Source organism: Triturus cristatus, chromosome 1_1 (assembly GCF_964204655.1).
Source record: "Triturus cristatus chromosome 1_1, aTriCri1.1, whole genome shotgun sequence".
Taxonomy (NCBI): Eukaryota; Metazoa; Chordata; class Amphibia; order Caudata; family Salamandridae; genus Triturus; species Triturus cristatus.
Window position 1 is genome coordinate 403,407,616 of NC_140579.1, and position 72,089 is coordinate 403,479,704.

The window sequence follows — 72,089 nt, forward strand, 5'->3', positions numbered from 1 at the left end:
AGACAAGTCATCTTGACCACAACAACTGCTGTGAAGTGCGCTGGTGTGAAGAATTGGATACATGCAAGCCACACACTGAGAGTTCCAAATCCAAGAGATGGTACTGGAAAAGAATACTTTGAAGAATCAGATTCCAGTGATGATGCAGACAGTGAGGCAGTAAGAAGGAAAAAGAATCCTGAAAGTGGGGAAAGTGAATCAAGAGAAGCTTTCATTCCACCAGAAGAGGTTCTAAAGAGAACGGTGCAAACTGCAGAAGCAAGCTCAGACTCAGAAGAAGTGCCTGAGGTTCCAATTGACAGTGACCAACACAAAAAGAAAGAAAGAAAGAAAAGAAAAGAACATTCCAATAGAAGAGACATCTGAGTCACATGAAGGACAAGTTCCACCTGAGATAAATATTGAAGAAAAAGGGACAGACAAAGACAGAGAGGGACAGATTGCGGAAAAACCCCGAGGAGGTGTAGGGAACATCAACAACAAGCTAGGTGAAGGGACAAGCAGACAGCAAGAAGATTGCGTGTCGGAGACCCGAGGAGGGACAGAAGTAGGGAAATCTCAAGTGGTGGAAAAAGAGACTGTTGGAGAAAAGGAAGTTGTTAAAGAAAAGAAAGCTGTTAATGAACCAGTAGCAACTGAAACAGAGTCTGATGAAAGTGACAATGAGACACATGGAAGACAAGTTCTGAGAAAGAGAACTTGGCTTGGAGAAAGAAACAATAAAGAAGGAAAGCAAAAGAGAAATGCTAAAGGAGATCTTTGGCCAAATAAGATAAAGAGACTGAGGTACAGACTGACACGAGTTAACTCTTCGAGAGCTGAGTAGGTGAACGAAGTGTCAAGTCAAAACCCAACCAAAGAAGAAGAAACAAAGATACCTGAAAGAGAAAAAAGAATAAGGAAACCTAACCAGAGGTACAAGTCACCGGAATGGACGTATGTGGCACTGCCTGAAGAAGGAAAAGAGGCGGACAGCCAAGGAAGTCCAGAGGAGGCTTTACTGAAGGAGGTTGCTGAAGAAGAAGCTGTGGGAATCCTGAGAGTTTTCTTGTCCGACATTGGAGAAGAGATGGATGTTCAGGGCCTGATACAGTTTGATGATGATGAAGAGACAGTGAAAAGTGATGAAAATCCAAATTGAGTAAATCCAAGGAAAAATCACTTGGAGAAGAAGAAGTAGTACTAAAATTAGTAGAGTTTAATAATCTGGTGGGTACTTGTTGCCCTTAAAAGTTCAGTAGAGGAGTAGAAGAGGCTAAGTCAAAAGACACGGTCCAATTTACAAAATGGCTAACACTGAGAATAAAAGTAGATGTACCTTTCTGAAAAGATGGTGCAAAATGTGCTGCTGCTGTACAGGTTTATTAATGCTGCTTTGGAGCGTGCTTGCTCTACTGATTTCATTTAGAGTCACTATAGACACTTTAGAAGGTCACACTGAGAACAAGACTAATATAGGGAAGAGTCCATTAAAGGTAGTTCCAACTAGAACTAGTAATGTACATATACATAAAGATAGATCAATTAACGATTTTTCTAACAATGTTTCTTCTAAATTGTTGTATGAGTACGTAAAGACAATGGAAGTAAGGGATTGCTACGTTTGCATGCAATTACCTGCCTCTGTTTCGGAAGGAGTGACTTACCATCATCTTCCGGCTACGTATGGAATTTCTTGTAGTGTGTTGATTAGTATATTTTATCAGTTAGGGAAATTAGATTACAATATGTCTAATGTAGATATTATTCTTGGGCAGTTGCCTATGAATAAAGCACTGAATCCTGCAAAGGATGCTAACACCTTAGGTGAGATTTTTTTAGAAACCAAAGAATTAACCTTAGACCATGGTGCCGATTACGATCCTGGAAAAAAATTCCCCGTACGACTCGTATCCGGTCTTTTTACCGTACGAATCGTACAAGTGCCGTACAAACTGCCAAGTACGATTCGCATGGAAAAAAGTCCATACGAATCGCATTGGGAATTATTCCCCACACGTCCTCGGGTCGGAAAATGTGTCCGACACATCCTCGGACGATTTACCGTACAAATGTGAAAAGTGAAGTCCGACTGCGCTAGTACGATCCATCCCGTGCGTCCGATGTTACAACCGGATGGAAAAAACACCGTCCGCACCGAACTCCCATAGCAACCATGGAGACATGTGCCCGCATACGTGCCCAACACTCCCCCCAGCCCTCCTATGTACGAGTCGAATCCCCACCCGTATATGTACACCCGTGTATGTACACCCATGTATGTACGAGACGTACCCCCACCCGTGAATGTACACCCGTGAATGTACACCCGTGTATGTACACCCGTGTATGTACACCCGTGTATGTACGAGACGTACCCCCACCCGTGAATGTACACCCGTGTATGTACACCCGTGTATGTACGAGACGTACCCCCACCCGTGTATGTACACCCCCGTACGTACGGCCCGTACCCCCACCCGCGTACGTATGGAGCGTACCCCCACCCCAACAGTGTATGTACGACCCGTACCCTCACCCGCGTACGTATGGAGCGTACCCCCACCCCAACAGTGTATGTACGGACCGTACCTCCACCCCAACCGTGTATGTACGGCCCGTACCCACACCCGCGTATGTATGGAGCGTACCCCCACCCCAACAGTGTATGTACGACCCGTACCCTCACCCGCGTACGTATGGAGTGTACCCCCACCCCAACAGTGTATGTACGGACCGTACCTCCACCCCAACCGTGTATGTACGGCCCGTACCCCCACCCGCATATGTATGGAGCGTACCCCCACCCCAACCGTGTATGTACGGCCCATACCCTCACCCGCGTATGGATGGAGCGTACCCCCACCCCAACCTTGTATGTACGACCCGTACCCTCACCTGCGTATGTATGGAGTGTACCCCCACCCCAACCGTGTATGTACGGCCCGTACCCTCACCCACATATGTATGGAGCATACCCCCACCCCAACCGTGTATGTACAGACCGTACCCCCACCCCAACCGTGTATGTACGACCCGTACGATGTTACAACCGGATGGAAAAAACACCGTCCGCACCGAACTCCCATAGCAACCATGGAGACATGTGCCCGCATACGTGCCCAACACTCCCCCCAGCCCTCCTATGTACGAGTCGAATCCCCACCCGTATATGTACACCCGTGTATGTACACCCATGTATGTACGAGACGTACCCCCACCCGTGAATGTACACCCGTGTATGTACACCCGTGTATGTACGAGACGTACCCCCACCCGTGAATGTACACCCGTGTATGTACACCCGTGTATGTATGAGACGTACCCCCACCCGTGTATGTACACCCCCGTACGTACGGCCCGTACCCCCACCCGCGTACGTATGGAGCGTACCCCCACCCCAACAGTGTATGTACGACCCGTACCCTCACCCGCGTACGTATGGAGCGTACCCCCACCCCAACAGTGTATGTACGGACCGTACCCCCACCCCAACCGTGTATGTACGGCCCGTACCCACACCCGCGTATGTATGGAGCGTACCCCCACCCCAACAGTGTATGTACGACCCGTACCCTCACCCGTGTACGTATGGAGCGTACCCCCACCCCAACAGTGTATGTACGGACCGTACCTCCACCCCAACCGTGTATGTACGGCCCGTACCCACACCCGCATATGTATGGAGCGTACCCCCACCCCAACCGTGTATGTACGGCCCATACCCTCACCCGCGTATGGATGGAGCGTACCCCACCCCAACCTTGTATGTACGACCCGTACCCTCACCTGCGTATGTATGGAGTGTACCCCCACCCCAACCGTGTATGTACGGCCCGTACCCTCACCCGCATATGTATGGAGCATACCCCCACCCCAACCGTGTATGTACAGACCGTACCCCCACCCCAACCGTGTATGTACGACCCGTACCCTCACCCGCGTATGCATGGAGCGTACCCCCACCCCAACCGCGTATGTACGACCCGTACCCTCACCCGCGTACGTATGGAGCGTACCCCCACCCCAACAGTGTATGTACGAACCGTACCCTCACCCGCGTATGCATGGAGCGTACCCCCACCCCAACCGTGTATGTACGACCCGTACCCTCACCCGCGTACGTATGGAGCGTACCCCCACCCCAACATTATAAGTACGGAGCGCACCCCAGGCCCCAACACCAGCACCTTCACCCAACATCGCGCATGTACGAGTCGTACCAAGCCAGACACAAGGACAGCACTGTACAACAAAATTGCCGAAGTACACACCGTACACACGCTAAAAACGCACGTACACAACCAGGACAAAGCAAAACAACACAAGAATACACTATTCGAATGGGACAAAGTCACAAAACATGTCCAACAAGCACAAATACAACACATTCACTGACCTGCAACTGCCAAAATCCCAAACAGAGGCCCAAAACACAACCACTCCTTATAACACACCCACCCAAAGTTCAAACACAGCCACACCCACCAATGGACCAATAAAAAGGGCCCACAGACACAAACCATGAGCCTTTGCAACAGACTCACTGCTGCCAGACCCCACAGACAACCTACAGCACCATACTTGAACCTTTACTACACCTTACACTTGCACACCTTCACACACCCACCTTCACAGACATCCCCTCATCACATTCACACACACACCTGCACAACCACACCCACACACCCACAACCATCCACACCCACACCCCCCACAACCATCCACACCCACACCCCTCACCATGCCCACTAACAAGAATCCAAAGTTCACTAGCCAAGAGTTGGAGGTCCTTGTCGACGAACACCTCTTTGGAACATTGGTCAGACAGACCAGCATTTCCGAAAAAACAGCCATGTGGCAGAGGATTGTCGATGCTGTGAATGCTGTTGCGTCCACCAGAAGGACCAGGCATGAATGCCAAGCCAGGTGGTACGATCTGCGGAGGAGAGTCCGAGCCAAAATGACCGACGAACACAACCAGGCCAACATCACTGGAGGAGGGCCGCCCCGCAGACCCGTACAATACCATCCCTGGGAGGAGAGGGTGATGGCCATACTGCCGGTGGTGTCAGTGGACGGAGTAGAAGGACTCCGAGAGCCGGGTGAGTACACAAACAACTCACCTCACATAGGGGGAACGTCATCCACAACCAAACTCACAATCAGGCACGCAACCACCCCAAGCTATCGCATGACTCAACCACACTCCATGAACACGCACATGCCACTAGCGCCACCATGCCCCATGCACCCAGCTGGACAATGCCAAGTCACAGGCCACAGAAAACACCAACACAAGACACGGTAAGCCGGATGGCGGGAGTGTGTGTCCCAAAAATCACATAGTGCAACTCAGAAGCAGACAACAATGCCCTCTGCCCATATGGCCTAGGTCACAGCCAGACAAACAGTGTGTCCCCACACAGGAAAGACTTGCCAGCAAATGGCGGACGCCTTGCATTAAGACATGGGGGTGAAGGCACGTTTTTGCACATGACAGCAGCTAATGAACAGCCAACACTGTGAAAGAGTGGCAGCACACACCACCACAGCAGCAGCGCAGACACAGACACTACACCCAATGGGTGCCTGGAGATCAGAAACAAACTCACATCAACAAGCCAACGGCCATTCAAAGATCTGCAAAAAGTGTGTGCCTAGGAAGCTGGGCTGAGGTGACAGAGGGTGACACACAGAGGGAGGGAGAGGGGGAGAGAGAGGGAGGGAGACACAGGGAGACGGACAGAGGGAGGAGGCTGACACAGGGAGGGAGGGAGAGGGGGACAGAGAGGGAGTGAGAAAGGGACACACAGGGAGACCAATTCAGCCTTGTGGGGTGTGGGAATGTCTGCTCGTCAGCAGGTGGACTGCGTGCATGTAGACAAGGGTGGCCAGTGCCTGAATCCCCCTCTCTTCTCCATGGCAAAACACTGGGCCATGTCTCAACCTGTGCACGAGCACAACGCCAGCTACCTGCATTATATAAGTGTGTGGAACAACTCCATGTGCCCACGTACAGTGCAACACGGAAGGCGCCAATGCATGGCTCGCCACACCTGCTCACTCCACTGCTGACTGCAGTCACAATTGACGCAGCAAGTAAGACTGTGCCACACATAGGTAAAGTCTCAAAAGCTGTGGCCAAGGGACATACCCATGCACAAGTGCACTGTGAGTGGAATGCAAGACATATCCAAATTCCCAGAGGAAATGTGCCAACTTAGAAACGAATGAAACATGGATGTTGCATGGAACAAAATTAACATTGTCTCTCTCACACACAGGTCAACGTCGTGGATCACCCCCCAACACTGGGGGGGAAGACTCACAGGACCCGGCTCTGCGGGGTGACGGACCCACCGGCAGCGATGACTCTCACCACTCTGTGGACGACCCCGACCAACCTGGCCCCTCTGGTGTCCAACCACCTGCAGCACCTGCGTCCGGTACAACTGGGCCAACCCCCACTCCTGCCACATCCCAGGAGACACCCAGGATCCCTGCCCCACCACCACAATGCAGCCAGGCTGACCAGGAGGGACACGGTGTACCGGGCACCCAGGAGGAGGCAGGCGACAACGCTAATGCCACCCCTCAGGGGTCCCGGAGACCCGATGTGCCCACAAGGGCAGGCCAGGTGCAAGTGGGCAGGGGTGGTTGGAGTGGAGGACGGCGGAGGCGCGAGCCTGACCAGTTGGCTGCGGAACCGGTATATTCCCATGTCAGAAACATCCTGGACACATACCGGCACGACACCACGGGCATGGCCCAGGTTGTGTCCACCCTCGAGGAGATCAAGACCCAGCAGGCCCAGCAACATGCGGAGCAACATGCCTGTCTACTGCGACACCAAGGGCGGATGGAGGACAGACAGGCTGAGCTTGTGACGGTGTTCACGGGAATTCACCGTACACTCCGTCGGATAGCCGACAACATGGGCAACCCTCCCTGTGCCACCAGGCGTAGAACATCACCACCCACAGGGAGGGATCAGGAGGAGACATCCGACGGAGCATACCAAACATCGTCACGGCCTGCTTCTGAGGGTTCCCGCAGGAGGGCGGGTCGTCCACGGAAAAGACCGTGAGGGTCGGCGCAACAGCACCATCTCCCAGGACACCTGGCCTGGCACCTGGCCCACTGGACCAACAGCAGCACATCAGCAAAAGACATTCTCTGCCACATGGACTTGCTGGTCACTGTCTGACCAATGTTGACAAAGACTGTGGCATGGACTCTGAGGATTTCCAATGGCAAGGACACCAACTCCCCTAGTGAACTTTGGATTCCACACACCCGGAAAGCCCCTCATGTCATACCCCCCCCCCCCCCCCCACGTACCCCAACAAAAATAAAAAGTTACACGATAAAGAGATGATGCCTACATTTTGCATTATTACCTTACATGTGTCTTGTAAAGTCTAACCATGCCTGAGTTCTCATATGACTTCAACCATCCACACCCTGGGGCCTGAGTCTGGCACAGGACACACATGGCTCACAATGTATTAGGCAACACAGACATGGAGCACCATACACACCCGTGATGGGCCCAACCAGCTGAGGGGGTGTCCGCACAACCGTGCCGACAGACATATTGAGTACAGCGACAGCCATGCGCAGAGGTCAGGGATCATGTGGAGTGTCCTGGGGGGCACCCAGGTATGTGTGGACAGGTGGCAGAACCATGTCCTGCAAGCTTGAGTCAGGTGGATGCAGAGAATGGTGGCCTGGCCAACGTTGGATGCATGGGGATGGCACATGTCACAATACCCACACAGTCATGGACATCATGCACAATACACAGTCTAATCCCACACAAACAGCTTGCATCTTGCTACTCGACACATAGACACATAGCCACTATCACGGAAAACCATGCCAGACATGCCGTATGCACCGTGGCAACACACCAGCATTGACTGAGAATAGGCACCTTGGAGGCATAGGGACACCTTTATTATTCATGTATTCGGGAATGCAGAGGCAACTCGGAGTACACATACACAGGTCATGTGAAGTAACATGTGGGTCCAACACTGGAACCCCCCTTCTGCAGCACAAATGCGTGATAGCCATGGAAGTGGCACACAAGTGTCGGCTAACAGCTAAACACCCCCTGCTGCTCACGGAGAGGCTGCCATACACCATTGATCCTCTGATGTGGAAGTCCCACACCATGTCAAGCCAATGCAAACCGTATGTGTCCGAGGGCAGTGTTACACACATTGATGCCATCATCACAATCCACTATCCCATCACAGATGACTGTCAGCAAGTCTGACCATCTATTCAGGTGTACCCAGCTACATGTCATGTGTCCCATGGTGATGCGACATGTCTGCAGAGGAACCAAACATCGACAGGGGCAGTGTGCACACATCGTAAACAACTGCCACACCCAATACACCCCTGATACATCCCTTACCCTAAGGAGACTTCCAAACTTGTCCGTGCGTGTAACGCTGAGTCAGCACACGATGACGTGTCCATGAGGAATAGCAGTGCCACAACAATGCAACCAGCAGACGGCATGCGCAAGTACCTGGGGATGAGAGACACACAAGAAGTCAGCCACAAAAAGCACAGCCACTTGCATGTGCATGTACTCGACACATGTAAGGATGACAACATGCTAGGTCACAATTATGACTGGGGAAATACACTCATCACTGGCACCATCACTCCAGTGACACATCCACACACACCTCTGACTCACGTGGCATACATGCAGATGGACACACACATCGCAACACATGCCACACGGGGACCAATGCGTGCACACTCAGACACTGGTACTCACCACTAAGCAAAGAAGTCGCGTATGAGCCGACTCCGAATGTCCTCTTGTGGAACCACATCCTCCACATCACTAGCCCCATTGCCAAGCCCTTCGTCCTCCACGGGTGGATGGTCCTGATCATCTTGATCCAGGATGAGTGGCACAGCTTTCTCAACTGCCATGTTGTGCAGCATGCAGCAGACCATGAAGATTTTGCAGACCTTCGCCGGGGCATATGGGAGGGCGCCGCCAGTCTTGTGGAGGCATCTGAATCGGCTCTTCAGGAGGCCAAATGTCCTCTCTATCACTCGCCTTGTCCGGCCATGGGCGGTGTTGTAGCGGAGCTGGGCCGGCGTGCTGGGGTTGCGGAGAGGTGTGATCAGCCATGGCATGTTGGGATAGCCAGCGTCCCCTACATGGAAACCACATGGACATAAGTAGGACAGGAGAAGCGGTCGGGCTGGAAGTCTACGCAAAATACAGGACAGAGAGAGTGTACCCACCAACAACACATGCTAGTTCGTTGCGCAGCTGCGTCATCATTTCAGGCACCCTGCTACGCCTCATGATGTAGGCATCGTGTGCTGATCCTGGAAAACGAGCACAGACATGTGAAATCACCATGTTGGACAGACACACCACAAGGGCATTGATGGAGTGGTAGTGTTTGCGATTCCTGTACGCTACCTCCTGTGCCTGTGGTGGTACCAAAGCCACATGTGTCCCATCTATGGACCCAATGACATGGGGCATCCCTCCCAGGGCATAGAATCCACGCTTGACCCCAGTCAACAGTTCAGGAGTTGGGAAATGGATGAACTCATCCAGGTGAAGCAACATGGCCTCTAAGAAATCATGCAGCACACGGCTGAACATGCTCTGGGACATGCCACCAACATGAGCTATGGTATATTGAAAGGTACCCGTGGCAAGAAAATGTAGGGCTGCCATTACCTTCAGCTTGGGTGTCAGTGCCGTAGGATACCTGTGCAGCGGTTGCAGGTGTGGTGCCAGCCTTGCCGTCAACTCCTCAATCAACGGTTGGGGGAAGCGGTAGCAGCGTATACAGTCATTCTCCCGCATGTCAGCCAAGTCCTGAATTGGTCGGGGAAGAGACGGCGCTCTGCAGTAATTTGGAAGTGACAAGGAAGAGTGAGTGCACTACAACAACAATTTATTTGTACTGAACACATGTTAATCTGTCAATACACATATGCTACATACGGAGTCAGGTATGTGCCACATGCCCTGGACACGTATGGCTGCCAGGTGACACTCCTACCAAGACCCAGCTACACACGGAGATTGTGAACCTCCACATGCCATGGCTTGGGATTAGCTGTGTCCCAGTGTAAGTGAACAGCCAGACGCAACACAGGAGTGACATACATCAACACATCAGCAGAAGTAGGATGTCGATTTCAGAGACAGGTAGCGAAACACTAGAGCCTCAGGTCACATGACATTACACTAGGACAGCCCACACACCTTGCCAATAAGGTGTACATGTAATGACTCACCACACATACATTGAGAGGATGCAGACATGTTCTTGTTACGCTACTCCGTGTCCCATGCATACATACACACCTCACATCCGATACCACATGTGGCCTGGTGTGCGTAACAGTGTACACACGCCTGTACGCTCACTATCACTATGGGTGTGCTCGCGTATGCGTACCCATAGTACGGGCCGTTACTATGCATTTGGGGTGCCCTAGGGCCCCGGAACGCACCGTACCTGTGTGTGAAACTCCAAATTACATAGGGGACACATGAGGGACAAGTATAAAGGCCTACATGCATGCTGGTTGTCATGGAGACCAAATTTAAAGTATGAATTTTTTTCTGCAGGTGCACAGCAGAAGTCAGTTTGAATGAATCTACTTTGTTGCAATGTGGTTCTGGAGTTGACATCATGCTCAAGAAAAAAAACAATAAAAACCCACTGACTGTGCTAGGTTTGAAGGGATTGGAGGAAACATAGGATGCAAATGTGAGTGACCAATCAGTCTGTACTCCTGTGCATGAAACAGGCCAGCAAGGCAGATATAAGGCAGCCAGGTCCCATGAAGGAGCACTTGCCTGCACATCTTTGGATTCTACGACCCAGCTGCTGCTCCTGATTCCCTGGAACCATATCAAGGTCTGTGGAGAGGGCACAGCCTTTCACCCTGGAGAGAACCTGGCATTGCTGGATGTGATCCTCCCACAGTAGCCCCTGCTGTATGGGTGACCAGGGTATCAGGTGAGTGCAGAGTCTACTAGCACAGACTGTGTCCCTTTTTTGTGACTGTGACTTCTGGCATTGTGTCCAGGTGTGACACACATGCAATGTACTGTAGGGGGGGTCCCAGGGGGGGGAATGCCTGATGTCTCCCAGCCAGAGCATGCTGTGGTGCATGTCTGCCGTCCTCACTTGCATTGTGTTTACTGTGACAATCACTGCATGGTGCATGCCACATTCTGCCTGTCTTATCCTCCTGGGAATGTAGCCTCTACAGTCCTCATGTGATTATGTGGTCAGCCCAGTGTGACAGGTGACTGTACCCACAGATGTGTGTTAGTTCTGTGTACCTGTGCTGAGAGTGTCCACATGTCCACATGATGTGTTCGTACCCTGGACATCGGTGTGTGTGTAAGTCCCCTGTGATGTGGGTGGGTGCATATGTGGAGTGTGGCACCCGGGCTGCATGAGGGATGGATATACCCTGCCCATCTGATGTGAGCAGGGAGCAGTGCTGTGTGTCTGACCGGCAGAGCCAGCCCCACACCTGTGAGCCCCCCCCGTCTAGTGGCACATGTGCAGAGTGAGGTTTGTCGCTGCATTTGGCAATGGCAGGTGAATGTCCTGTGCCTGTGTGTGTCTGTGTACTCTGCTGAGGTAGCGTCAGTGGCCTGTGGCATGTGACTGCTTAGAGGTGCTGCACATAATCCTGGTGTAGCTTGTGATGCACAGTGTGAGCCTGGATCATTGATTGTGTCGTTACCCTCATTCCACCTGTGTACTTTCAATGGCACGTACTGCTTTTGCCCTTCCCCAGAGGATCATGTCCCTATGACAAAGGTGCAATGCGTTGGATGCATACTATGCCTTGTTGTAAACAGCAAATTTGTTCTAATATGTGTCTCTGTGACATGTGCCAGGTGTATTGATGTAGTGTCACTTGTTCATCCTCACAGGTAGGCGCCTCTGCCAAGAAGCAGATCTGGATGAACGCCGTCAGTGCCGTGAGGAGGACGGAGGGTCGCAAGCGGCGCCTGGCCCAGGTGAGAAAACGCTGGCAGGATATCCGGTGCTGGATGCGGAGGATCGCACGAGTCCTGCTGGGGGACTCACCTGAGACCCATAAGAACCACGGGCGCCGCCGTCTGACCCACATCCACAAGCGTGTGCTGGCGGTGGTCTTTCCAGACTTGGACAGGCGCTTACAGGAGAAGCAGCAGCAGGAAGGGGGTAGGTACATGTGTGTTTGTTGTGTGTCACCAGCATTTGTAAGTGCACAGTTGCATGGATACACTGCCAGGGTTTAAAGGTGCTGTGCAGATCCGGTTACCCCCAGTATAGTGGTGCTCTCTTGCCTCCCTTCCCCTCCTTGCAATGTGTTCCCTGGTCTGTGTGTAGTCACTCCTTCACAAGGTTATCTAGGCTGGCACTTTATCCACGTGAACAATGCCTGTAGCATCATGTGTGGGGTGGTGTGTAACAGGTTTTGGGACCTTGCCTGTGCCCTGTCCAGTTCAGTACTTGTGGGTTCCATGTCAGTTGGCACGGATGCTGAGTCCAGACATGGGAGTTAGTCTCTCAAGTGTCATGCCTTACAGCACGCATGTCCTATGTTGTGGCCTGTGACATGATGTGCATGAGTGTGCGATACGCATGGTGCAGGGATGGTGGCGTGTGTTGCAGTCATTCCCATTCAGGACCATGGAGTTGTGTGGCCACTACTGTCCCCTGGGGCATATTTTCCTAGGTGTTATGTGTGTCATCACAAAATGTGGACACTCTCAGTGTTTACAGCATAGGTTGTGCTCTGTGCCATTGTCCCCTGGCACCATGTATATTGACGTAAAATGTAGTACAAGTGTCCACTGTACAGCCTGACCTGATTTTCCTTGTTCATACTCACGGTGGCCAGTGCCTGTGTGTCTTGTTACAATCATCTGATGATGACCATTTGTACATGATTATTTGGACAGGCGCACCTTGGGTATTTTGTGTCCAATCTTGCATTTATCCAGCCCATGTGTATTTCACCCAGACTAAGAGATGTAAGTGCTTCCTGTGTCTCAACAAATTGTCTCATGTAGGGGGTGGTTGGTGCGGGCAAAGCCTACATGTCAAAACCTGATATCTCCTTGCTAGGTCTGGCCAGTGTGTGATGTTTGTTTGGACATACACTCAAGGTGCAGTGAGCCAGTCATGGTGGGCATGTTTTCAGTATTACCTATGCAGCATGTGCCTCAAGTTCATGGATATGGTCCCTGCTCATCCCTATTTTCGGCAACGCTGTGTGGTGCAGATGCAGTGCTGGATTGTCCCCAGAGCCTGGCTCCTCTGTCAAAATCCATTTCATGTCATTTGCTATTGTGTCATGCTCCCCATAGTTTTTCAGTGGCATGGTGGGTCAACCAACTGTGTGTTGCATGCCCTACATAAGTACTTTGTTTTGTAGATGTTACTCATCTTTCTTTTCAGGCTATGCACTGTAACCTATGTAGATTGGACTCATGTGACATATGTATACAGGTGTATGATTAATTGCTGTCTCTTCACCTTGCCCACAGCATCGTCGGGGGACACGGAGGGAGACATCAGCACAGACGGAGCGGAGGGACCGAGCACCAGTGCCAGCGGTGACATCTTGGCTGGCACATCGAGTAGAACTGAGGCGGAGGAGAGTGAGGCCGAGGACCTGTCCAGTGCCACCACAGAATATGAAGCTGACTGGTCCGAGGATGAGCTCTCCGAGTGGGCGAAGGCTGCACCAGCAGCTGACAGCGGCACAACATCTCTCCCCGCCCCCTCCATTGCCATCAGCCGCCTCCCACTTGCTCGTGTCCCTTCCCAGCGTGCCCAGTCACCACATGTCTCCTTCCTGCCAGGCACCGCACCCACTGCCCCTGTCTCCACTGCTGCCGCCAATGCCAAGTCTGTGGACATCCAGCGGCAGTTGCAGGTTGGTCAGGCTGCGATGCTTAATGTCCTCCATGGCCACAGCCAAGTGCTGAACAACATGGAGGCATACTTGGAGGGCATTTTCTCATCGCAGGCTCACCAACGCAACTTGCTGAGGTCCATTGACTCGACACTGACTGCAGCAGTGGGTCTCCTGCAGCGCTTCGTCCAACCCCCTACCCCTGACCCATCCACACTTCCCACTCCCATGCCTGTCCCACGTACACCCAGACATCAGCATGCACCCACCACAACAGACACAGGCACCACACCAGCAGGGAAGGTCAAACGCACACCTCCTGGCACGCACACACAGGGTGAAGTAGGCACACCCACTGGGTCGGGGGGCAAACGTAAGACACGCAGCCAGAGTGGGAGTCCGCATTCCACCAAATCCACTCCCTCCAAATCCCCTCCCCTCAGCTCTCCTGGCCACATATCCAGCAAAGACTCCTTCATGGGCCCCACAGTGACACACCACCCTGCAAGCGGTCAAGGGAGTCCCCGGTCAGGGTGGTTGAGTCCCGCCCCCTGTCCACACCCTCCCCCAGTGGCGCTGCGTCCCATCCCTCTGACCCCCCCCTCCTTGGGTCTGTGGTTCCTTCGGGTGCAGGGGAGTCGCTGGAGGACCTTGCTAAGGTGTGCAGCGCCATCCTGGCCTCCGCCTTTGGCACTGCCCCACCCCCTGTGTTGGAGTCCTCCATCCCTGCACCCACGACGCCTACCCTTCGCCCTCATGTCCCTGCGGTGCCTGGTCCTTCCCCCCCACATGATGCCCCCCATCCCCCCCTGGAAGACGAAGGAGTCTGACTGTGCAGGCAAGCTTGGGGACACGCGTCCCACTGTGTCCCCCACCTGGATTTGAACTTTGGATTGCCCTATGGGCATTGTACATTTTGAACTTTCAAGGGACAAACAGATTTTTGGATGCTGAATAAAGCAATTTCTTTTTCCTTAGTACACTACTGTCTGTCTGGTATTGCTGTTGGTGGACCTGCTCCATTATTTTGGGTGGTGATAATGTGTTGGGTGTGTGGGAATTGTAGTATTGTGCTGGTCATTGGGTGGATCCTGGTATCTGTGTGCCATCACAAGCTGTTGGCTACATAACTTTGTTCATGTAAGCAGTTACTGCATGGTGACATCGTCCCAAGGTGTGTTCCTTCCTTTGTGTAACCTGACATCTTCCCTGCAGGGTCATTCCAATATGTGGTGCTGAGCTGTGTCTACATTGGCTGGGTGTGTGACGGACTCGTTAGACTTGGGCCATGCATGCTGAGCGATGTCTCCACCTGCATCATTCGTGGCGTCCTTGGTGGTCACTGTACTTGTGTATGTAGACTGTTGTCATGACTTCATGTGGACATGTTTTCTTTTCGGCGCTATGCATGTGTATACTCCCAGCCTCGCACACATGTGGTACATGTACTGCAGGATCTTTGTGCACCTGACTGACATTTGTGGGCATTGGATCTGTGGGTACTCCACCCTTTTCTTTGCAGGGGCACTGCTGTGAGTGTTAGGCACCCACCCCTCCTGTGTCTGGGCACTGCTGGGAGGCCTCTGCACACACCCTTCCTGTGTCTGGGCACTGCTGGGAGTATTAGGCACCCACCCATCCTGTGTCTGGGCACTGCTGGGAGGACTCTGCACACACCCCTCCTGTGTCTGGGCACTGCTGGGAGGACTCTGCACCCACCCCTCCTGTGTCTGGGCACTGCTGGGAGGACTCTGCACACACCCCTCCTGTGTCTGGGCACTGCTGGGAGGACTCTGCACACACCCCTTCTGTATCTGGGCACTGCTGGGAGTGTTAGGCACCCACCCCTCCTGTGTCTGGGCACTGCTGGGAGGCCTCTGCACACACCCCTCCTGTGTCTGGGCACTGCTGGGAGGACTCTGCACACACCCCTCCTGTGTCTGGGCACTGCTGGGAGGACTCTGCACACACACCTCCTGTGTCTGGGCACTGCTGGGAGGACTCTGCACACACCCCTCCTGTGTCTGGGCACTGCTGGGAGTGTTAGGCACCCACCCCTCCTGTGTCTGGGCACTGCTGGGAGGACTCTGCACACACCCCTCCTGTGTCTGGGCACTGCTGGGAGGACTCTGCACACACCCCTCCTGTGTCTGGGCACTGCTGGGAGGACTCTGCACACACCCCTCCTGTGTCTGGGCACTGCTGGGAGTGTTAGGCACCCACCCCTCCTGTGTCTGGGCACTGCTGGGAGGACTCTGCACACACCCCTCCTGTGTCTGGGCACTGCTGGGAGGACTCTGCACCCACCCCTCCTGTGTCTGGGCACTGCTGGGAGGACTCTGCACACACCCCTCCTGTGTCTGGGCAGTGCTGGGAGGACTCTGCACACACCCCTCCTGTGTCTGGGCACTGCTGGGAGGACTCTGCACACACCCCTCCTGTCTCTGGGCACTGCTGGGAGTGTTAGGCACCCACCCCTCCTGTGTCTGGGCACTGCTGGGAGGACTCTGCACACACCCCTCCTGTGTCTGGGCACTGCTGGGAGGACTCTGCACCCACCCCTCCTGTGTCTGGGCACTGCTGGGAGGACTCTGCACACACCCCTCCTGTGTCTGGGCACTGCTGGGAGTGTTAGGCACCCACCCCTCCTGTGTCTGGGCACTGCTGGGAGGACTCTGCACACACCCCTCCTGTGTCTGGGCACTGCTGGGAAGACTCTGCACACACCCCTCCTGTGTCTGGGCACTGCTGGGAGGACTCTGCACACACCCCTCCTGTGTCTGGGCACTGCTGGGAGTGTTAGGCACCCACCCCTCCTGTGTCTGGGCACTGCTGGGAGGACTCTGCACACACCCCTCCTGTGTCTGGGCACTGCTGGGAGGACTCTGGCACTGCTGGGAGGACTCTGCACACACCCCTCCTGTGTCTGGGCACTGCTGGGAGGACTCTGCACACACCCCTCCTGTGTCTGGGCAGTGCTGGGAGGACTCTGCACACACCCCTCCTGTGTCTGGGCACTGCTGGGAGGACTCTGCACACACCCCTCCTGTGTCTGGGCACTGCTGGGAGTGTTAGGCACCCACCCCTCCTGTGTCTGGGCACTGCTGGGAGGACTCTGCACACACCCCTCTTATGACTGGGCACTGCTGGGAGGACTCTGCACCCACCCCTCCTGTGTCTGGGCACTGCTGGGAGGACTCTGCACACACCCCTCTTATGACTGGGCAGTGCTGGGAGGACTCTGCACACACCCCTCCTGTGTCTGGGCACTGCTGGGAGGACTCTGCACCCACCCCTCCTGTGTCTGGGCACTGCTGGGAGGACTCTGCACCCACCCCTCCTGTGTCTGGGCACTGCTGGGAGGACTCTGCACACACCCCTCCTGTGTCTGGGCAGTGCTGGGAGGACTCTGCACACACCCCTCCTGTGTCTGGGCACTGCTGGGAGGACTCTGCACACACCCCTCCTGTGTCTGGGCACTGCTGGGAGTGTTAGGCACCCACCCCTCCTGTGTCTGGGCACTGCTGGGAGGACTCTGCACACACCCCTCCTGTGTCTGGGCACTGCTGGGAGGACTCTGGCACTTCTGGGAGGACTCTGCACACACCCCTCCTGTGTCTGGGCACTGCTGGGAGGACTCTGCACACACCCCTCCTGTGTCTGGGCAGTGCTGGGAGGACTCTGCACACACCCCTCCTGTGTCTGGGCACTGCTGGGAGGACTCTGCACACACCCCTCCTGTGTCTGGGCACTGCTGGGAGTGTTAGGCACCCACCCCTCCTGTGTCTGGGCACTGCTGGGAGGACTCTGCACACACCCCTCTTATGACTGGGCACTGCTGGGAGGACTCTGCACCCACCCCTCCTGTGTCTGGGCACTGCTGGGAGGACTCTGCACACACCCCTCTTATGACTGGGCACTGCTGGGAGGCCTCTGCACACACCCCTCCTGTGTCTGGGCACTTCTGGGAGTGTTAGGAACCCACCCCTCCTGTGTCTGGGCACTGCTGGGAGGACTCTGCACACACCCCTCTTATGACTGGGCACTGCTGGGAGGACTCTGCACCCAACCCTCCTATTTCAGGATATGTACGCTTAGAACATACACGGGTGTGGGTCCGCTCCATGCATACGCGGGTGTGGGTACGGTCTGTACATACACGGTTCGGGTGGGGGTACGCTCCATACATACGCGGGTGAGGGTACGGGTCGTACATACATGGTTGGGGTGGGGGTACGCTCCATGCATACGGGGTGGGGGTACGGTCCGTACGTACACTGTTGGCATGGGGGTACGCTCCATACGTACGCGGGTGAGGGTACGGGTCGTACATACACGGTTGGGGTGGGGGTACGCTCCATGCATACGGGGTGGGGGTACGGTCCGTACGTACACTGTTGGCATGGGGGGTACGCTCCATACGTACGCAGGTGAGGGTACGGGTCGTACATACACGGGGTGGGGGTACGCTCCATGCATACGTGGGTGAGGGTACGGGTCGTACATACACTGTTGGGGTGGGGGTACGCTCCATGCATACGCGGGTGAGGGTACGGGTCGTACATACACTGTTGGGGTGGGGGTACGCTCCATGCATACGCGGGTGAGGGTACGGGTCGTACATACACTGTTGGGGTGGGGGTACGCTCCATACGTACGCGGGTGAGGGTACGGGTCGTACATACACGGTTGGGGTGGGGGTACGCTCCATGCATACGCGGGTGAGGGTACGGGTCGTACATACACTGTTGGGGTGGGGGTACGCTCCATGCATACGCGGGTGAGGGTACGGGTCGTACATACACTGTTGGGGTGGGGGTACGCTCCATACGTACGCGGGTGAGGGTACGGGTCGTACATACACGGTTGGGGTGGGGGTACGCTCCATGCATATGGGGTGGGGGTACGGTCCGTACGTACACTGTTGGCATGGGGGTACGCTCCATGCATACGGGGGTGGGGGTACGGTCCGTACATATCCATACCCACGCTGTTGCATGCTTGTGCGGGCCGTACCAAGGCCTTTGCCACGTGGGTACAGCCGTCCTGCCATTGTTGGGGTGACGTAGGTGTGGGCGTGGTACGACTCGTACCCACGCTCTTAAGGCGTGGGTACGGGACGTACCTGTATTGTTGTGTTACCGGTTCGCGTCGTCAACCACTTCCGTTGTGGCGGACCCTGGCTTTGCTGGACACGCCCCCACCCCCTCGTAGTGACCAGGGCCTGGGGGTCAGGTATGTCCAGGGCATGTGTGCTGTGTGACTTTGGTGGGGGTTTTGTGGCCTGCCCCTGCTCCTGCCCCCCCCCTTTTCCCCCTCCCTTTGTTGTTCTGACCTTCTGCGGCGTCTGCGTCGTAACCTGTAGAGGAGGTCGAGTGCTATGAGGGCCGGGATGACATGTAGGTTCGGGTCCATGTCTGTCCGTCGCGTGCAGGTACTCCTTGTTCGCGTCGTCCTGATTTCCCGGCAGTTTTTGGCTGCCGGAAAATATTCTCCGTGCGGGATGACGTCGGTGCGAATCGTACTTACTGGTTCGTGAATGGCAGGCTGCGTGCGACCCGACGTCACGTCGGTGCTTTCCCGGATCACATTTGTATGTATATTTTCGTCGGTCGGTGTTTTGTACGATTCGTACGGAAATAGTATTTCCGTGCGAATCGTACTTCCATGTTTGTATCTTGTTACGACCGGGTACGCGTCGGACGGGGAATATGCTCCGTCCGACGGTTCGTACCGTCGGCACCCATGTTTTTAGAAATAATTTAACTTGCAAATTGAAAGGAGAAGAGAAGAATTTTCTAGACATGGTTGAGAGAAGAAGGTTGAACATGCACAAGAAAGCAGAAGGGCATAAAATGAGTGACACAATGTGGGATATTGAGAAAGAAAAGGAGTTGAAAAATGGAGCCAGTCCAACCATGGCTATAGATGCCCCACAGAAAGGGAAACTGTGCATTACCAGGAAGAGATCCCAATATGATTATTATTTCATAGGGACTAGTGAGTGCCATGATACATACTTTATTGCAACCGGATGGGGATTTAGAGGAGGAGAAGATCCAGTTTTTCTGGGAGTGTATTATATTTGTGGGAACAAGGCTTATTACCGTTTGCCTGACCATTGGTTTGGTACATGTTATGTTGGCCTGGTCTTTCCAAAGATTTTTCACATGGATAGAGTAGATGATGCTGAACATTCTAACACATTAACACGCTATAAAAGAGAAACATGGACAGAAATTGTAGGAGATATTTTTGGAGCTTTAATTCCAGCAGTGGGAATTTCTTTAAATGCCTATGGCATTCGGAAGCTGTCAACAGTGGTAGATCGCTTGTCAACAAGCACCGCTGGAGGTTTTCTTTTGGTAAATACAGAAATGGTTGCTTTGCGCGCTATGGCGATGCAAAATCGACTTGCCCTTGACATTCTTTTGGCAAAAGAGGGTGGAGTCTGTGGAATGCTGAAAGTTCAACATTGTTGCACTTACATTCCTGATGAAAGTAAAGATCTAAAGGTTTACATCAAAAATATTACTGATTTGCATGAAGAATTAGTACCACTGGAAGCTGAAAGTATCTGGACTAAAATGGCTAATAAGATGATTGCTATTAAGAACTTTGTAGCTAAAATAGGTAGTACCATTTTTGGTAAGATATTATTTCCATTAACTTGTGTTATAGTTGCACTATTGATTCTTAGATTAGGATGTATGTGTTGTAGATATAGAAGAAATAAAAAGAAAATCGTAAAAGAAAATGTTAAAAAGAGACAAAAGAAATCAGAAAGAGATCCACAAGAAATAGAACTTGAAGAATTAAGAGAAAGCATGTATATAGAAACTAAAAAGGAAGATGAGATGGAAACTAGGGTTTAAAGCAAGAACAAGAAGACATTTCAAACTCTTCTAAAAGGGGAAGCTAAATTGATTTTTTTGGGGGTTTTGATTTTTGTGGTGATTATATATCACCAAAGGGGGGATTGATGGAGCAGGGTTTTTACTCCATAACGGAATACCTGTTTCATTTTCGCATGTTATAATTAAAAGTACTACTGAATAATTATTAATGATTAATGGTTTGTCGAATGTTGACTAATCAATCTTATTAAGAAGAGAATTACATGTGGGAATGCTATTGCATGGCTAAATAACAAGTGAACTAACGTTGGTGAGCAAACTGATAGAAAACGATGTTGCTTATGTGATGTTATGGTGTTTTGCGCTTATAATTAATATGCATTAATGGCTTCTGATGACGCAAATGGCTAGATAAATACACACACATAAGGGTATTAGCTGGGGAATAACACTGTTCAGTCATTTCTATGCAGTAATTATGTTTTGTGTTTCTTTGTTCTTAAGTTGTCCATTGTGGCCTGCCACAAGATGGTCGCCACCCGCAGCCTGCATTGGAGTTGCTGGAAATTTACAAAAAGGCTTCGCTCTGCCTGTGACCTTGCACCTCTGATGTACTGAAAAGCCATGACCATGACGACAAATCTGGGAGAACTGCCAGAAAAGCCCCTGATTGAGAAAAATGTTTCAAAGAAATAAATATTGAACTCTTGAACTGTTAATCCCACAACTGGGATACATTTAATCTGGGAAAAACATCCGTAGGAGTATCGAATAAATTATGAACATTACATTTTCTATTCATCGTTTAAGACAGACAATATCTGGGAACTTTTGCTCATGTTGCAAGACGACATTATTTCCGCCATTCATCCGTTCTGAATAAAGAAATGATACTTTTTAGAATGTAAAATTAGTATAAAAGTTAGTAGACTAGAGAGGTCTAGAGCCACTTCTTCCCGAGCTGATGATGCGAGGTCCCTATGCTGACGGAGAGGACGATGACTCTACATGACGGCAGAAAACTTTAATTCTTCTACAGAGGACCGTTTCTGACTTAGGATCTGACTTTTAGACAGAATAGGTAAATATGAGAGAAAATGAATTTTGCATTTAATTGGCTTTTCTTGAAATTTTAGATAAATGAACAATTTGTTTGAATTACTGTCTCGGGTGATTATTTCTGGTCATGTTTATTTGATTTTATTGTGTATTCATTGAAATGTTCTTCGCTAGATTTACAAGCAACTAAGCTGGTCGCATTGACCTCAAAGTACAGGCAGATTAGACAGAGCATTATGAGAAAGGTGGTTTCTCCTTTACAAGGCACGGATAGTGTGATTTAGGGTGAATGTTGGTGTAATGGGCCCCACCAGCGTATGATGTGTGTATGCGTGTGTGACTGTGAAATCATTCCGTCCGTGGAAGTGGAGGGGATTCGGAAGCTCTGATCTGCACCAATACCAGCTACTCTCAGTTTACCTAGCGGGATCTTTGCGGGACCCCCTTCCCACAGCAACTAACGAACCAAGCTATCAATAGTATTGAAATATGTGTCTGGAACTGGAAAGGGAGTATTTTGAAGAACATACAAAAAACGTGGCAGCAAAATCATTTTGAACAATGCCTCTCTTCCGAGCCGTGAGAGTGGGAGGGCCCGCCAGTGATAGATGTCGCTTTTGAGGCGGTCCAGAAGGGGCTTCAAATTCCGAGCCACATACGGGGTCTATGCGTAATAAAAATCCCCAAGTATCTAAAGCCCTCCGAGGTCACTTGGGCCTCGCAATCTCCCGGCAAAGTTGGCCCCGGTCCACTAAGAACATAGACCACTGACTTTGCCCAGTTGATAGTGCATCCTGAAACGTGGCAAAAATATTTAATATTCTCGTTATTGAGGCTCTGGGGGACGCTACATACAGGAGGACATCTTCTGCCTAGAGCGAGATCCTGTCCTCTCAGTCTTGTAATGTAATGTAATCGGACACTTGTAAAGGGCAACTGTCAATCAATCAGTCATTTGTAAAGCGCACTACATACTCGTGAGGGTCTCAAGACGCTGGGGGGGGGGCACTACTGATCAAACAGCCAGGTCTTGAGCATCCTCCTGAAGGTCAGCAGGTCTTGGGTGGGTCTGCCACTCCTGGGAGCATCATGGCGCTTGGTGGATCGCTGAGTTGGAACATAAACTGGGTATCTGAGGGTGAAAAGAGGAGTTAGATAAGTGCTCTACATAGGGCGTTGGAGGCTGAAAAGATCAAAGTTTTTAGGGCCATCCTGAAGAGAGTTTCAGATTGGATATGATGGAGTTGGTTGGGGAGTTGGTTCCATGCTTTGGAGTCTATCACTGCAAGTGATTTTCCTCCTTTTTAGACATATCTAAACAATGGTGGTTTTAACAGATTGGCGTTAGATGATCTAAGGCTCCGCGGAGGTAGATAACGCGCAAATCTGGACTGTTGTAGTAGTCCAATCTAGACGTGATTAGGACCACAGCAACTGCCTGTCTAGCTGGAATGGGAAGCAAATCTAAAAACCTTTTGAGTGATTTTATAGTATGAAAGTAGGTCCCAGCTACTGCTAATGATTGTTGGTTGAAGGATAGTGCAGCATCAAATTTAATTCCCAGGTTTCTAGCTACTTTTAATGTATTTGGGGGTGGGGGTGGGGAAGGTCAGCTGGCCACCATATATTGGGAAAGAAGGTGTTCCCTTGTCCCAATGGTAGGATTTCAGTATTTTCGGAGTTGCACTTTAGATGGTTGGTTTTCATCCATTGGAAAGTTGCAGTGAGGCATAAGGGGACATTTTCTTTCGTCACTGTGGTGTTTTTATCTAGGACCAGGATTAACTGCATATCCTCCGCATATGAGATAGTCTCGATGTTAAAAGACAATATCAAACTGATCAATGGGGCCATGTAGGCATTAAAGACCCCGGGATGAGAAGGGACCCCTGAGGGACACCCGAGAGCAGGGGTTTTTCTGTTGACTTGAATTGGCCAAGGGTGATGACTTGTGTGCGGTTCTGCAAGAACCCTTTAAGCCAAGCCAGGGCTATGTGGGAGATGCCGTAGGCCCCGTCTGCCCCGAATTATTGGATCCCTGCGGATCCATGCTGCCACCGGCTCCTACATCAGTGCAAAAATAAGTGGGGATAGGGGACAACCTTGTCTCGTCCCTCGATGTAAAGAGAATATGCAGGATCTTACCCCATTTACCATCACTTGCGCACAGGGGTCTGTGTATAGAAGTCCCAGCCATGAAAGGAATCAGGGCCCAAATCCCATGTGCTTGAACACTGCCATCATGTAGGGCCACTCGATCGTATCAAAGGCCATGCGCGCATCTAGGGACAGCACCGCTGCATCCTGCCTAATCCTATGTGCACGTCCCATGACTTCATGAAGGCGTTGGAGGTTTAGGGCCGTGTTATGCCCAGGCATAAATCAGGACTGATCCGGATTGACCAGGCCGGAAGTGAGGGTAAAAGCTGCTGGGCCAGCAGCTTCGCTAGGATTTTTGCTTCTGCGTTTATTAAGGAAATTGGCCTGTATGAAGCACATTGGTCCCTGGGTTTTCCCTCTTTGTGTATCACAACTATCATCCCTAACCTCTGATATGATGGCCGTGTTCCTATGTCTCTACTTTCTTGAAACATGGCTAGCAGATGGGGTGTGGATCCCTGCACCGTAAGTTTGTAAAGTTCTACTGGGATGCCATTTGGTCCCATAGCCTTGCCCGGCTTCAAGGCTCCTATGGCCTGAGCTACTTCAGTCACCGTTAAGTCTTCTTCTAACTACTGACTTTCCTCTGTGGTTAAGATTGGGAGCCTAATATCATTCAGGAATTTCGAAGAGTCCTGTTCTGTATATTGTGCTTTGGCGGAGTAGACTGCCGCGTAATAATCTGCGAAGGTCTCCGCAATCTCTCTTGGATCTTAAATCGTTTTGCCAGTTTGGGCAACAATCGCTGGAACCCATCAGTCCGCCCTTTGGCGCTGGTCTAGCCAGGCCGAGAGTTTGCCTGCTTTGTCGCCTGCCTCATATATTCGTGATGCGTCTCCCAAATTTTATTCCTGGCCGTCTCTATAATCTTGCTGTTTCACTTTGAGCCTATGTTGCAAAGCTTCATTCACCTTTCCCACTACTTGAAGCTCGAGCTCTAGTATTTCTTGCTCAAGTGTCGTGACTAGCGCCCTTTTTTCTTTTTTATACCCTCCGATCAGCGAGAGGGCCTGGCCCTCGCCACCATTTTGTATGCCTCCCATAGTGTCTGCGATGAGGCGACTGTGTCCACATTCTCCTGAAAATAGAAATTTGCGGCCTCAGTCAGGCCCTTTCTTATCTTTGGAATCTTAATATACCAGGGGTTTATGGGCACGGGACCCAAACGTCGCCCCCCTCCAACCGCATATCTTGTCCACACGAGGGAGTGGTCCGGGATGCCTCTAGCCAGGTGCCTAACTTCCGTGAATTGGGAATGGAGGTCTGAGGGGGGAAATTAATAGGTCTATTCTCGATCCACTGCCATGCGCCCCTGAATGAAATGTATATTCCAAAGCCGTTGGTTAGAGTGCCCTTCAGATGTCGATCAGGCCTAGTACTAGGAGAAATTCGGTTAGTCGTGATTTTGCTGGTGGCTGCGTTCTGGGTGGCATGCGGTCTAGGGTATCACTGCCCGTCATGTTGAAGTCCCCTCCCAGGAAAAGTCGGCTTGGCGGAAGGTCTAGTAGTAAAGTCCCAAATCTGTCAGAGTCGAATCTCTCAGCCTGGGAGGGACATATAATGATACGATATTTAATACGGCCCCTGCCCATTGCCCCGAAATTACCACATATCTCCCCAGTCTGTCTGTTCTAGTGTTCATCTTTTCACATTTTTAAAATATTACACAAGATTTTACATCCGGTTTCCTTAGGGGATACCAAATATAATGGTCTCTACCACCTACATTATTTGGTATCCTCTGTGTTTCTCGGGCTAGAATCTACTAGGTTTCAGTTTGACATGGTTTTATGTTGGATGGGTGAGCACAGTATTTCTGTGCCAAATAGTATCGTCCCTTTTGCTTTTCAACATCGTTTACTATGGGGATACCAAATACTATGGCCCACGCATGGCTGTAATATCTCGTATCCCCTACATTTCATGGGCTACCATTCATCCATTGACCAGTTGAGGTTGACATTTATTTGATAGCAGACTACAGTTGCTTTTCACATTTTATACATCATTTCATAAGATTGTACATCTGGCTCCCTTAGGGGACACCATATGTATCGGCCTATACTGGCTACAATACTTGGTATCCCCTGTGTTTCTCGGGTTAGAACTTACCAGGATTTAATTAGACATGGTCTGATGTTGGATGGGTGAGCACAGTATTCTATGCCAAATAGCACCCTTTCTTTTGCTTTTCAATATCGTTTACTATGGGGATACCAAATATTATGGCTTGCACATTGCAGTAATATCGAGTATTCCCTACATTTCATGGGCTACCCTTTAGACATTCACCAGTTGAAGTTGCATTTATTTGTTAGCAGACTACAGTAGCATTTCACATTTTTTATATCATTCCTACAAGATTTTATATCCGGTTCCCTTAGGGAATGCCATATATAATGGCCTGTACCGGCTACAATATCTGCTATCCCCTATGTTTTTGCGGTAAGAACTTACCAGTATTCAATTTGACATAGCCTTATGTTGGATGGATGAGCACAGTATTTAGATGGCAAATAGCACCCTTCCTTTTGCTTTCCAACTTCGTTTACATTGGGGATACAAAATATTATGGCTCATGCATTGCCGTAATATCTTGTATCCCCTACGTTTCTTGGGTTACCCTTGAGCCTTGACCACTTGCAGTTGCCTTTTATTTGATAGCAGACTACAGTAACTTTTCTGGTTTTTTACATCAATCCCACAAGATTTTACATCCGGTTTCCTTTGGGAATACCATATATAATGGCCTATCCCAGCTATAATATTTGGTATCCCCTATGTTTCTTAGGTTAGAACTTACCAGGATTAAATTTGACATGGTCTTATGTTTGATGGGTGAGCATAGTATTTCTATGCTAAATAGCACCCTTCCTTTTGCTTTCCAACATGGTTTACTATGGCAATACCAAATATTATGGCTCACGCATTGCGATAATATCTCACATCACTTAAGATTCATAGGTTACCCTTTAGCCTCTCACCATTTGAAGTTGCCGTATATTTTCTAGCAGGCTACAGTATCTTTTCAGATTTTTTACATCATTCCACAAGATTTTACATCCGATTCCATTAGGGGATACCATATATAATGGCCCATACTGGCTATAATATCTGGTATCCCCTGTGTTTCTAGAGTTAGAACTTACCAGTATTCAATTTGACATGGTCTTACGTTGGATGGATGAGCACTGTATTTCTATGGCAAATAGTACCCTTCCTTTTGCTTTACAACATCGTTAACGATGGGGATACCAAATATTATGGCTCACACATTGTTGTAATATCTCGTATCCCCTACGTTTCATGGGTTACACTTTAGCCATTGACCACTTGAAGTTGCCTTTTACTTGATAGCAGACTACAGTAACTTTTCACATTTTTTACATCATTCCACTAGATTGTACGTCCGGTTCCCTTAGGGGATACCATATATAATGGCCTATACCGGCTATAATATCTGGATACCCTGTGTTTCTGGGGTTAGAACTTACCAGGATTAAATCTGACATGGTCTTATGTTGGATGGGTGAGCACAGTATTTCTATGCTAAATAGCACCCTTCCTTTTGCTTTCCAACATTGTTTACTTTGGGGATACCAAATACTATGGCCCACGCATGGCTGTAATATCTCGTATCCCCTACATTTCATGGGCTACCATTCATCCATTGACCAGTTGAGGTTGACATTTATTTGATAGCAGACTACAGTTGCTTTTCACATTTTATACATCATTTCATAAGATTGTACATCTGGCTCCCTTAGGGGACACCATATGTATCGGCCTATACTGGCTACAATACTTGGTATCCCCTGTGTTTCTCGGGTTAGAACTTACCAGGATTTAATTAGACATGGTCTGATGTTGGATGGGTGAGCACAGTATCCTATGCCAAATAGCACCCTTTCTTTTGCTTTTCAATATCGTTTACTATGGGGATACCAAATATTATGGCTTGCACATTGCAGTAATATCGAGTATTCCCTACATTTCATGGGCTACCCTTTAGACATTCACCAGTTGAAGTTGCATTTATTTGTTAGCAGACTACAGTAGCATTTCACATTTTTTATATCATTCCTACAAGATTTTATATCAGGTTCCCTTAGGGAATGCCATATATAATGGCCTGTACCGGCTACAATATCTGCTATCCCCTATGTTTCTGGGGTAAGAACTTACCAGTATTCAATGTGACATAGCCTTATGTTGGATGGATGAGCACAGTATTTAGATGGCAAATAGCACCCTTCCTTTTGCTTTCCAACTTCGTTTACATTGGGGATACCAAATATTATGGCTCATGCATTGCCGTAATATCTTGTATCCCCTACGTTTCTTGGGTTACCCTTGAGCCTTGACCACTTGCAGTTGCCTTTTATTTGATAGCAGACTACAGTAACTTTTCTGGTTTTTTACATCAATCCCACAAGATTTTACATCCGGTTTCCTTTGGGAATACCATATATAATGGCCTATCCCAGCTATAATATTTGGTATCCCCTATGTTTCTTAGGTTAGAACTTACCAGGATTAAATTTGACATGGTCTTATGTTTGATGGGTGAGCATAGTATTTCTATGCTAAATAGCACCCTTCCTTTTGCTTTCCAACATGGTTTACTATGGGGATACCAAATATTATGGCTCACGCATTGCTATAATATCTCACATCACTTAAGATTCATAGGTTACCCTGTAGCCTCTCACCTTTTGAAGTTGCCTTATATTTTATAGCAGGCTACAGTATCTTTTCCGATTTTTTACATCATTCCACAAGATTTTACATCCGATTCCCTTAGGGGATACCATATTAAATGGCCCATACTGGCTATATTATCTGGTATCCCCTGTGTTTCTAGAGTTAGAACTTACCAGTATTCAATTTGACATGGTCTTACGTTGGATGGATGAGCACAGTATTTATATGGCAAATAGCACCCTTCCTTTTGCTTTCCAACATCGTTTAATATGGGGATACCAAATATTATGGCTCACGCATTGCAGTAATATCTTCTATCCCCTACGTTTCATGGGTTACCCTTGAGCCTTGACCACTTAAAGTTGTCTTTTATTTGATAGCACGCTACAGTATCTTTTCAGATTGTTTTCATCATTCCACAAGATTTTACATCCGGTTCCCTTAGGAGATTCCCTAATGGCCTATACCAGCTATAATATCTGGTATCCCCAATGTTTCTGGGGTTAGAAATGACCAGTTTTCAATTTGAAATGGTCTTCTGTTGGATGGATGAGCACAGTATTTCTATGGCAAATAGCACCCTTCCTTTTGACTTCCAACATTGTTTACAATGGGGATACAAAATATTATGGCTCACACATTGCTGTAATATCTCGCATCTCCTACGTTTCATGGGTTACCCTTTAGCTATTGACCTCTTGAAGTTGCATTTTACTTAATAGCAGACTACAGTAACTTTTCACATATTTTACATCATTCTACAAGTCTGTACATCCGGTTCCCTTAGGGGATACCATATATAATGGCCTATACCGGCTATAATATTTGGTATCCCCTATGTTTCTTGGGTTAGAACTTACCAGGATTAAATTTGACAAGGTCTTATGTTCGATGGGTGAGCACAGTATTTCTATGCTAAATAGCACCCTTCCTTTTTCTTTCCAACATCGTTTACTATGGGGATGCCAAACATTATGGCTCACGCATTGCTGTAATGTCTCGCATCACCTACGTTTCATAGGTTACCCTTTAGCCACTCACTAGTTGAAGTTGCCTTTCATTTTATAGCAGGCTATAGTATCTTTTCAGATTTTTTACATCATTACACAAGATTTTACATACGGTTCCCTTAGGGCATACCATATATAATGGCATAGGCTGGCTATAATATCTGGTATCCCCTGTGTTTCTGGGGTTAGAACTTACCAGTATTCAATTTGACATGATCTTATGTTGGATGGATGAGCACAGTATTGCTATGGCAAAAAGCACCCTTCCTTTTGCTTTCCAACATCGTTTAATATGGGGATACCAAATATTATGGCTCATGCATTGCTGTAATATGTCGTATCCCCTACGTTTCATGGGTTACCGTTTAGCCACTGACCACTTGAAGTTGTCTTCTATTTGATAGCAGACTACAGTATCTTTTCACATTTTTGACATCATTCCACAAGATTGTAAGTCCTGTTCCCTTAGGGGATATCATATATAATGGCCTATACCAGCTATATTATTTGGTATCCCCTATATTGTTTGGGTTAGAACTTACCAGAATTAAATTTGACATGGTCTTATGTTGGATGGGTGAGCACAGTATTTCTATGCCAAATAGCACCCTTCATTTTTCTTTCCAACATCGTTTACAATGGGGATACCAAATATTATGGCTCACGCATTGCTGTAATATCTCATGTCCCTTACGTTTCATGGGTGACCATTTAGCCATTGACCACTTGAAGTTGCCTTTATTTGATAGCAGACTAGAGTACATTTTCACATTTGTGATTTAATTCTGCAAGCTTTTACATCTGGTTCCTTTAGGGGATACAAAATATAATGCCTCATAAGAGCTATACCATTTGGTATCCCCTATGTTTCTCGGGTTGGAGCTTACCAGGTTTCAGTTTGACATGGCCTTCTGTTGGCTGGGTGAACACAGTACGTTCCTTCCACATAGCACCCTGTCCTGTGTTTTCCAACATCTTTTACTATGCGTATAGCACATATTACGGCTCCGGCATTGCTGTAATGTCTAGTATCCCCTACTTTTCAACGGTTACCTATTAGCAGCTGACTAATTCAAGTTGTATTTTCATAGCAGATTACAATATTTTTCACACTTTTAATTTCACAAGCTTTCAGATCTGGTTCCTTTCGTGGATACCATATGTAATGCCTCATAGGAGTATAATATTTTCCATCGCCTATTTTTCTATGGGTTAAAAGTAGCCGGGACACAATTTGTCATGGCCTAATGTTGGCAGGTTGAAGACACTGTTTTTCTGTTACCATGCACCCTTCCTTTTGTTTTTCATTCTCTTCCTCTATGGGGATACCAACTATTATGGCTCAAGCACTGCTGGTATATTTTGTATACCCTCATTTTCAAGGGTTACCATTTCACCACTGACAAGTTCAAATTTACTTTCATTTGACAGCAGATTACAGTATAGTTTAGCACTTTTAATATCATTCCACAAGCTTTCACATCTGGTTCCTTTAGGTGATACCAAATATAATGTCTCCAATGAGCTGTAATATTTGTTATCCCCTATGTTTCTTGGATTAAAATTTACCAGGACATAATTTTATATGGTCTTATGCTGGCTGGATGACACATTGTATCGTTCTCAGACTACTGTGGAGAGGCAGCCTTTGTGTAGGATGATGTTTCTCATTATAGGAAACATTGAAGGTGACTCTGAGCTTCAACACCCACACCGTAGACAAAATGTGGTTTGGGATCTTCCTGATGCTGCGATTTGGGACAGGCGGTCAACTGGTCTGTCCTAGAAGCTATAACTCTTTGGAAAAGCTGAGGCTGGTGTCTCAACCCTTGTCACAGCCATCCACCAGGCAACTTTGCTCGGGAGGAGTATTCTGCAACTCCTTGATAAACAAAAGGCCTCTCGGAATTTCTAAATGTAGCCTGATCTCACCTCAGTGTCTGAGTATCCTCCCTCCAACTATCCGAATGCAGATAATACACTTCCACTCTCCAGGAAGCTATCCTCATCTTGTACAATTACAAACCAGGGGCATTCAAATTGACCTGACTTTGCTTTGCAAGGGTAAACATCAGAATACATCAGTTATAGCATTCAGGGAATCTTCTTTTCAATGTTTGGATTACTTATCTTGCATATTCTCTCGTGTTGCTTTTATCATGAAGTAACTGATTCATTCTTGTGCACCCGAAAGTGCTTGATATTTACTGTTAAATGCATCCAGCCATTACTTTGCGGTTCCAACCCCTGAGCTGATCAGCGTTCTTTGCTCAAGCGGTGGTCTTGCAGTAGCCTGGTAGTGAACAGACTGTTCACCTGTTTATAGGGCCCATCAAAAAGGACTTAATAGAGAACAATCTCAAACGCAAACAATGTATTGAGTCTTTAATGGATTGAGCATCGTAGCTTCAATAGCACCAACCCAGCGCACCACATAATGATGCCAACAATTGGCCCAGCTCGATGCATCTCGACTGAGCGTGACGCATCTCAACGCAAGTACTCACACCACTAGCGGCTTCATTGACCTCGCTGTAAAGCATCTTGTTGCCCGCATCACAGCTCTGTTTGGTGGCTTCAACAGAACTGACATAACGGAACACAGCGCATCTTGATGCAGTATCTCAAGTGCTCGTCAACTTCTCCTTGACAGTCACACCACACAGGCCAGTGCAAGGACTTGTCATCTCTACGCCCAGGACACCAGATACTTTATAACTACGGACTGGACTCAGTCCTTTATCCGACTCACGCTCCATTGTAGTCAGCCTTTGTGACTTGGATCCCATCCTACATGACCGGTTAAATGCAATTGGTGCTTCTTCCTTCTAAGAGCGTCTTTTCTTCAAAACCTTTAAAATTGGATATTTCTGGTTCTACGTATCTGATTTTTGTTGTTGTTCCTAAAGTTTAATCTACTTTTCGAGATTGGTGTGGGATTCTTCTTGTGTTTTGTTTTCACTTCATTACTGTTTGAAGTGCTGCATAAATAGTGTAATAATATTCTGTGTGCTTATTTTACATGTGCTAGGCAACAGATTGAACCTGTTGAAATAATCCCTTTTTTAATCATAATAGGGATTTAGACAGAATGTTGGAAATCAAAATACATTGGGACAAAATATTGTGTCAAGAATCTTCATAGAAAATCCTGTTATGACATGTGAACGTATACATGTAGCACGGAATCCCTGAGGCACTAGGAACCTAGAGCCTGTGAATTGAAAAAACAGGTCCTATTGGCATAAGGAAGAGCTATATTTCCCCAGTAAGGAACTGTATATCTCTGCAGCCTTACAGCTCAACTAGGTGGGCAATCTATCAAGAATGTAAGCGATTGGGCCCACTTGTGAAGCCATGGATACTTTCATTAAGATTTGGGCTTAACCCAAGAGATTAGATGCATATGACAATTGAGTCAATTGAACACGAAAAACTCTCACTTTCATTTGGTGTATTTTAATATTGTGTAATCGTGTATGGGAGATATCGTGTGGTCCTTAAGAAGGTGGTCAAAGTCTGTGTTAACCACCAAAACACGTTGACGCTTAGGTTATGCTAAATCTGATGAACACATGGATAAAATAGATGATGATCTTTTGAACAATCAGGTGTCCCATTCTTCGATTAACACAAATTAGCATGATACAAAGACAGATATAATAGTCTTGTGTGTGCTCCCTCTTTTTGAATAAATCTTTCTATTGTGTATGAATTTTGGTCATTTTTTATGTAATATATTTGTTTTTTAATTGATGATTTCAAGTGATTTGGTTCACTTTCATATAGCTTTTGTACATTTTATTTGTTGCCCTAAATGTAGTGTGTAAAGATTCGGAATTAAAGATCTGAACAATCTGGCACTTTTTGTTGTATTTGACTGAACAGTGTTGGGGTCATTAAAGGAATTATGTCCATTGCGGTGAATGTTTGAACAAATGTTTGTAGAAACTAAGTTGTGGTTGATTGAAGTCCCAAAAGGAGATTTTTTTGACTTTTTAGTCTTACACAGGTCCCTCTCTATTTACCTTCCTATCAAGAATATTGAGGACAAAAATATCACGAAGGAAGGTTTCTATAGGTAAGAAAAGTTTAACTATATATAACTCCACATATATGTACCTTTACAATACCATATGTCATCAAAGTACGTAGACATGGAATTAAGAATAGTAAATCTATACTTACCTATTTCCATTTACATTCTCAATAGTTTGGTCCTTCATATTTTTGACATGAGATTCTGTCCAAACAATATTTTTTTCAGATATTCTGTTAGTGATCCCATAAAAGCATTTTTCTTAGTGCAGTTGATGGAGCGGGCAGTACAACATTTTGTATACCCCCCCTTAATTTGCATGCCTACACTAATTAGAATAATCTATTAATGATAATATTAATGTGTTTGCATGAAGACTAATCGACATTACTAATAATCAAAATACACGTGGGATTAGCATTTGCATGGCTGAATAATTTCTATTATTAACCTATGTACGCATACTAACTGTAGAAAATAGGATACTGCATGGTATATGTAGCTTTCGTGATCTTTTCGTAATGTTGCACCAGAGGACATCAATGGGTGAATATGAACGCTTTGAATGTCCCTATATGCTAGATAATTACAAGCATATAAGGGAATTAGTGAGGGTTCAACACTATATTCATTTTGTTTCGCTTAAGTTGTCCTTTGGGCCTAAGAACAAAGATGGCCGCCAAACTAACTCGACGTGATGGCCGCCATTTCACGAGGCTTTGGACGAAGTGCGCATGTGTTTCAACATGTACCAGTGGCCTCGACATGAACCCGCTCTCATTTTACCCAAGCAAGGTCGCGACGGGAGGTCTGCCAAGTATTTTGACAAAGGACGTTTACAAAAACCGGAACCATCAAGAAAGATGACCTAACCTCATGAACTGTGTGAAACCTCACCGGATGATCCTCGCCAACCAATGGATGAAGCCCAAATTTTGTAAAATGTATCTTATAGACCTTACTTTCATTATAAAATGACAATAGAATCGAGAGGTTGGCTGCTGCTTCCTTATAATTTCTTTGCTGACGGAGACGACGGTGACGCTGTGTTCCTGAATCTTTGACAGACTGAATTGCTGCCCATTTCTTTGATGAACTGAGGACTTCCTAAAATCTATGGGCACTGATAGATGCTTGCACGGCTCTGGTCCTTGATCATTCATGGGGCTGTAGCGTGTTGCATGAAGGACTTTCGAATTCTGACTGATTGATGACCAAATTTGATGACTTAGAGGACGACCAATAGCCAGAATAGGTAAATATGGTGTTCTGTGATTTGTGTAATGATTAATAAATTCACTAGATGAAACTAAATTCTTGCAATAATTAGATAAACAGAATATTGATTAACAAGCAAATGTGTTTTGGTCGTTTATTAAGAGAGGATAGATCAGGATCTTGAGTGTATTTAACCGGACTAAATCACCCTATCAATCCTACTAAAGGATCCATTGATCACGTGGGAGGAGTATCTTAATGTTTAGGTTTACGATGGGTAGAGATAAGGTTTAATGTACAGATGTGTACATAATTTTCTTCCTATAGGATTATAAGGTATTCCTTTCATGTCAGCGCTTGGAACATTCATCTCTCCTATAAGTGCAGACCAATGAGAAGTGAAGTGTGAATGTTGGTGTTATGGGCCCCACCAATGACTGTAGGAGTGAATGTGTTAATGTGATATTTGGTCTGTGACAAAAGGAGGATATTAGGTAAGGGGTTTCGTTTTGATTCCCGATACCCAGGTTTCCGCGCTGCATCAGTTTTTCTGGTAGCAGGATGATGATTTTTATTGTTTTGGTTTGGTGATTATTGCTTGTAAATAGCTTATTGATTATTGATTGTGGATAAGTATTGGTTTATGTATTAACACTCTATGTTGAGTTGCGTTGAGTTCCATGTTGTTTGACGGCTTTTGGGAAGTAGGAAGTCGGAAGTTTGTAACGGTTCCGTAGTAGAGCAGAGGTAAGCGCTGTTCTCGGGAAAGACGGAATTATTGTTACCCTGTAGGTACGCAGGGAAAACGTGTAACAATTGAAGTTGCACGACGCATTGTCTGGGTTCGATTTGGTAACATCGTCGTGTGTTACTGTTAGGGACTTTTCTTTATGAAAGAGGTGTATGGGTAGCGAAGGTCACCTGTGAAATTTTGGTCTTAGGTACCAGGAGTCCAAAAGGCACTCTGATTACACTTATCACTGGAAAAGTAATAGGTGTTCCCTAAGCTTGCTAGAAGGATAAAGTAGAGGGAAGTGCTACTTTATTAACGTGTGTCATAATTCTGTAGTAGGACAGATTGTTCGCTGTTCCCGAGAAAAGACAGAATTCTGTGTGAATGAACTACATTTTCCGTATGAAAGTGCGTGAATGAAATAGCATTCAGGTTAATTGTGAAACTCTGGTTTTATTTCTCATGAGCATTGGGTCTCCAACTAGGTGTTTTAATTCTGGAGAAACGGTTAGCTAATGCTTGTTAGAAGGGTAAGGTAGAGGGATGTGCTACTTTATCAACGGAAGTAACGATTCCGTAGTAGGGCAGAGGTAAGCGCTGCTCTCGGGAAAGACGGAATTCTTGTAAGAAAGGTCATTAACTATTCTTTGGTTAGCGAAGCGGAGAATGGTGGCGTTTTATGTCATTACTAACAGATTCGTAAGTTAAAAGGACATAAAGAAAAGTTACCGATAAATTTTGTAAAGGAGGGGTCAAGAGGAGCAGGAGCTGCGACAGCGAGAAAAGCTGACGTCAGAAAAGCCGCGCTGGGATTGGCTAGTCAGTAAGAAACGTAGACACCCCTGATTGACATGTTGGTACATGCCGCACTAGGAGTGGAGAATTGCAGGGTGACGTAGACATTGCTGATTGGTGCGTTGGTGGGAGACTCGCTGGGATTGGAGAATCGAAGAAGTGACATAGACGCTCCGGATTGGTGTGTTAGTGTGAGTCGCGCTACGTATGGTTAAAATAACTGAACAGTTTTAAGGAAAAGACTAGCGATACACAAAGAAAAACAATATGATGTATTACGATCCACCTGAAAAGGAGAAAAAGTCCTAGTTTGGAAAGATCAAGAAATGGTTTAAAAGGGACAAACAGATTGTGACTAGGGAAGGACAGTTGCTTCCCCCACCGAAAACCCCTGCATCCTTTATGGTTGCGAAATACGGATATCATACTTGTATTTGGTTAGATAACTGGGTGACGTATACAAAAAATGATGGAGTTTTGGCATTTCCAGAATATGGTTCGTTTAATTTAGCGGTTTTGAGAAATTTAAGAGAGAAAATGATGAATCTAGAACCAAGACCTAGACCAACACAGTTTGAAGCACTAGTAGAATGGGAAGATGAGATGCATGACCGAGAAAGACAGAGAAGTGGTGGAAGGTATAAGTACATGTTTGGTAGATACGGGCATGACACTCATGAAAACGAGAAGATGGCGGAATGCAAGTATGACTGAAGGTCTGTTTCCTGTGAGAACTACTGAGGAAATTGGAGGTAAGAAATGTATGGAAAAGAGACATAATATCGAACCAAGGGGATATGGAGTGGATGAGTCAGAGGATGATGTTCTTGATGACATGTTTTATAAAAATTCACCCCCGTATCGACAAGAATCTGAAATGTTGACACCAAGTGCCCCAGTGAGAGAAACTTTGCGAATCATTAAGACTGAACCAGTACCCCAAGAAATAGGGAAAAATAATTCTATGAGAGAAATGGAGAGAAAATCAGATGATAAAATAAATGGTGAAAATTCGGTAGCATTAGCAAAGACATCTTTAGAATTAACGGAAAATATAAGAGAATTGACCAAAAATTTAGAAGCTGTAACTGTCCCACTGACAATAGGCCCTGTGATGCCTATTTTTGATAAGCAGAAAGATAATGGACATTATTTAACAGTTCCTTATAACAGTAATAAACAGATTGAGAAGCCAAAGCAGAGCTTAAATGAAAATCAATGGAGACAGACAATGGGTACGATCGAGCCAAATGCCTCGAATAACCCATTTCTAGGCCCAAATGTAGCAGAAAAACCTACTATGAAAATGGAATCAGTATTAGAAACCCAAAGGGACTTAGAACAAACTAATGTAGAAAAACTAGTAGGCCCATCTTCAGAGGAACTGAGCGAACGGTTGAGAAGTCTGCAGAGAAAAGACAAAAAATCTCAATCAATAGATGTGGCCAAACTACGAATGGTACTGGAAGAGTTAATAGTAGGAACTATTCCCACAGAGAAGTTAAAAACCTACCAGGATGAGGAGTTACTGTTGCTGTGTAAAAGCATAACTTGGAGAGCAAAAAGTCTGCATGAAAGATTAGAAGAAGTAGCAAATGAAATGGGTATAGATATTGAAAAGGTAAAGGCCCTGCAGAAACCATATCAAATAGATTTCACTGAAAAGGACATTGAAAATGTGAATAACACAGGACGAATGAGTCAGATTAAGGAAATAATTATCCTGCTGAGAAAATGGGGAGATGTGGACAAATGGAGAAGCAGATGGTATCGAAAACGAGATGATGCCTCAGATAAAACATTTGCAGCTTTCCCTGTTAGAGAAAAGGAGAAGGTAGTAACAGAATGCCCTATGAGAGAAATTCCAGGAGGAGGATATGTACATGTCCCATAGACTAGACAAGATATTTTGTCATTCACAAATTATTTCCCTCGACTACACGAAAAGCCCGTCGAGTGGTATAGGCAGGCGGACAGATTTGTAAAATTATCTAAAGTATTATGGATTGATCTAAACAGCCTGTTTGACATAATAGTACCAGCAGATTTATGGACAGAGTGCAAACTTATGATAAATTGGCCCACACAAGAATACCCTAGGGATCCAAAGACAGGAGCCCCTGACCCGGAGGTAATGAAAAAATATGAACAGGTCATTGCCTTTTTGAAAAATAAAGTACCTCCTAAAGAAACCGATTGGGTGAAAATTGACAGAACTCATCAGGAAAGTAAGGAGTCGGTACATGCCTACTATGAGAGGTTGATTTTGGCTTTTAAACAATTTAGTGGTGATGAAAATTTGAGTGAAAAAGACTTGAGTCATTTTGTAGACAGATTTGTATATGGTCTACGTCCAGAAATTAGTGAAATGATCAAGCAACATACCATAGATTGGCAAAATAAGAAAATAGATGAAGTATTGAGACATGCAAAATATTTCAGTGATGAGATTGAGGCCAAACAACGTAAATTAAAAGAAAAAGCTATGTTGGCACAAGTAAAGGTGGCAGAGAGACAGGAAGCCCAGTTAGTGGAACAAGCGAATAATATAGGCCCCAAAAAGCTGGCTCCTGGGAAAGGTAAGGGAAATTTTAACATAGAAGAAGCCAAAAAGAAATTCCCATGTCATAATTGCGGTAGGATAGGGCATTGGAAATCCGAGTGTAAATTTCCCCCAAGTACTAATAATGAAAATGCATCATTGAATCCACAGGTGCAGAATGAGATGAGTGGTCAACCGCATCGACAGCAGCAGGTTGTAGCCCAACAGAATCAGGTGCCAAAACTGCCTTTTCCACAAAGCAAAAATTCACAGAAATACAGTAATGAGACAGGATTCTACAACGAAGAACAGGTAACTAAGCTGCCGCGCGCTAGCGCTGTTTCGCAGTATTGGCTACAACGTGATGCAAGCGATTCGGAAGAAGGTTATTGACGGTGCCGAAGGGAGGGAGAAGAGCGCGTACTTGGCGCAACTCTAGAAGTAGACCAGACAGGCCCATTTGTGGACGGAAAGATAAATAACGAAAATGTTACTTTCCTAGTAGATACTGGTGCTACTCGATCAACTGTTAGATCAGCTGATGTTAAAAATCTTACTCTCTCGGATGAAACAATCCAAGTAGTTGGTGTATCCAACAGACAGATTAAAACTTATCTAACAGAACCAGTGAAAGTTAGTATAGGGAAATTTTCTGAAATGCACCGTTTTGTTGTGTGCGATACAAGTCCTGTGAATTTGTTAGGAAGGGATTTGTTGTGCAAAATGAATTGCACTATTTTCTGTACCCCTGATGGTATAGCATTTGAGACCCCTGATGAAGATGTGTTGTATAAAATGACTATGGCAAATAGAGAAACTGAGAGTACTGTCAAAGTCAAAGTCAAAAAATACTTTTATTGATTCTTTAAAAATCATAAAAGGATGGCAAACCATCATGAAATACTAATTCTGAACATTAAATGAGCATATGTATATAAACAATATTGTTATTAAAAAATTCATCATTTTTTTTTTTTTTTTAAACTTTGATCAGGAAGAAAACCATAAAAAACCATGATCACAGTAAAGGGTCAGTCAACGGGTTGTATAATTACTACTTGGTATGAGGAAATTTTGTCCAATTCTTTTGCTGCTGTTTTCCAGAATTTTATGGCGCTAAAGGAGAGTGGAGTAGAGAGCCCTCCAAGACACCTAATGACAGCAGCTCTACATGTTCTGATCTGTTTTTTCCTTAAAATCTCCCGAAGAAGGGATTTGCGTTTTTTTAATTAAAAAAAGGGCATATGCATAATAAATGTAATAGTGACTCCTCCCCTTGACAGCAAAGGCGACACTCCTTCGATGGCCATACGAATTTCCATTGCGGGGTTAAATCTTTTGAGGGGAATGATCCCAGTCTTAGCAACATCAGGTAATGCTTTTTATGGTAAGAGATATGTTCAGTCAGGTACCGTTGCGGTTTTAGCCTCTGATATGGTTGTATCACAGCCCAAGCGTGGTATTTGAAAAAGTCTTTTTATCAGTTAGTAGGGAGTTCCTCTTAATTGTGGAATTCACCGCATTTTTAAATCCAGAATACATTACTGGTGTTGACCAGGCCTCCTCTAGCTGTAATGCCGACAAGGATTCCTGCAGGATTCTCGTCGTCGAGTTAGCTTGTCGAGCTTGACTTTCAATCTCAACCCAACAACGATGGGCTAGAGTATTATCTTCTGCCTCCCTCATCCTCCAGTAGTACTTCACTAAAGCACCTTGTCTGGCCATGATCTGTTTTTTTAATCCAAATTCTAGACGGATTTGGTCTTGGAGATATGTGACGGGATTGAAAACAGTCTTTTGAAAAATACGGATTGTGCTGTATTTAAGGTGGTTGCATCTTTGGTATTCAAGATTTCTGAGCCATACGAGATGGAGGGTAAACATTTTGCGGCTATCACATGTAGCAGGTGACTGGTAGAACAACCTAAGAGCTTTTTTTTTAAGACTTTGAAGGCGAACAACAGTTGTTTTGCTTTTATACTTCCTTGTTCCACGTGTTGTTTAAAGTTTAGCTTGCTATCTAGCAAGAAGCCTAGATATTTGTAAGAGGTAACGCGGGCCAATGGTTGTTCACCCAATTTCCAGGAGGAGGCATACCTGGACGATTGTGAGAAGTTGGCCTGGTATATGATGCTCACTAGTTAAAGTGATCACCTTGTACCATGCCAAGCAACCCTTATGGTGTGGTTGTAAGTCAACCTTTTCGGACTAGCTGCCCTAGTGGTAGCGTAGGCTAAGCAGTCTTTGAGGCTAAACTCGTGAAGCGTGTTAAGCAAGCTGTTTTACCAATAGTAACCCCCTTTTATACCAATGAAAGGACACCACACAGATATATATTCAAAATATATATGTATTTATTTCTCAAAGTAACCCCTAGTCTCTTTATGAGCACAGGAGCACAAATCGTCAAACAAGATTATCACAGAATACACAGAAGTTGCACTTTATATGGATAGGCCCTGGTGGCCACTCGAACCATATACTAAAATAGTGGTATAAGTACCACGAACAGAAAAGGGAAAAGGCCTAGGGCCTCTAGAATCGCTGGGCCTACAAGGAGCTAACGTCAGTTAGTGACCAGGAGGTCCACGGGTGGCGTGTGCAGAGCAAATAGTCACACGCGTGCTCCCATAGGTTTCAATGGGTGCGTAAAAAGTACAAAGTTACTGCAAAAGGAATCTTCCGGATGACCTAGGAACTTAAGATTTGGAACACAGGCACTAGAGATGTATTACTACACATGGGCACCGGAGTACCAGCTTTACCTCACCCACAGGAAGCGGGTGCATAGGCCTCAAAGTGCGTCGGGTTTCTTCTATCTGTTCCGTTGAGCCTGGGACAAAGATGCTGCAGGCGGTCGGTCGGGAAGAGATGCGGTGGATCCAAGAGTGGATCGGAGATGTTGAAGACCTGTAAGCAGAGGGGACAGTGTTCACAGTCACTAGCCAGTGACCAGCGTGGCACCAGGTGGGTACCAGGCGATGTCGGGTGCAAACAGGAAGGAAGGTGTAGCTTGACTCTGCAGCCACGTGGTCCCTGAAGGTCGACGACGTCCAGGAGTCGAGTCACGAGCTGTCCCACGCAGGCTCTCGCTGTCGGCGGTGTCGGCGACTTGATCGAAGCAAACAAGCCTTGGCAAAAGCAATTGTTGTAGGCAAGGAGTTTAAGCTGATGGTTCTGACCAGCAAGGTCAGAGGAACTGCTCCTTTGGAGGGGAGCAAGGGCCAGTCTGGAGCAACCAGACCAGCGGTGTTTGTCGTAGATTTCGTCGCCAAGATGGCCACTAGCCAGCGGGCCAGCAACCGGTTAGGCGCGTCGAGTGGCAAAATGCAGAAGGGCCCCACGCAGATCGTGGAGATGCTGGAGGGCTCACCTTTGGTGCAGATGCTGCTCGAGGGTTGGGCTTCTCAGGACCCAAAGCACAACTTGGAGGGAGCCTCGGTTGTTGCACTGGTCAGCTTGTCGTAGTCGTTCCAAGATGGCTGGCTCCACGTGTCTCGGTGCCTCCACGGGTCTCCTCTTTGCAGGGACTGTGGATCGGGCGGTGAGAGGTCTGGAGGTCCAGGTCTTGTCAGTCTCTGGGCTCGGGCTCCGGCGGGAGGCGGCGGCAAAGCAGACGGTGATTCGCTGGATGGTGCTTGCGCTAGCAAGGTGGTCACTCCCTGACCACAGGGGAGATTTTCTTCAGTCTTCTGTGCAGCAGAATGTCGAAGTTCCCGTCTTCTTCTTAGTTTCAAGTTGATTCCAGGATGTCTGAAGTCTTAGGACACAGCTCCTACCTTTATTCGGATTCTAGGGGCCGGACTACCTGCTAGGTCCCTCCCTATGGGTGGGACCAGGAAGGGGGGTGGTTACACCCCCAATCCTTTGTCCAGCTCGCCCCAGGCCCGGGACTGGTGTGCCCCAGGACCGGTTTGAACTGGCATATGCACCGAGGCTCCTTGTGAGCCACAGGCATGTCTGGTTTCTTTCAAGCCCTACCTGACCAATACACAAAATCCTGTCTGGGGTGGTGCACGCACCTCCCCTGGCAGGAAACCCTTTGTCCACACCTCCCAAGCTGGAAGGACTCCCAGCAGCAGGAGGGCAGACTTGTGTCTGTGGTGGCAGCATCCATTTTGTGGAGCTGAGGCTATGTCTGATTTTACCCGGGTTTCAGGCACTGTACATGTCGTGTCCCTCTAGAAGGGTGGAATGCTAACCCCGTCGCCAGAATTGGCGAGGGGTTAGTATTCCAATTCGTATGACACCTTACTCGACATGTTTTGATAAAGCCAAACCAAAGATAGCATTTAACCGCGAGGTTCATAATGCGCTTAAGAGTATATGGTATGACGATATCTGGAAACAGTAGAAGGAAGTTGTTCCGACCACTGCAGACAGGCTCAGCTCATGCCAGAGCACCATCTCACATGGAACCAAGCACTCTGCCTTCAGGATTGTTAAGGCCTGCCATAGGAGTGACTTATAGGTTACCAGGTGTCCCATTTAAGTTTAGGTATAGGTATACTACACCTAAGTAAGAGGTGATTACACCAACTTACCCCAGCTGAGTGATCAGCCAGTTGTGTCAGATTGTTAGGCCAAGCCTGGGGTGGCATAATACATGCTGCAGCCCCTGGCAGGCCTTGGGTACACCAATGCCCTGGGTACCTAGTGTACACTGGTACAGGGGCTGACAGGGTGATCCACTTCCAATTGGTTATGCACCTAGGGTGCATAGTTTTAATTTAGTAGAGAGAACAGCAGGCTGGGGGTCTGATTGGCAGGCCCACAGCCTCAATATGTCAAAAACCAGTGAAGCAAAAAGCAAAAATTTGGGGTGACCATAGGATAGCAGACCCTACTCTCCTACACAACCCCCCCCCCAAACGCTGGGACATTAAACTAGCCTTGACCAGTCTCGTCTTCATGTCCTAAGTGGAAGTACCTGGAGAGACCATCTGCATTCCCATGGTCAGTACCTGGCCGGTGCTCCACTGTAAAGTCCATCCCCTGTAGGGAAATGGACCACCTAAGCAGTTTGGGGTTTTCACCCTTCATCTGATTTAGCCACAAGAGGGGCTTATGGTCGGTCTGAATCTTGAAGTGAGTGCCAAACAAGTATGGCCTCAGCTTCTTCAGGGCCCACACCACAGCAAAGGCCTCCCTCTCAATAGCTGACCAATTCTTCTCTCTGGGGGTCAACCTTCTGCTAATAAAAGCAATGGGTTGGTCTTGACCATCTACATTAAGTTGTGACAGCACAGCTCCCACACCCAACTCAGAAGCATCTGTTTGGACAATAAACTCTTTGGAGTAGTCAGGACTTTTCAGGATAGGTGCAGAGCACATGGCCTCCTTCAGGTCATCAAATGCCTTTTGACAGCTTACTGTCCACTGAACCTTTTTGGGCATCTTCTTGGATGTCAGATCATTAAGAGGAGTCACAATGGACCCATAGTTCTTAACAAACTTCCTGTAATACCCAGTCAAGCCCAAGAAAGCTCGAACTTGAGTCTCGGTGGTTGGAGGGGACCAATCCTTGATGGACTGTATCTTACTCTCCAGTGGTTGAACTTGGCCCCCACCTACAAGGTGGCCCAAATACACAACCTTACTCTGCCCTATCTGGCACTTAGTAGCCTTGATAGTGAGGCCTGCCCTTTGCAGAGCCTCAAGAGCCTTCTTCAGGTGGATCAGGTGATCCTCCCAGGTGGAACTAAAGACAGCAATGTCATCAAGATATGCTGCACAAAAGTCATCCAACCCAGTAAGGACTTGGTTCACCAGCCTTTGGAAGGTGGCAGGTGCATTCTTCAGACCAAAGGGCATCACCACAAACTGATAATGCCCACCTGGGGTTGAGAATGCTGTTTTGGCCTTAGACTCCTCAGCTAACCTGATTTGCCAATAGCCAGCTGTCAAGTCAAATGTGCTCAAAAACTTTGCAGAAGCTAGTTTGTCTATGAGCTCATCTGCCCTTGGAATAGGGTGTGCATCTGTCCTGGTGACAGCATTGAGTCCTCTGTAGTCCACACAGAACCTCATCTCTCTCTTGCCATCTTTGGTGTGAGGTTTGGGGACCAGAACCACTGGGCTAGCCCAGGGGCTCTCTGAGGGTTCAATGACACCTAATTCCAGCATTTTATGTACCTCAGCCTTTATACAGTCCCTGACGTGGTCAGGTTGTCTGTAAAGTTTGTTCTTTACAGGCAGACTGTCACCAGTGTCCACAACATGGGTACACCAGTCAGTTTGACTAGGTATCAAGGAAAACATATGTGAAAATGATTGTAGAACCTGTCTACATTCAGTCTGCTGATGGGCAGTGAGGTTGCCTCCAAGGGTCACTCCTTCAACTGAGCCATCTTCAGGGTTCTGAGACAACAGGTCTGGGAGAGGGTCACTCTCTTCCTCCTGTCCCTCATCTGTAGCCATGAGCAAGCCCATGTCTGCCCTGTCAACATATGCTTTAAGCCTGTTAACATGGAGTACCCTGTGGGGACTCCTGGGAGTTCCTAGGTCCACCAAGTAGGTGACCTCTCCCTTCTTTTCCAGGATTGTATGGGGTCCAGACCATTTGTCTTGGAGTGCTGCTGGGGCCACTGGCTCCAACACCCATACCTTCTGTCCTGGCTGATACTCAACCAAGACAGCCTTTTGGTCATGCCAAGCTTTCTGTAAGGCCTGGCTTGCCTCAAGGTTTTTAGATGCCTTCTCCATATACTCAGCCATCCTGGAGCGGAGACCAAGTACATAGTCCACTATGTCTAGCTTAGGCTTTTTGAGAGGTAACTCCCATCCTTCCTTCACCAAACACAGTGGGCCTCTCACAGGGTGCCCAAACAACAATTCAAAGGGGCTGTAGCCAACTCCTTTTTGTGGGACCTCTCTGTAAGCAAACAGAAGGCAGGGTAGAAGGATATCCCATCTTCGCCTGAGCTTTTCAGGTAATCCTTTGATCATACCCTTTAGGGTCTTGTTGAATCTCTCAACAAGCCCATTACATTGTGGGTGATAAGGGGTGGTGAACTTGTAGTTGACACCACATTCCTTCCACATAGCTGTCAAGTATCCTGACATAAAGTTGGTACCTCTGTCAGATACTACCTCCTTAGGAAACCCCACTCTGGAGAATACTCCCAGCAGGGCCCTGGCCACAACAGGTGCTGTAGTGGTCCTAAGGGGAATTGCCTCTGGATACCTGGTGGCATGATCCACTACCACCAGTATAAATCTGTGCCCAGATGCAGTGGGAGGATCCATGGGACCCACTATGTCTATTCCCACTCTTTCAAAGGGAACCCCCACCACAGGTAGTGGTATCAGGGGGGCCTTTGTTGTGCCACCTGATTTGCCACTGGCTTGGCAGGTAACACAGGAGCGACAAAACTCCTTTGTATCTTCATTCATATGAGGCCAGTGAAAGTGAGGGACAAGTCTGTCCCAGGTCTTGTTCTGGCCTAGGTGTCCTGCTAAAGGAATATCATGGGCCAAGGTAAGAAGGAAGCCCCTAAATTGCAGAGGTATAACCAACCTCCTGGTTGCACCAGGTTTGGGGTCTCTAGCCTCTGAATAAAGGAGCCCTTCATCCCAATACACTTTATGGGTACCTTGAGCATTCCCAGCAGCCTCAGCAGCAGCCAGCTGTCTGAGGGGTTCAAGAGAGGGACAGGATAACTGAGCCTGCCTCAAGTCAGCCCTTGAAGGTCCCCCTGTCCCCAGAAACTCAACCTGATCAGGTTCAAGCTCTTCAGGGACAGTTCCTTCAGGGTCCTCTAGATCAGCTTCCTGGGAAGGCTGATCATCACTCTGAGGCAGGGGGGAAGGCACAGCCTTGACCCTCCTGTTCTTCTTCTTGGTAGGTGCTTGGTCCATTGTTCCAGGATCCAAGACCTGTGGTTCAGTGAGGCACTTTTTGGCCTGTGACCTGGTCACAGCAAGGACATGTGATGATATACCTAACATCTCTGCATGAGTCCTGTACTCCACTTCTGACCATAGAGAACTCTCTAGGTCATTGCCCAACAAACATTCTACTGGGAGGTCTGCACTAACCACAACCCTTTTGAGGCCAGTTACCCCTCCCCATGAGAAGTTAACAACTGCCACACTATGTGAAGTAGTGGCATTGCTGGCATTGGTCACCAGGTAGTTCTCACCTGGTATGTACTGTCCAGGATCCACAAAGCCTGGCGTCACCATAGTGACACTGGCACATGTGTCCCTGTAGGCTTGAGCCACTTTGTCATTAATTAAAGGAGTCTGTCTGTACTTGCCCAGGTTACTGGGGCTCACAGTCAGGGACAAATCAATGTCCCCATCACAGATCAAGACTGCCTGTGTAAGGGTTCTGTCTAAGTCAGAATCTCCTTCAGTTCCCATAGTGATTCCCACTACACCCTTTGTCTGGGGACCAACACTGCTAACAGTAGTACTGGGAGCAGGTGCCTTAGGGGCAACAGTGTTGGGGGCTCCACCCTTTTTGCAATCACTAGTCCAGTGAGTTGTATTTTTACAATGATTGCACCAGGGTTTCTTCTGACCTTCTTTCTTCTTTTTGGACTGTTGGGACCCACCCTCCTTAGCAGTAGTTTGGGGCCCTGTTGAAGACTTCTGGTCTTTAGGTTTCTGATCTCCACCCTTTTGGTCTGTTTTCTTCTGATCACCCCCTTGGCCCTGGTTCTGGTTCTTTTGCTTAACCCTGGTTCTGACCCATTTGTCTGCCTTCTTTCCCAATTCTTGGGGAGAGGTCAGATCAGAGTCAACCAAGTGTTGATGCAGTTGCTGGTTTTGACAGTTATTTAAAATCTGTTCTCTCATCATCAAATTATACAATCCTGTAAAATCAGATACCTTACTTCCCAGCAACCAACCCTCCAAAGCCTTAGTGGCACATTCAATGTATTCAGACCAGTCCTGAGTCTGTGTCTTTTGGGTGTCTCTGAACATTAACCTGTACTGCTCAGTGGTTAAGCCTAACCCATCAACTAGAACACTCTTCAGGACTCTGTAGTTTCTGACATCCTCTTCTCTAACAGTGAGGAGTCTGTCTCTGCCTCTTCCCTCAAAGGAGAGCCAGAGGATTGCTGCCCACTGATCTTCAGGAACCTGCTGTACTTTGCAGGCTCTCTCAAGAGCAGTTATCCACTTGTGGATGTCATCCCCACTTTTGTAGGGGGGCACAACCTTAGACAGGTTTCTATTGTCGAAAACCCTATCTTTGTCCTTAGGGACAATGCTGCCACCAGTGGGTATAGACCCACTCTCTTTATGCTGTCTAGCCTTGCTAAGTTTCTCTTCCATCAGGGCTACTTCTAGCTCCTGCTTCCTGATCCTCAGCTGGGCCTCTTGCATCTTGGCCTCATGTTCCCTCCTCTGAGGGGTGGTCATCCTTCTCCTGGAGTGACCTTGAGAGCCTCTAGAGCCATGGGAAGCATTGGAGTCACCTGAGCGATTCCTTTGCCTTCCAAGCCCTGTGTTAAGTCCACTGGGGAGATCCAGTGGGTTGAACCCACTGTCAGTCCCCAATAGCCTTGGTTTAGCTGGGCCAAGCATAATACTTGGCACTGGGCTAGTTCTCCCTTCATCCTCACTACTGTCAGTATCCTTTTCACTCTCATCCTCTGTGGTAGGCATCCCATCTAAGGGGTGACTATTGGGAAGGGGTACTTCAGTGGCATCTTTAGAAGGGGGGCCTCCTGTTCCTGTCCCTAAGGGGGCTAACTGGGAAGCTTTCTTGAGTGCTCTCTGATTCTCATCATTCTGTAAGAGCTCTCTGAGCTCAGCAGAGTTTGGGTTCTTGGGCTGTTTAAGGCCTCTAAGAGTTGCCAAATGCCTGAGCTCATTCTGATTAAGGGTAGCAAAGCTGGATGGTGCCCTCTGGGGGTCACTCTCAACAGAGATGGGTACAGTGGACCCCTCTGCCCCGGCCATTGCTCTTAAGTGTGGGTGGATGTGTTGCAATCTACCTACACTTGGGTTTACCTACTAAACCTATCTAGTAGTTGTAGTCAGGGTGTGCTACTCCCTTTGCTCTACAACAACTAAGTTCAGTAGAACTTAAGTATATCTAATCTTGTTTTATATGTACCTACAGGTACCTATGTGATCTTTCAATTGGTAACCAAGAGATTACAATGGTAAAACACAGCAAGCTCAAATCCAACCGCTGCTCACCAATGTGAGAAGTTGGCCTGGTATATGATGCTCACTAGTTAAAGTGATCACCTTGTACCATGCCAAGCAACCCTTATGGTGTGGTTGTAAGTCAACCTTTTCGGACTAGCTGCCCTAGTGGTAGCGTAGGCTAAGCAGTCTTTGAGGCTAAACTCGTGAAGCGTGTTAAGCAAGCTGTTTTACCAATAGTAACCCCCTTTTATACCAATGAAAGGACACCACACAGATATATATTCAAAATATATATGTATTTATTTCTCAAAGTAACCCCTAGTCTCTTTATGAGCACAGGAGCACAAATCGTCAAACAAGATTATCACAGAATACACAGAAGTTGCACTTTATATGGATAGGCCCTGGTGGCCACTCGAACCATATACTAAAATAGTGGTATAAGTACCACGAACAGAAAAGGGAAAAGGCCTAGGGCCTCTAGAATCGCTGGGCCTACAAGGAGCTAACGTCAGTTAGTGACCAGGAGGTCCACGGGTGGCGTGTGCAGAGCAAATAGTCACACGCGTGCTCCCATAGGTTTCAATGGGTGCGTAAAAAGTACAAAGTTACTGCAAAAGGAATCTTCCGGATGACCTAGGAACTTAAGATTTGGAACACAGGCACTAGAGATGTATTACTACACATGGGCACCGGAGTACCAGCTTTACCTCACCCACAGGAAGCGGGTGCATAGGCCTCAAAGTGCGTCGGGTTTCTTCTATCTGTTCCGTTGAGCCTGGGACAAAGATGCTGCAGGCGGTCGGTCGGGAAGAGATGCAGTGGATCCAAGAGTGGATCGGAGATGTTGAAGACCTGTAAGCAGAGGGGACAGTGTTCACAGTCACTAGCCAGTGACCAGCGTGGCACCAGGTGGGTACCAGGCGATGTCGGGTGCAAACAGGAAGGAAGGTGTAGCTTGACTCTGCAGCCACGTGGTCCCTGAAGGTCGACGACGTCCAGGAGTCGAGTCACGAGCTGTCCCACGCAGGCTCTCGCTGTCGGCGGTGTCGGCGACTTGATCGAAGCAAACAAGCCTTGGCAAAAGCAATTGTTGTAGGCAAGGAGTTTAAGCTGATGGTTCTGACCAGCAAGGTCAGAGGAACTGCTCCTTTGGAGGGGAGCAAGGGCCAGTCTGGAGCAACCAGACCAGCGGTGTTTGTCGTAGATTTCGTCGCCAAGATGGCCACTAGCCAGCGGGCCAGCAACCGGTTAGGCGCGTCGAGTGGCAAAATGCAGAAGGGCCCCACGCAGATCGTGGAGATGCTGGAGGGCTCACCTTTGGTGCAGATGCTGCTCGAGGGTTGGGCTTCTCAGGACCCAAAGCACAACTTGGAGGGAGCCTCGGTTGTTGCACTGGTCAGCTTGTCGTAGTCGTTCCAAGATGGCTGGCTCCACGTGTCTCGGTGCCTCCACGGGTCTCCTCTTTGCAGGGACTGTGGATCGGGCGGTGAGAGGTCTGGAGGTCCAGGTCTTGTCAGTCTCTGGGCTCGGGCTCCGGCGGGAGGCGGCGGCAAAGCAGACGGTGATTCGCTGGATGGTGCTTGCGCTAGCAAGGTGGTCACTCCCTGACCACAGGGGAGATTTTCTTCAGTCTTCTGTGCAGCAGAATGTCGAAGTTCCCGTCTTCTTCTTAGTTTCAAGTTGATTCCAGGATGTCTGAAGTCTTAGGACACAGCTCCTACCTTTATTCGGATTCTAGGGGCCGGACTACCTGCTAGGTCCCTCCCTATGGGTGGGACCAGGAAGGGGGGTGGTTACACCCCCAATCCTTTGTCCAGCTCGCCCCAGGCCCGGGACTGGTGTGCCCCAGGACCGGTTTGAACTGGCATATGCACCGAGGCTCCTTGTGAGCCACAGGCATGTCTGGTTTCTTTCAAGCCCTACCTGACCAATACACAAAATCCTGTCTGGGGTGGTGCACGCACCTCCCCTGGCAGGAAACCCTTTGTCCACACCTCCCAAGCTGGAAGGACTCCCAGCAGCAGGAGGGCAGACTTGTGTCTGTGGTGGCAGCATCCATTTTGTGGAGCTGAGGCTATGTCTGATTTTACCCGGGTTTCAGGCACTGTACATGTCGTGTCCCTCTAGAAGGGTGGAATGCTAACCCCGTCGCCAGAATTGGCGAGGGGTTAGTATTCCAATTCGTATGACACCTTACTCGACATGTTTTGATAAAGCCAAACCAAAGATAGCATTTAACCGCGAGGTTCATAATGCACTTAAGAGTATATGGTATGACGATATCTGGAAACAGTAGAAGGAAGTTGTTCCGACCACTGCAGACAGGCTCAGCTCATGCCAGAGCACCATCTCACATGGAACCAAGCACTCTGCCTTCAGGATTGTTAAGGCCTGCCATAGGAGTGACTTATAGGTTACCAGGTGTCCCATTTAAGTTTAGGTATAGGTATACTACACCTAAGTAAGAGGTGATTACACCAACTTACCCCAGCTGAGTGATCAGCCAGTTGTGTCAGATTGTTAGGCCAAGCCTGGGGTGGCATAATACATGCTGCAGCCCCTGGCAGGCCTTGGGTACACCAATGCCCTGGGTACCTAGTGTACACTGGTACAGGGGCTGACAGGGTGATCCACTTCCAATTGGTTATGCACCTAGGGTGCATAGTTTTAATTTAGTAGAGAGAACAGCAGGCTGGGGGTCTGATTGGCAGGCCCACAGCCTCAATATGTCAAAAACCAGTGAAGCAAAAAGCAAAAATTTGGGGTGACCATAGGATAGCAGACCCTACTCTCCTACAACGATGTTTTATTATGTTTTGAAAAACGCATTACTTTAGTCTTTTGGTGATTGATCGTAAGTTGGTTTGAGGGGGTGTAGGCTCCTAGTCCCGTGATCAGTTTCTGCAGTCCAGCTGGTGTTTGTGCTAGCAGTACTATGTAATCTGCGTACTGAAGGCATGGCGTTGGTATTTTGCCCAATTTTGGGGGGTCAGCTGGAATTGACTGAAGGCATTTGTCAAGATCTGACGTGTAAATGTTGAACAAACAAGGCGCTAATACGCAACCTTGTTTTAGCCCGTTTAGTGTTGGGATCTTGCCGGTGACCCTTGACCCGTCTCCTTTCTTGATTTGCACCCAGGTATAAGAATACAGGTTGATAATGGCCTCCAAGAGTCTAGACGGGACCCCCCAGGCCTGCATCTTAGCCCATAGAGAGGCTCTCGAAACTTTGTCGAAGGCCGCCTTAAGGTCCACAAAGCAGGCGTACAGGGGCCTTGATTTTACGAAGACCTGATTAGCTAAGAGAGATGTTCGTTAGGGTGCCCATCCCCACCCGAAAGCCGGTTTGCGTGGGAGGTATTTGGTTTTTTAGACTAACCCAGGCCTCTAGTTCTACTAAGAGGTTAGATGCGTACATTTTCGCCTCTACATCTATCAACGCGATCAGTCTGTAGTTAGAGGGGTCCGAACGGGGACCCGACTTGTAGATTGGATTAAGGATACTTCCTCTCCAGGACTCGGGGATCAAACAATCTGCTGTAACTTTAGAAAAAACAGGAGTCAGGACTTGGGACCAGAATGCAGGGTCATGTCGAAACAGGGCCTTTGGTAGGCCGTTCGGACCTGGGGCTCCCTCCGATTTTAGGTTCTTTATGATTTTTAGCACTTGAATTTCTGTGAACAACACTGAATCCCCAGGTGGTTCGAGGTTATTGATACCATTAACTTGGTCTCGGCCTCCTGCCTCCTTCACTATTAGTGCTTCACAGTTTGGAGCCGATCGAGGTACATCTCCGTTGTATAGGAGTTCGATGTGGGCTCTCCATGTGGCCTCCAGTATATCCGAATGATGATGTTGATTCCGGCCATTGGTTAGTTGGTTTATTTGTTCCCAAAAAAGCCTGGAATCCCCCAATTAGCAGGCGTAATGGAGTTTGGCCCAAATATGTTCTTGATGCTCTTTTTTTGTGAGTTTTATGTAATTTTTTAGCTGTTTTCTAGTTTTTGCGATTAACGGCAGAAGTTCCTGGTGGCATTCTGGTCCCCGAGATCGTAATTGTCTGAGGTATTTGTTTAGTTGTTGTTTTTGTTTCCTCAGATTATTGTTGAACCAGACAGCCCCTTTTGAATTTCCAGCTTTGCGGGCATGGGTATTTTTTGAAAATATATTGTTAATTTCAAAAATAAAAAACTCCCAAGCTTTTATGGTTAGTGTTTTGGGATTGGATTTTTCCAAAAGACTGGTATAAGTGTTTGCGATGGCCTTGATGTTGTTCTTATTCCAGCGAAGGCGTTTTAAATTATAGCATTGTGTTAAAGATGATAGCGCATTTACTTTCGCTGAGATTTTGAAAGCTATTAATAATGTAAAAGATTGTGGCTGATGATCACTTTCCGCCCTATCTTTTATCTGAAAATTTGTGATTTCTGGAAAAAGGTCGTAATCTGTAAAGGTGTAGTCTATAGTAGAGCGTGTTTTTTGTGTAACCCTGGTGTATGCTGCAGGCCGGTCGGCCGGGCCTTGGCCATTGAGTATGCACATTGAAAGGTCTTTCAAGCGAAATGCGCAATTCTTGCCAGAAGTATCCTGTCGGTTGGGGGCTTGTATAGGCCCCTTTGTTCCCTTACTCCTAGCGTATAGTAAATTCATATTAAAGTCGCCCGACAGAATAATTTTAGCATCTGAATAGGCAAGTTTTAATGTTTTTATTGAAGTAATTAGTTGTTCAATTCTTAACTTCTTTAGTTTAGATGCAGGGTGAATATAGATGTTGAGGATAAGCAGGGTATAGGTCTCCGGGACGTCTATTTTGACGCACAACATCCAGGAGCAATCTAAATCTACAATGGAAGCCTGCCATGGAATTTCTGTAGAAATAAAAGTAGAGAGACCTCCTTTTGCTCTTCCATATTTGGTGGCTCTCTTAGCTGGGTTCAGAAATTCCTTAAAACCTATTACGGGGGATAGGGTTGTCTGCCAAGATTCTTGAAAAAGGAGAATGTTATATTGAGTAATAAAATCCATGAAATCTGGGTCTTCTAATTTTGGATGAAGGCCGTGCACATTCCAGGAGCATATGTTACATCCTTGGTGTGAGTGGGAGGCTTGTGTTGAAGATGTTCATGCGTTTCCCAAGGATGTGCCTCCTCTATTTAATACCCAAGGTGTCGAAAGCTTGCCAGCTTCAGGGTACTCAAGAGTGATAGTAATTTTCCTGGCCTGGTGCTCTTTATCCCTCGTTTGACTTTGATAATCTGGGCCTTTTGCCCCTTTTAGGAGACTCGTGGTATTAGGGAGTGGTTGTAATGGGCTGGGATAGCGCGGGGGAATTATCTTTTTTAACTCTATTCCCCGTTTGGCAAATGTGTCCTTCTGCTGCCAGATGAGGTCGACATGCGTTTTATTGGAAAATGTGGCTATTGTAACTTCGTGACCGGTGGAACTCAGGTTTTGATTAAATTCAATACTTTCGATGTCGTTAGTGTTTATGTTATTTAGGGATGGGAGAGCTTGGAATAATTTTAGCAAGTCATTTCTATTTAATATGTCATGCATTCCCCTTGAGACATATTGTGGATTGAAGATGACTTTGTTATTAACTGGGGGATCGTACTCCAAATCATTATCCAACATCTTTTCCGTATATTTCACCACCATTGGCTCTCGTGGGGTCTGAGATGGATCTCGAGGTTCTGATTTGTTTTTTTGTCGGTGGTTTGCGCCTCCCCCATTTGTTTTCACTGGTCGCCTTACGTCGGTACCGGTTTCTTCTACCGAGGTGGACGCGCCCTGGTTTATTTTCCTTTCTGCCGACTTGAGGCATCTCACTGATACTTGTGTTGCCTGGGTTTTAGAATTGTATTTTCCCTTCCCAGCTCCAGATTTGAATAAGCTGTATAATTTCCTTGGCGGAGGCGACTCCCTTAGGTTTTGGTTCGAAGTATTGAACATGATAGGTGAATTTGGGGAAAAAGTTGATTGCTCCTTGGGGGTTACCGCTTCCGTACTGCTATGGGTTACGATAACTTCTTGCGATGTTCCATTTTGAATTGATGTTGCCAGGGACTGATCTGATACCTTGCTTGTTTGTTTGCGCTTTCTGGATTTTCTCAGACGTTTACGTTCCCGCTTTGATAGACTCGTAGGGGCTTTTAGCTGTCTTTCCAATGATTTGTTATGTTGATCTTGAGATGGACAATCCTGGGCGCTTAAGTTGTCGGGAACACTTGGTAGATTAAGTATAGGTACAGTTGACTCAATGAATTTGCTCTGTATGGGTGTTGATTCTGTTACGCTACTTTTTTGGCCTACGGAAGGATTGGGACATTCTAGGTTAAAACCCTTGGTGGCTACATTTTCTTGCTCTGATGTTTTTATTTCATCATTCTTAGTTGGGATTGTAGGCTTAGTTGCAACTTCCCTTGTTGTGTTCAGTAATTCAGTAAGTATGGTTGGAACTGAGGCTAGTTTGTCAATTATTCGGGTACAATGGCAATGGCACATTTGGAAAGTAGTTTCCCGATCTTGCTGTACCTTCAGGATCATCTCATTGAAACTTTGCAGTTTTTGTTCGACCCCTTGAACATGAATTGCAAGGATATTTAGAAGGTCTACTTGAGTATCTAATTTATCTGCGTGTAAAATCATTGCTTTACCAATTGTGTCCATTGTACTTAGCAAGTGGGGCCATACAGAGAATGTTGATGGAGATGAGTTAGCACTGTGGTCCGAAAGGGGCAATTGCTCTGAGGGTGGTTCGCTTAAACGAAAAGGGGAGGTGATGGGTGATGCCTTTTTTTGGTTTTGTGATATCTTGGAGGCTGATCCCGTGTAATTTAAATGGTAATTCGATGTATCATTTTTTTTATCTGGCCAAGGGTATTCTGCCATTTCCGACGTGTGGGAGAATGGGTCGGCAGGGACTTGGATGTCAAAACTTAATTTGGCTATCCCCTGACTAGTGGGGTTATCGCCCCCCCTTCTGTGGATCGGACGTGCCCGTAGGACTGAAAGTGATTTTATTGTACTGGTTTTTTGAGTTACTTTTGCCGTGGTGATTGACTTTGTCACTGTGACCATTATGACCACAGTATCCTGGTGGAGTTTGATGTTCTTGAGACTGGTATGGAGAATCCGGGTGAGATTGAGATTGATGGTAATGAATTAGAACCTCAGTTACCTGGGAATTTTTCCTTTGATGAACCTCCAGGGGAGGGAGTTTTTTACAAGATGGTTGTTGGAGGCTCTGGTTTTCTTGATTTTCAGCACCCAAGATGACTGAACCCGCATATTTCTTTTCTTTCCATTCTGTCTTTATTGTGTTTCTATCCCCTGGTGGGGTCAGGTTTGATTCTTTTTTAATTGGTGAAGCTTTATCGGTTTTTATTGAATTAGTATAATTGGTTGCTTTCATGACATGACGACTCCGAATTTCCTCTGTTGTTTTGGTAGCTACTTTTAGGAAGTCCGTTATCAATGCCCGTTTTCTGCTATTTGGACAGGAGTTATGCCTATTTAAGGTCGTGCGGTTTGCCTTCTTACTATTGATGCCCTTAGCTTGTGAGGCTGCCTCTGTGGAAGTTGTTTCTATTGTTTCCAAAGTTTTCGCCATAAGGTTGGCACGTCAATTGTTGGTCCGCACTCATGCCGTACTCCTCCTGCTTCGATATCATCTGTTACGTCTTTGCCCTCTATATTTTGTGTGCCCAAATCTGCCGAGGACTTATCAGAAGGATTACACATTTGAGCTGTGGTATTGGTCAAAGTTCCTTCCTGGTCCTCGTCTTTTCCATTTTTAGCTGGGGTGGGAGTTGTTCTTCTTTCTTATCCCCTCCTCTTATTTTCCCTGACCGCATATCTGCTTTTTGTCGATTATATGGGCCGGCACTCTAACAGACTGTAGAGTCTAACCAGCAGCGGCTAACAGTTTTGGCGGTTTTTGGAACAAAGCAGAGTATTACAGAGTGTTTGCTTTTAGGAGAGAGAGACCACAAGATATGCTATTTTAAATTTTTATGAGCTTGGACGCATTTAAGAATTGAGAGTTAGGATAACTAATTTGCTTAAATACAATCATACGCCCGAGGGCGGTCCCACAATGTGACGCGGCTTCTACTTTTATTTACAGTTTTATTTACGGTTACTTTCTGACCCCAGCTCTCTTTGCGCTCTTTGCTCACCTCTGCTCTTCCTCAATCCACGGCTTTCCTGGGGCCTTTAGCTCACACACTTCCCTGGGCTGCTCTTGTGGCTTGCTCCTGAGAGTAATAAAGCTTATGCTGAATTTAACCCTGATGAATTACCCAAAGAATTGAAACAAACTGTAAAGGCAGAAGTCTGGGATTTCACGGGAGAAGATGTGGGACTAATGAGAAATGTAGACCCAGTAAAAATAACAGTGAAGGAAAGAATAAGTTATCCAAATATCCCGCAATATAAACTGACACCTGAGATAGTTGAAGGAGTTACCCCTATAATTGAGAAAATGATAAAACAAGGCATTTTGAGGGAAATAATGAGTAGTCCATGTAATTCCCCAATTATGGGACTGAAAAAACCTAATGGAAAGTTCAGGATAGTGCAAGATTTGAGAAAGATGAACAAAATTGTTGTGCCATGTTGTCCTATTGTACCAAATCCATCTGTGATTCTGTATCAGATTCCCCATGAAGCAGAATGGTATACTGTAATTGATTTATGCCATGCTTTCTTTTCCATCCCATTGCACCTTGACAGCCAGCAGATTTTTGCGTTTCGTTTTGACAAGTGTTTTTTGGCATGGTGCCGAATTCCACAGGGGTATACAGAAAGCCCCTCAATCTTTAATCAGATATTGAAGAAATCATTGGAAGGTTTAGAAATGCCTGAGAATTCAGTGTTAGTACAGTATATCGACGACCTTCTTGTGGCGTCGAAAACTCGTGAAGCTTGTATAACGGACACTATAACCTTGTTGAACCATCTGGCTGATGAAGGACTTAAAGTGTCACCATCAAAATTGCAATTCTGTAAGAAAGAAGTACATTATTTAGGCCATAACCTCGAAAAGGGTCTGAGGAAAATAACAATAGACAGAATCAGGATCATAAAAGGAATGAGAGCCCCTAAGACACAAAGAGAGGTAAGGATGTTTTTTGGAATGGTTGGATATTGTCGTCAATGGATAAGCATTTTCTCCCTGATCGCAAAGCCTTTGGTACGTTTGACAAAAAGTGATGTGAGAGATCCCATTGATTTGAACAAAGAAGAATTGGCAGCTTTTAAACAATTGAGAGATGGTTTGTGTGAAGCGCCAGCATTGGGAATGCCGGATTATGAGAAGGAGTTTGAGTTGTATTGCAGTGAGAGGAATGGTTGTGCACTTTCTGTATTAATTCAGAAACATGGACAACTGAGATGGCCAATTGCATACTTTTCATCAATGCTAGACCCAGTAGCTGTAGCTTTACCTGGGTGCTTGAAAGCAGTGGCTGCTACATGTCGAAGCCTGGAACAGAGTGAAGGAATTGTGATGGGATATCCTGTGAAAGTGTTTGTACCTCAAGATGTGGCAATTCTTTTAACAAGGAGTCGCACTCAATACATGACACATAGTCGGCTGACTAAATATGAGAAAGTCATATTAGGTGCAACGAATGTGAGCCTTGAGAGGTGTTTGAATGTGAATCCTTCAACATTATTGCCTGATGCTGAGAAAGTGGAAGTCAGAGATGAAGCAGATCATGATTGTCTGGATGTACTCGATTTCTGTACCAAGCCACGTCCGGATATAAAAGATGTACCATTGCCAGAAAGTGATTTTATGATGTTTGTAGATGGTTCTTGCTTGAGAACAGATGATGGAATGTTGAGTGCAGCATATGTAGTATGCACGGTTGCAGCAGTAATGGAAGCATCCTATCTGAAAGTAGTGAAATCAGCCCAAGTAGCTGAACTTGTTGCTTTGACTAGAGCATGTAAGGTTGGAAAAGGTGTGAGAGTGACTGTGATCACTGACAGTCAGTATGGTTTTGGTGTGGTGCATGACTTTGGCCAAATATGGCTACAGAGAGGATTTCTGACATCAAGTGGAACGCTCATTAAGAATGCTGAAGTGATTGGAAAATTGCTTGAGGTGATACAGCTGCCTAAGCAATTGGCTGTTGTGAAGTGTGCTGCACATAATCAGTCTGGCGATTACATCGCCGTAGGCAACAAATACGCCAATGATATGGCTCAATACTGTGCACGAAATCAGAATTCAATCAATAGGGGAAAGGAGAAAGAAGTGACTTCTTGCACCTTACTGTTTACTAACCTTGTGGGTACCTGGGAGGAAGTGAGACAAGTGCAGGAAGAAGCAGGAGATGAGGAAATGAAGCAGTGGGTAAAAGCAGGATGTGCACCAAGAGAGAAGGATCATGTATGGGTCTATCGGGATGGAAGACCAGTTATGCCTGATAGCATGATGTCTGCCATGGCACAGATGTATCATGGACAGGGACACATAGGGAGAGATGCCATGATAAGGTTGTTTAAACAGACCTGGTACAATGCAAAATTTAGACTTGTAGCAGAAAGTCTTTGTCAGAGATGTCTTATATGTCAGCAACACAACCCAGGAAGAAAGACAGTGGAGAGTCTAGGAACAACAGGTCGAGAAGGAGGACCTTTTACCAGAATGCAAGTAGATTTCATTGAAATGCCTCCTTATAACAGGTTGAGGTATGTTCTAGTTATGGTCTGTTTGTTTTCGAGATGGGTAGAAGCTTACCCAACGAGAAGAAGTGATGGAATCACAGTGGCAAAATTGCTTCTGAGGGAATTTATTCCCCGATTCGGGTTCCCAGTAACAATTGAATCAGATCGAGGAAGACATTTCCATATTGAGATCATAAAACTGATTTGTGAAGCATTGAATGTACAACAAAAACTACATTGTGCCTATCGCCCAGAGGCTTCTGGTGTGGTGGAACAAATGAATGGTACTATCAAAAACAGGTTAGGGAAAATGTGTTTAGCCACGGGTATGAAATGGCCTGATGTCTTGCCTCTAGTACTCATGAAAATTAGATCAATTCCAGACAGAACCACAGGGTTGAGCCCCCACAAAATTATCATGGGAAGAGCAATGCGCCATGTGTTCATACCAGTCAACAAGCTGTTGCCTATAACTGATGGCATGGTATTGGATTACTGTAAAAGCATGGCTGATGCAGTTCATTCTGTGTTTCATCAGGTTGGAGCGGATGCCACCACCCTTGAAAAGAAGCAAGCTCGTGACCTGAGCCCAGGGGACTGGGTAAGAATAAAAGTATACAGAAGAAGAAACTGTTTGGTTCCAAGGTGGGGAAAACCACGACAAGTGATTTTGACTACAACAACAGCTGTGAAGTTTGCTGGAATCAAAAAACTGGATTCATGCAAGTCACACATTGAGAATCCCAAATCCAGTGGATAGCACAGAAAAGGAACATTTTGATGAAACAGAATCAAGTACTGAATCAGATGAGGAAGAGACAAGAACAAAAGAAAACCCTGAAAGGGGGGAATTGGAGATAGATCTAACACTCGTCCCAAAAAGTATTTCATTGAAAAGAAGATTACAAATTTCTGATACCAGCTCAGACTCAGAGACTGAACAAGCAACTTTACATTTGAGAAAAGAAAAAGACAGCAAAAAGACAATTAAAGAAATTGTTGATAAAGAAGTTCCAGATGAAAAATTGAGAGAAATTCCACCTGAAATAACAAAATTAGATGGACAGGTGCCAGATACAGAGAGAGAGGGAAAGATTCTTGCGGAAAACCCCCGAGGAGGTGTAGGGAATTCCAACATCCAGTTAGAGAAAGGGACAAGTAGCCAGCAGGAAGATTGTGCGCAAGAAACCCGAGGAGGGACAGAAGTAGGGAAAACGAAAGAAGCAAAAGAAAGAAAAGAGGTTGGAAGGAAAAAGCAAGTTGAAACAGAGTCGGAAGAAAGCGAAGACGAAGTACCAGAAGGTAGAGTCTTAAGAAAGAGATCTTGGAGGACTAAAAGGAATGATAAAGGAAATAAACTGAAAAGATCAGCAAAGGATGAAGTTTGGCCGAATAAAATAAAGAAGTTGAGATACCGTCTGACACGAGTAAAATCACCAAGAGCTGAACAGGTGAATGAAATAACGAGTCAAGAAAAATCAAAAGACGAAGAAACAGTTGTAATTGAGGAAAGCAAAAGAACAAGGAAGCCTAACCAGAAGTATAAGTCGCCGGAATGGACATATGCGGCCCTGCCTGAAATTAAAGAAGAGGCAGATAGCCAAGAAAATCCAGAGGTGACTATACCAGAAGTGGTTGAGGAAGATGAGGAATTGGAAATCCTGAGAGTTATCTTATCCGATATTGGAGAAGAGACGGATGTTCAGGAAATTCTATATTTAGACAACGAAGGAAAGGTGAAGAACGATGAGATGCCAAACTGAATAAGATAAGAATGCTGCTAATGGAAAGACAATAAATACGGAAAAAGATAAAAACTGGTAGAACCAAGTAGGTGCTTAGAGCCTTGGGTTAGATAAACTAGTTGTGAAGTAGAAGAGGCTAAGTCAAAAGTTACTGTTCATTTCACGAAATGGCAAACACAGATGGTAGAAAAGGTAGATGTATATTTTTGAAGCGATGGTGTAAAATGTGTTGTTGTTGTACAGGATTACTAATGCTTCTATGGAGTATACTAGCCTTGATGATTACATTTAAGGTTAACTTAGACACAATAGGAGGACATAGTGAAAATAAGACTAATATAGAGCAGATTCAAAAGGTAGATCCGACTAGAATAGATAAACATTATTTGCATAAAGACAGGTCTATAACTGATTTTTCTAACAATGCATTTTCGAAATTACTGTATGAATATGTAAAGACAATGGACGTGAGGGACTGCTACGTTTGTATGCAGTTACCTGCATCTGTTTCGGAGGGAGTGACTTTTCACCACCTTCCTGTAACTTATGGAATAACATGTAGTGTAATAGCTAGTTTATTTTATCAAACAGGGAAGTTAGAATATTATTTCTCAGATGTAGATAATATAATTTCCCAAGTTCCGTCGATTAACAAATTAAATAAGGTAAAATCTGCAAAGGTGTTAGGTGAATTTTTCTTAGAAACTAAAGAATTAACCTTAGAATATATATTTGGAAATAATTTGACTTGCAGTTTAAAGAAAGAAGAAAATACTTTTTTGAATATGGTTGAAGAAAGGAGATTGAAAATGCAAAGAAGAACATCAGAGGGAAAATTAGAGAGGACCGTTTGGGATGTAGAGATGGAAAAATACCTAAAAGGAGAAGCTAGTCCAACTATGGCTTTAGATTGGCCTCAGAAAGGGAAATTTTGTATTAGAAGAAATCAGACTGCATATGATAATTACTTTGTAGGTAATAGTGAATGCCATGATACATACTGAATCATGGGTGGATGGAAATTTAAAGGTGGAAATGATCCAGTTTTCCCAGGATTATACTTTATCTGCTGGAGTAAGGCATATTATCGTTTGCCAGACCATTGGTATGGCACATGCTATGTAGGCCTGGTTTTCCCAAAGATCTTTCATATGGAAAGAGGAGAAGATGGTGTACATAATTTAGGTAGTTTTTTAGCACGTAGAAAGAGAGAATCTTGGTCAGAAATTGTAGGTGACATCTTTGGAGCATTTATACCAGCAGTGGGAATATCTCTGAATGCAAATAAGATTAGAAAACTATCAACAGTAGTAGATCGCTTGTCAACAAGCACCGCTGGAGGATTTTCTATTGGTAAATACTGAAATGGTTGCCATGCGTGCCGTGGTGATGCAAAATCGACTTGCCCTTGATATATTATTGGCAAAAGAGGGTGGAGTCTGTGGAATGTTGAAAGTCCAACATTGTTGTACCTACATACCAGACGAAAATAAAGATCTGAAAATTTATATTAAAAATATAACTGATTTGCATGACGAAATTGCACCACTGGAGGTTGAAGGTGTTTGTGAAAAGATTGGTAAGAAAATATCTTCCATTAAAGATTTCTTAGTAAATTTAAGTAGTACCTTCCTAGGTAAAATCTTATTTCCATTAATATGTGTGATCCTCTTAGTATTAATATTAAGATTAGGATGTCGTTGTCATAAAAGGAAGAAAATTCTGAAAAAGTTAAAAAGAGAAAATTTAAGAAGAAAAGATAAGAAATAAGAGAGGGAATTTGAAGAAATAGAATTAGAAGAGGTAAAAGAAAATATGTATAAGACAGCCAGAAGAGATGAAATTGGGGAGACCGAGATGTGAAAACAAAAAGAGAAAAAGCAAGAACTCATTTTTATCTCCATAGGAAAAAGGTATAAAAAATGTAATGGTGTGGTGATAAAATCACCAAAGGGGGGATTGATGGAGCGGGTAGTACAAAATGTTGTATACCCCCCTTAATTTGCATGCCTATACTAATTAGAATAATCTATTAATTATAATATTAATGTGTTTGCATGAAGACTAATCGACATTACTAATAATCAAAATACACGTGGGATTAGCATTTGCATGGCTGAATAATTTCTATTATTAACCTATGTATGCATACTAACTGTAGAAAATAGGATACTGCATGGTATATGTTGCTTTCGTGATGTTTTCGTAATGTTGCACCAGATGACATCAATTGGTGAATATGAACGCTTTGAATGTCGCTATATGCTAGATAATTACAAGCACATAAGGGAATTAGTGAGGGTTCAACACTATATTAATTTTTTCTATGTATTAATTGTTCTTTTGTGTTTGTTTCGCTTAAGTTGTCCTTTGGGCCTAAGAACAAAGATGGCCGCCAAACTAACTCGAAGTGATGGCCGCAATTCCACGAGGCTTTGGACGAAGTGCGCATGTGTTTCAACATGTTCCAGTGGCCTCGACATCAACCCGCTCTCGTTGTACCCAAGCAAGGTCGCGATGGGAGGTCTGCCAAGTATTCTGACAAAGGACATTTACAAAAACCGGAACCATCAAGAAAGATGACCTAACCTCATGAACTGTGTGAAACCTCACCGGATGATCCTAACCAACCAATGGATGAAGCCCAAATTTTGTAAAATGTATCTTATAGACCTTACTTTCATTATAAAATGACAATAGAATAGAGAGGGTGGCTGCTGCTTCCTTATAATTTCTTTCCTGACGGAGACGACGGTGACGCTGTGTTCCTGAATCTTTGACAGACTTAATTGCTACCCATTTCTTTGATGAACTGAGGACTTCCTAAAATCTATGGGCACTGATAGATGCTTGCACGGCTCTGGTCCTTGATCATTCATGGGACTGTAGCGTGTTGCACGAAGGACTTTCGAATTCTGACTGATTGATGACCAAATTTGATGACTTAGAGGACGACCATTAGCCAGAATAGGTAAATATGTTAGCTATTAGATAAACAGGATATTGATTAACAAGCAAATGTGTTTTGGTCGTTTATTAAGAGAGGATAGATCAGGATCTTGAGTGTATTTAACCGGACTAAATCACCCTATCAATCCTACTAAATGATCCATTGATCACGTGGGAGGAGTATCTTAATGTTTAGGTTTACGATGGGTAGAGATAAGGTTTAATGTACAGATGTGTACATAATTTTCTTCCTATAGGATTATAAGGTATTCCTTTCATGTCAGCGCTTTGGAACATTCATCTCTCCTATAAGTGCAGACCAATGAGAAGTGAAGTGTGAATGTTGGTGTTATGGGCCCCACCAATGACTGTAGGAGTGAATGTGTTAATGTGATATTTGGTCTGTGACAAAAGGAGGATATTAGGTAAGGGGTTTCGTCTTGATTCCCGATACCCAGGTTTCCGCGCTGCATCACAGTGATTGTGTGTGATATTGGAAACAACAACACTGGTCTCTCAAATTACTACTGTGTCTCTAAATCCCTGTTTGGGGACTGTTGGTTGTGGCGGCTCCTCTGTAATAGCGGAGGAGAATCGCCACACTGCAGATTAAAAAATGATACAATGTTATTATGATTTTAGTTTTCACTGGCAGCCAATGCTGCCGAGTCTAAGGCATGCCCAGGCAATCCTTTCTTGACAGCACAGGGACTGGGAGGAGTGGAGGGCACTTGTAAGTTTCATGTCAGTTTTGGCCTACCATGTTAGGCCAGCCAAACAGACATACGCACTTAGATTTTTCCAACCCAGCTGTATTGTACAGCTTGGTTATGAAATGACACAGGCTCCCAGTCTAGTGAGCACCTAACCAGGCCGCTCAGAGCAATCCAGGCACTTCTCACAGCATGAGAGCAGCTTCTGGATTGGGTAGAGAGTCTGGGAGCCTGTGCTGGCCTAGGGACTTCCGGAAGAGAGCACCGAGGCGGCAGGTAGTGGGAGCTGCAGCTGAAGTAACAGATGAGTGCTTTTTATTATTATTTGCCCCGCGCTGCCACACCACTGTATGTTGGCACCAGCTGCTGCTGACTGTTGGAAACCCAAAAACACAGACACCACTTCAACTATGTATTGGGTTGTTGAGGGCTACAACCTGTCTTTCGCATTCAAGCACTGGTACATTGAACTAAGTTTACTTGTTGCATCTGTTGTGATGAAAACAAACCTTGTAGATCTAAACCAGAGCCTTAGTTTACGCAATATCATGACATGCAGATTACCCAAAGGACCCTTCAATAGCCCTGATAAACTAACTACCTCAACCTCAAGTGTGCTTCAAGACACATCAAATGGAATTTAGCACTCAATAGGAAGACCTAAGTATTCACCATCTCAGGCCCCTATCTGAGGGCCACTGGGCCACATAAGTTGGGTTTGATGAAACATTATTTTGGTAAACAATATTGTTAACAAAAATATTGTGTTAAAAACATTGTTTGTCACAATATTGTGTTCCTATACTAATGATGAATGCAAAAATATCAACAAAAATTGTAGACATTAATATCATCCAAAAATATCAATTTTGTAATATATATATATATAGTTTAAAGTAGTAAATTATATATTGTATAAAACTAATATAATGTACAGTAAATAAATTACACAAATTATTTAACACTATATATAAATATATTTGTATATAAAAACACACCTACATATGTGTGGATGTTAAAGAAATAGACTGGATTACACTAGTGTACAGTGGAATGCTATAGAGTGGAGTTATGTTTGATAGAGTGAAGTGGCACAGAGTGTCGTTCAGTGGAGTAGTGTGTCATAGCGGGGAGTAGTGTGGAGTGGCGTACAGTACACTGTAGAGTGTAGTAGAGTGGAGTGGTATAGAGTGGAGTAGATTGCAGTGGCATACAGTAGAGTAGAGTGAAGTGGAGTAGATGGGAGTAGTGTGCCATAGTGGAATGAAGTAGTGTGTCATTGAGGAGAGTGGAGTAAAGTGGGATGGAGTGGCCTAGAGGGAGTTGCGTAGTGTATCTTAGAGTGTTGTAGATTGGCATAGAGTAGAGTGTCGTATAGTGGAACAGAGTGGAGTAGAGTCTTGTACAGTGGTGCGTAGGGGCATACAATGTAGTATAGTGTTTTACAGTGGCATAGAATGTAGTAGAGTGTTGTAGAGTGGAGTTGTATAGAGTTGGGTAGAACATTGTAGAGTGAAGCAGAATTGAGCGGAGTGTCCTACAGTAGCACTGAGTGGGGTAAAGTGTTGCACAGTGGAGGCTAGTGGAGAGGCATAGCGTAGAGTGAAGTAGAGTGTCATAGAGTTGAGTGCCATGTCGTACAGTACATTGCCATCGAGTACAGTGGAGTGACATAGCATAGAGTGGAGTAAAGTGTCATAGAGTGGAGTGATGTGGCATGTTATATAGTCTAGGAAACTAGGAGTGGCATAGAGTATAGTACAGTCTTGTAGAGTAAAGTGATGTTGAGTAAAGTACAGTGTAGCGGAGTGTTGTACAGTGGAGTTCCATAGAATGTCCTAGAGACGAGTGGCATAGAGTGGAATGTAGTGGCATAGAGGTGAGTAGTTGAGTACAGTGTAGTAGTGTGTCACAGAGAATCATGGAATAAATTGGGGCAGAGTGGTCTAGAGAGAGTGAAGCAGAGTGGAGTAGAGTGTGCTAGAGTGGCATACAGTGGACTACAGTGCTCTACAGTGACATACACTTTAGTACAGGGTTGTACAGTGGAGTAGCATACAGTGGAGTAATCTATGGTAGAGTGGATGGGCATAGAGTGTCAGAGTGGCGTACAGTGGCATAGAATAAACTACTGTGGCATACATTGGAATAGACTGGAGGACAGTGTTGTACAGTGGAGTAGCACAGAGTTGAGTTGAGTTTGTACATTGGGTGGCAGACTCACACATCCTTTTTTCTATTTTTTATTGAGCATCTAAAATTAACATCAACAATGTATGCACATCACACTTGTCAAATGATAGATGAAAAAATAAAGTTCGACCATCCTATTTGAACATGTAACATTCCATTTGGACATGTAACATTCCATTTACAAATATTTCACAGTATTAACTATGCTTCAGCCGGATGGCACTAGGATACTGTAGGCATTAGATATCGCAGAGACATGAATAAAGTGACGTGAATGCTGAACTGTATTTCATTCCGCTCTATATATGACAGGTAGGCCTAGAAAGGGGCCCACAAGTTTTGGGGATGTGAGATCAGGGGTTGCATCTGTGCATAATCCTCCCCTACTTTCTAGTAATGACACATACTCTCCAGCCATCTCTAAGCTGTGGGGGGACAAGCACTACCCCATCGCAGTGCTACCTCTCTTTTAGCCAGTAGCAGCGCCATGGACACCAACCTATGGGCGCTGCGTGGCACCTTGAGGGTATATCCCAATAATGCCATTAGTGGACAAGGTGCAAGCCATACACCCGTCATAGCTGAGATCCGTTCGAACACAGTCACCCAGTAAGCATGTACTACAGAGCCGGTCCAGGCGAGGTGTGCGAAGTCAGCTCCCGCATCCTGGCACTTAGCACAGGCATCAGGTTTGGTGTAGTCAAACTTAGCAATATCGGATGGGGACATATAATATTGACGTAAAAATGTAAAGTGTAACAATTTGTGGCGTTGACAGATAGAAATGCGCTGCATCTGTGTGCAGCAGTATGCCCACATTTTGTCATTGATTTTCATCCGGAGTTCTGTCGCCCAAACCTTACGCACTCTATTGGTAGTGTCAGGTTTTAGTTCAAGAACGGATCTATGTAGTCTAATAATCATGCGTCCTCCCTCGGGAGTCGAGATTGTCAGTGGGGCAAAATCGTCAGGAGGGAGTGGTTAGGAAGGGTGGAGCGATCGTAACTTGTTGCGCAGTCTCCTGAAAATAAATTGGTCCATGTGTGGAATATCTCTATCCCATGGTCCCTGAAAAAGGGGAGTAACATGCCCATCAGGGAACAAGTCCCCCATAGTGTGGAGGTCATACCTATGAAGGGTGCCTTGGACTAGTTTCTCCCTAGCGAGAGGGAGCCAAGGGTTGTCATGCAGTGGGATGGCGTTGGAATAGAGGGGCCACCTCCCAATGTGCCGCGTATATGGCGCCATGCCCAACAGGTAAAGGACACCGTTTGTATGTCCATATCGTTGAGTGAGATTCCCTTGGGTAGAATCTGGGTGTGCTGGATTTTTTCAAGAACCCCTTTTTCAGGGCGTCAATAGGGTATTCGAGTGTCAGGATGGTATGAACGGTATGTGTAATGGCATTGAGCTGCTAGATAATATAAATGTAGGTCAGGGACATATAGGCCCCCGCGCTCATAAGGGAGTGTAAGTGTATCCAAACGAATACGGGGACAAGTTCCCGCCCATATTGATCGCAAAAGGGTTCCGCTTAGTGTGTTGAAAAAGTACTGTGTTAAGGGAATAGGGAAGAGCTATAGGAAGCAAGGCAGGACGACCATTTTTATAATTGCAACTCGCCCAGCTATTTACAAAGGGAGTTTTATCCAACGCTCCACCTGTGCATTGAGATCTGACAGAGCTGGCCCGTAATTTTGTTGTAGTACCTGCTCCTTTTCTCTATGGATGTGGATGCCCGAGTATTTAGTTCCATCAGGTGCCCATTTAAAGGGGAGTGCAGCCGGGGGAGGAGCCGTCGCGTCCGTTTACGGGAACAGCTCTGATTTGGCCCAATTTATATGGAGGCCTGAGAAGACACTGGATCTGACTATCTCCTGCTTAAGAAGGGGGAGATTGAGGTGGGGGTTGCAGATGAACAGTAAAATGCCGTCTGCATACAGTGATATTAGTAAAGACCCATGGGTGAGTTGGAACCCGCGATGCAAGTGGTGCTTCTGCATCACCTGGACCAGAGGATCCATTGCCATTATAAATAAAAGGGGGGATAATGAGCACCCATGCCGAGTACAACGCAGAATCAGGAACGCATCTGATATAGCACCGTTCACTCTAATTCGGGCCGTCGGATTGGAATATAGTAGCATAATTAGTGATATTAACTGGGGGTAAAGCCTAGTTTGCCTAGCACAGCCCAGAGAAAAGGCCACTTGAGGAAGTCAAAGGACTTCTCTGCATCGAGAAATGCCACTACAGTGGGCATGGCAGGAGAAATTTTATTAAGCACGGCAAAAGCAGTACGGAGATACAAGGAGGTGGACTGGTGTGGAACGAACCCATACTGTGCCGAGGAGACGAGCTGCTCCATTAGCAAGGCTAATCAGGTTGCTAGCACCTTGGCCAAAATTTTATGATTTAACTTTAACAGAGATAGTGGGTGATGTGGCACACAATTACCAGGATCTTAACCGGGTTTCAGCAGCAAGGTGAGGACTGCCTCTCGGGCGTGGGGGTTAAAGTGCCAACCTGCATGGCCTTGTTGTATAATGCCAACAATCTTGGTGCAAGTTGTTGCTTATACACTTTATAAAATGCCCACCTGTTAGCCCATCGAGCCCAGGCACATTTGAGCCATCTAGAGTGCCAATAGCTTGGGTCACCTCCTCTAGGGTGAGTGGCTCAGTGAGGAATTGTCTCTGACCATCCTCAAGCCATTCCATGGCAGCATCCGCTAGGTATTCTGATAGTGTCTCAGGGTCAATAGTTAGTTACCTGAGAAGAGTACAATTTTTGATAGTAAGTACAGAGCGTGGCCATGATTCATTCTGTGCCCGTAAGGTTAAATATGTAGGAGCTTGTGTTCCTTCCTTTTGAACAGGTAATTGGTCGACAAGGATAAATCCTTATTATCAAATGTTTTGCTGATAGCGGGTTATTATTCAATTTCCAGATCGTTTGCCACTTAGTTAATCCATTTCACTCTTGGTTTATTTCATAAGTTTTTATTGACAGTAAGGAAAACAGCCGACACGTGTTTCGCCCTATGTGGCAGATCACGCCGGGGCTTTCTCAAGGCTGTAACAAAGTGAAGATTCAATCAGTACTCTATAAACAGCAAAGAGTGACCCCAAAGAGTGAGCAAGACAAACAGAGATGCTGGTGACAAAATAAGAGAAAGGAAGGCAAAAGCCAGAGTAACTTCAAAGAGTTTTTGTTTTTACAAAAAGATCTAAAAGAGGTTATTATATGAAGGAGACAAGAAAACAAAGTCCTACTTACAGAAAGTCACTGTGCTTGCGAGATGCTGTGAAAATTAACCCTTTACCCAATAGCAAAGTTTTGAAAGCAAGATATCCATACTAAAGTGTGCTACAAACAGTAAACTACTGAAGTGGCACATGAATGATACTTTCAGATGTTAAAAGAATATTTTAAAAGTTTTTATTTTTAAATATGCAAAAAAAAAATTGTCTTAGGTTAGTTGAAAGAGTGCAGCAATCCATGAGAGTAATTGCTTCTATTAGTCATGCAAGACATGCCATAAAAGACAAAAAGGCCAAAGATTCTCATTCATAGTACCTAAACGGTTTCATCAATCTTATAATTAAGTCGCGGTGAACAGCATTTCAATAGCTAGAGTTGAACATCCAAATTCTAGGGAGAATAAACGTTTGTTATAGCGAAAGTACATTGGTTTCTTACTGAATATAACATAGAACATTTGAAAAACAATATACAAATTGCTTTCAGCTTACGAGCTTATATTCATATCTGACAAGATTTTTATAAGAATCAGCAGTATGTTCTCAAGTAGCAGATAAATGCACACATTCAAAACAGTGTGTAAGTGAAATAGCACAGTGCATTGTTGTTAACTAACTAATAGACTGTGACCAAAACAAAGAAATGTGGTCTATATTTTTATGCGTGTGCTCACAACAGAAGACTACTTCAAACTGCACAAGATATAATATGCCTCATTATCGGGAGAAGGAGTTGTATATATTATAGTGCTTAGTTGGCCAAGGAAATAGGGAAAACTAATGGGTGTGCACGATATTTATATATATTGTAAATTATTATTGACGCTACCATAAGTGAACCTGTGTCTCCAAAGAGAGCGACAGAGATTGCCTTCCTTTCTCTTATTTTGTCACCAGCATCTCTGTTTGTCTTGCTCACTCTTTGAAGTCACTCTTTGCTGTTTATAGAGTACTGATTGAATCTTCACTTTGTTACAGCCTTGAGAAAGCCCTGGCGTGATCTGCCACATAGGGCGAAACAGGTGTAGGCTGTTTTCCTTACTTAAACACGTATGAAATAAACCAAGAGTGAAATGGATTAACTAAGTGGCAAACGATCTGGAAATGGAATAATAGCCCGCTATCAGCAAAACATTTGATAAAAGGATTTATCCTTGTTGACCAATTACCTGTTCAAAAGGAAGGAACACAAGCTCCTACATATATAACCCTACTTGACTATGCGAAGCTATCACGGTCCAGAGCTTCGAGCATAGTTCCTTCACCTTCTAACTCTTTAGGAATCATTATCTAAACCTAGGATCCCTGGACATGTTGTCTTTGCTCGAACACATTCTGTGCCCGTAATGGCCCCTCCATTCTCCGCTTGGAGTTCTATGACATAAT